This window comes from Salvelinus namaycush, chromosome 20, assembly GCF_016432855.1.
Source record: "Salvelinus namaycush isolate Seneca chromosome 20, SaNama_1.0, whole genome shotgun sequence".
Classification (NCBI taxonomy): Eukaryota; Metazoa; Chordata; class Actinopteri; order Salmoniformes; family Salmonidae; genus Salvelinus; species Salvelinus namaycush.
The window spans coordinates 32,145,058-32,204,610 of NC_052326.1; the positions used below are offsets into that span (position 1 = coordinate 32,145,058).

The following is a 59,553-nucleotide window of genomic DNA, read 5'->3' on the forward strand; positions in this document are numbered from 1 at the left end:
ATGGCCTATGTATTACCTACCTCCCTACTCGTCTGCATTTACACACACTGTACGTAGATTTTTCTATTTTTCTTTTCTATTGTGTTATTGACTGTACGTTTGTTTGTGTAACTCTGTTGTTGTTTTTGTCGCACTGCTTTGCTGTATCTTGGCCAGGTCGCAGTTGTAAATGAGAACTTGTTCTTAACTGTCCTACCTGGTTAAATAAAGATGAAATAAAAAAATTAAGTAGGAGTTCAACTTTAAATTATACAGTGAAATGTAGTAAGAACATTTTGTCGGAAGTCCAATAAGTCCCAAAAACGTATGACATATTTATAAACAGTCTAATTATGAACTGTTTATACTGTAAGTAGTCTTTGGACAAGCAGTGACCAATCCATGCTTTGGTTTTGTTTACCTGGCTCCTGCCACCAAATGCCAACTAGCATTTCTGTCCAAAAAACAATGCCAAGTCAATATAGCATGTTTGAAATGCTATGTCTAAATCATCCCAAAGTGTCTGAAATTTGTGTAGCACAATTAAGTTAATTTAAGATGATTTATGCATTTCTTGTTATGAAGTTAGCTTAATTAAGTGTGCAACCCGGAATCTAAACGGGCAAACTATTGAAGAAGATATTTGATATAAAATTCTCAACTGAACACTACCTTAGTGCCTCCAAACTTGTTACAGCATGTCCATTGAGTGAGAAATGTCACAAACCAGGAGCAGTGGTACCCTACCACCTGGTTCGCAGGGGACTATTGCCAGGTTTAGCTAAGGTTGCTTAGCCATTATCCAACCCAAATCAAACCAAATCAAACCAACTATATCACACCCAAATCCCTACCAGGGCACGTCAGCCGCTTCTCCCCCAGAGCAGAGAGCATACATTGTGCTATAACAGGACCATCCCTCCCCTGGTGGAGTTCCTAAGACGTTTTCGCGAGAAGACCGATTTTTGGGATGTCTCCTTGGTCTGACAAACAGTGCTGTAGATCTTCCACTTTCCACCGCAGACGCTGAAGGCAGATGTGGTGGATTGAGACGCAGCCCAAACAAATATTCGGATATCTCCAGTTTAAAACAGATGGATTTTGATAGGGATTTGTTTATTATGCGTCAAACGACTCTTAAGGATTAAGCCCTGATAGGAAAGTCTATCCAGACTCTACATTAACTTATTCCGCAACAGCTATAGGAACAAGTTTACTCAAGGGACACTTGTGGGGAAATTGGAAAAGATCTTTAATTTCCAAACTTTTACATACTGTAAATATTTGTTCTTACTAAACAGCATAGGTTGGTATTTTACCACTGTAAAACAAGAGTTACAAGTTTAAAAAATACAATGAAATTTTTAAAAAAGTAAAAAAAATCGTCAAATTGAATCAATTATTTCCAAATCGTTCTGCGCGTTTCCTCTTCTTTGCCTGAAATGGGGGGGGGGAAACTGAACATGTAAGGAACATTCTACATAAATGTTGTCATGTGTGCCAAATGTATACAGAAGAGCATATACAGAATTCATTGTAAATTGTGACACCACAGAATCAGGATTTCTATTTGTGGTATATGCATGTGTAACAATAAATAGATCTTTCTTAAAATTGGTGAATTATTACTTGAATGATGAGTGGTGGTGAGGAAACAAACATTACATCAGAGTATCAAGTCGGTATGAAGACTACCAGGCCTGATACCTGCAACATTAAAACTACAAGCATCATCCATATACTACCGTTCAAAAGTATGGGGTCAAAACAAATGTCCTTGTTTTTGAAAGAAAAGCATATCTTTTGTCCATTAAAATAACATAAAATTGATCAGAAATACAGTGTAGACAATGTTAATGTTGTAAATGACTATTGTTGCTGGAAACGGCTGATTTTTAATGGAATATCTACATACAGTATATCACAAAAGTGAGTACACCCCTCACATTTTTGTAAATATTTGAGTATATCTTTTCATGTGACAACATTGAAGAAATGACACTTTGCTACAATGTAAAGTAGTGAGTGTACAGCTTGTATAACAGTGTAAATTTGCTGTCCCCTCAAAATAACTCAACACACAGCCATTAATGTCTAAACCGCTGGCAACAAAAGTGAGTACACCCCTAAGTGAAAATGTCCAAATTGGGCCCAATTAGCCATTTTCTCTCCCCGGTGTCATGTGACTCGTTAGTGTTACAAGGTCTCAGGTGTGAATGGGGAGCAGGTGTGTTAAATTTGGTGTCATCGCTCTCACACTCCCTCATACTGACTGGTCACTGGAAGTTCAACATGGCACCTCATGGCAAAGAACTCCCTGAGGATCTGAAAAAAAGAATTGTTGCTCTACATAAAGATGGCCTGGGCTATAAGAAGATTGCCAAGACCCTGAAACCGAGCTGCAGCACGGTGGCCAAGACCATACAGCGGTTTAACTGGACAGGTTCCACTCAGAACAGGCCTCACCATGGTCGACCAAAGAAGTTGAGTGCACGTGCTCAGCGTCATATCCAGAGGTTGTCTTTGGGAAATAGACGTATGAGTGCTGCCAGCATTGCTGCAGAGGTTGAAGCTGCCAGTTGAGGACTTGTGAGGCGTCTGTTTCTCAAACTAGACACTCTAATGTACTTGTCCTCTTGCTCAGTTGTGCACTGGGGCCTCCCACTCTTTCTATTCTGGTTAGAGACAGTTTGCGTTGTTCTGTGAAGGGCGTAGTACACAGTGTTGTACGAGATCTTCAGTTTCTTGGCAATTTCTCGCATGGAATAGCCTTCATTTCTCAGAACAAGAATAGACTGACGCGTTTCTAGCCATTCTGAGCCTGTAATCGAACCCACAAATGCTGATGCTCCAGATACTCAACTAGTCTAAAGAAGGACCGTTTTATTGCTTCTTTAATCAGAACAAGTTTTCAGCTGTGCTAACATAATTGCAAAAGGGTTTTCTTATGATCAATTAGCCTTTTAAAATTATAAACTTGGATTAGCTAACACAACGTGTCATTGGAACACAGGAGTAATGGTTGCTGATAAATGGGCCTCTGTACGCCTATGTAGGTAATCCATTAAAAATCAGCCGTTTCCAGCTACAATAGTAATTTACAACATTAACAACGTCTACACTGTATTTCTGATTAATTTGATGTTATTTTAAAATGGACAAAAAAATGTGCTTTTCTTTTAAAAAAACAATTTCTAAGTGACCCCAAACTTTTGAATAGTAGTGTATATGAGATCTAGTCATTTGATGACTTAGTTATGCATAATAATTCATAACCATATTGCATGCTAGACAACATAACAGCAGAACTAAGCAAAAATACTGTAACTGCTTGTCATTGCTGGATGACTATATAGGTCATCGACAAGCTCAGATATTCTCTGGAATTCATTTGTGTATATTAATGGAAACATCACAATCATTCCATTATTTTAATTTTTTTAACTATCAAGGTAAAAACTTTGAACTGTAAAGGTAGACTCTAGGCTTGTATACCCCTATGAACTATGGACATTTTCCAAAATATGGATTTTGGTTCTGTGGAAAGAAAGCCATAATATACGCTTGTAAATGATGACTCGCAATACATTTACCCAACAGATTTTCACATCTATTGACTCAAAATAGGTTTACAATATCAATTAAATGTTTGCCTTTGAAACACTGGCTAAATATTGAGGTATTGCCCAATTACAGTTCCTTCAGAACTAGGCAATTCTTCGTTCTTTCTGTTCTAGAACATTCTAATAGCGACTTACAAAACATTCTAACACCCCCCTCCCTCCCCAATCCACAACAATGTGAACATTCCGTTCACTTATTTTGAATGTTTCTCACAGCAGTGTTTGATCACTTGAAAGTCAGTCCGACCAGCTCTTTTGGCAACAACAGGTCATAGCCCAGGAACATGAAAACAAAACCTTTTGTACCTCACTATCTTCAGCCCCAACTGCAGCAGCAGCGGTGAGAATCCCAAACCTCTCCTTCCTCTTTTTCAGTTTCTCGTCAACTTCAACCTGCAACACAACATCAGACAAGGATGAGGAGACTTCCAAATGGCGTTTCGAAAAAGCAACAAATGACATTACATTGAATAAGGGTGGAGAAAAATACCCCCAAATTCTCTGTGTGAATTTCTAAGATTAAAAGGCTGAAAATCTGGTGGCCTGGTGAATAATTTTAAAAGGTTATGCGAGGACACAGCAAGCTTTCCTCACACACTGCGTTCTGGCAAGAGATTGCCAACTAGAACAAACTGACAGATTCCAGGTCACTGGTCAAACCTCCAAAAACACAACCCCGAGGTCGGCTCCATCCCAATCTCCATCCCGGAAACCAAAGTGAGGAGCAGGAGGGGCTGCGTGGGATGCCCCATACAGCTGCAACAGTGATGGTCCAGCTTTAGGCTGCATCCAGATATTCTCCACCCTTCTCCAAAAGTGTGCACTTGCACACTCACTATCATGGATTTAAGAATTTGCATATACGGAATTAAGGAAGTTCATGATCTTTGTTCTGCAACAATACTATACAGCAAATTGGCCAGTGTTACCTTGTGTTGATTTTCAGTGTAACATTTCTAGTGTTGATTCAGTTGTTAAATTAACACTCAGTGTAAAATAACCAGTATTAAACCAAAACTACACAATCATATTTCCTCATGCTCCATTGCAGGTAGATTTTTTGAATTGTTTGTTTCAATATCTGTTTTTGCATGTACACTGTTTGATTAATTAATCATATGTTACTCAAATATAAACATACATTTTCTAAACTACAGTGCATTCGGAAAGTATTCAGACCCCTTGACTGTTTCCACATTTTGTTACATTATAGCCTTAATCTAAAATTGATTAAATATTTTTTCCCCCATCAATCTACACACAATACTCCATAATGACAAAGCGAAAACAGGTTTTTAGAAATGTTTGCAAATGTGTATATAAAAAATGTATTTACCTAAGTATTCAGACCCTTTGCTTTGAGACTCGAAATTGAGCTCAGGTGCATTTTGTTTCGATTGATCATCCTTGAGATGTTTCTACAACTTGATTGGAGTCCACCTGTGGTAAATTTAATTGATTGGACATGATTTGGAAAGACATACACCAGGTCCCACAGTTGACAGTGTATGTCAGAGCAAAAACCAAGACATGAGGTCGAAGGAATTTTCCGTAGAGCTCCGAGACAGGATTGTGTCGAGGCACAGATCTGGGGAAGGGTACCAAAACATTTCTGCAGCATTGAAGGTCCCCAAGAACACTTCCATTCTTAAATGGAAGAAGTTTGGAACCACCATGACTCTTCCTAGAGCTGGCCCCTGGCCAAACTGAGCAATCGGGGGAGAAGGGCCTTGCTCAGGGAGGTGACCAAGAACCCAATTGTCACTCTGACAGAGCTCTAGAGTGCCTCTGTGGAGATGGGAGAACCTTCCAGAAAGATAACCATCTCTGCTGCACTCCACCAATCAAGCCTTTATGGTAGAGTGGCCAGACGGAAGCCAATGCTCAGCAAAATGCACATGACAGCCCGCTTGGAGTTTGCCAAAAGGCATACCCAAGAAGACTCAAGGCTGTAATTGCTGCCAAAGGTGCTTCAACAAAGTACTGAGTAAAGGGTCTGAATACTTATGTAAATGTGATGTTTATTTTTTTTTAGACATTTATAAACACCGGTTTTTGCTTTGCTTTTATAGGGTATTGTGTATAGATTGATGAAAAAAATCATATTTAACCCATTTTAGAATAAGCCTGTAACGTAACAAAATTAGGAAAAAGTCAAGGGGTCTGAATACTTTTCGAATGCACTGTAGTTCAATCTCTTACTTGTACTTATTGCACCGGTTACTGAAATGGTTGTTCCAGTTAAGATGGTTTAGGTAGTCTCATATCTTAGTCTTCCCAACCTGGCAGTTATTCTGAATGCAGGTTGCAGGTGAATATAAATTTAAAATGTTGGATATCCCCACCCTGGCTGGATTCCAATAGGAATTACATATCACTTGCAAGCCATGATAATGTGACTTGCAGGCCTGAAAACCATGAATTTAAGGCCTTCCTAAATACTTGTTGTATTGCGTTAAATAATACAAAAATGTATTAACATATATAAGAAATATGCAAATAAGGCTTTACACTAAGTAATGTGTTATCTTAAAAGTGAAAAGTATAGACACTTGACCAGTGTTAAATTTACGCAATGGCGGTAGATCCGACTTTTCTAAAACCTTTTTTTCTTCTGCATATGTGTTTATTCTCTACTTTACACACACTCTGCTCTAGCGAATGCTGCTCATTTAATAAAGTTGGATCAAAACTGAATCAATGTCTATAAGATCACATAATGATAGTATTCTACATAACAGAATCGAATATAATGGCATAGTATTAGGTTACTGTAAGACAAAAACACCACTGCATGTCTCTCTCACAGGGCCAAAACTCAACAACATGCACCACTCAGCTAAGTACACAGGTAGGCTATGCCAGCCTTTCTCAAACTTTTTTTGTGCAAAGGACCAGCAAGGCATGGCCTTTTTTACCTCTTTGGTAAAAAATTATTGACAATCGCATGTTTATGAACACCAATTTTATTGCATTTATTTTTACTTTACACTAAATTAATGAACATTGTATATACTTGGCTGCCTTCATGGTTTGTCGGTCTGTCTTGTACTCATGGGAAGTGTCTCTCTCTGTGCTTTCTTCAGGGGCTGTCTGTATCTGTCCTTCTGTATGGGCTGTCTTCAGAGGCTGACATTCTAAATGACAAAACAATAAATAAATAAATGTTTAGTAATTATACACAATGTAACCACAATTCAATTTTTGTAAACAAATAATCTTGCATTCTTTCAATATATACACTATTTAAAAAATATAATAGTTAAACATGTTTGACTCACCTAATCAATTTGAGATGGGTGTGCCTGTCTCTTGGACACTTGTCAAACCTCAGAGGGAAGGAGGAGAGGGATACTCTCAAAGTGTTTAACAGCCAGTCTGCTGCGATATTTTAATTTTGTTGCAGCAAGAGAGGAAAAGCTGGTCTCACAAGTATTTGGAATGAAAAGGGATTAACGTCTTCACTCCCATCTTGCTGAGTTGCTGAACAGCCAGAATGTGGAAAGGCGTCTCATTAAAATGAGCGTGTATGCCTTGGTCACAGGACAGCTCCAATAGTTTATCCTAAAGTACCGGTGACAAGCTGAGTCTCTTCAGTGTTGGTGAACGGATTACTCATCCATCGCTTTCCCGAGCGGGGATAAGATTGTGAGGGGAAGTAATCCTCGAATTTGATCAGAGTTTGGCGCAGATGTGACCCCATCAATTTAAAGCATGTGATCAATGTCCACATCCCCCTCGTCAGCCAGAGTTGAGAATAGGGGGGAACATATCGAAAATGCCTCTATCCACACTTGGTCTCTCCTGACGCCCAGCTTTTTTTGGAAAGTGGCAACTAAACTCAGCAAAAAAAGAAACGTCCCTTTTTCAGGACCCTGTCTTTCATTTCGTAAAAATCCAAATAACTTCACAGATCTTCATTGTAAAGGGTTTAAACACTGTTTCCCATGCTTGTTCAATGAACCATAAACAATTAAATGAACATGCACCTGTGGAACGGTTGTTAAGACACTAACATCTTACAGACGGTAGGCAATTAAGATCACAGTTATGAAAACTTAGGACACTAAAGAGGCCATTCTACTGACTCTGAAAAACACCAAAAGAAAGATACCCAGGGTCCCTTCTCATCTGCGTGAACGTGCCTTAGGCATGCTGCAAGGTGGCATGAGGTGCAATCCATGAGGAGGAGATGGACTGCAGTACTTAATGCAGCTGGTTGCCACACCAGATACTGACTGTTACTTTTGATTGTGACCCCCCCTTTGTTCAGGGACACATTATTCCATTTCTGTTAGTCACATGTCTGTGGAACTTGTTCAGTTTGTCTCTCAGATGTTGAATCTTGTTATGTTCAAACAAATATTTACACATGTTAAGTTTGCTGAAAATAAACGCAGTTGACCGTGAAAGGACATTTATTTTTTTGCTGAGTTTATATAGAAGAAGTTGGGCTGCATTTGAAATGTCTGTCTCATCTAATTGGATTGCAAAGCAATTTGATGCGTGTGCTTGGTCTAAAACCTGTGCTTCAATATCATCTGCCATATCCTGGATTCTACACGTGACATTGTCATTGAAAAGTGGTATTTCACTGATCTTTGTAGCAGCAATTGGGCCCAAAATCTCTCGGCAAGCATTAACGACTGACGGCATGACCAACTTTTCAACTAGAGTGAAAGAAGCCTGGCACTTGGAAATGTTATGAGAGAGTAAGTATGAAGCCTTCAGTAAACTCTCGTTGTCTGTGAAAATATTGTACAGCATTTTTGATTGGTTGGTCAGCTCACCTCGTTCGTTTAACCTTGAGATGTGGATGCTTTGTTTCTAAATGTCTGCACATTTGTTGGCTTCATAGCATGTTGCAGAGGCAAGTCTGACATCACACAGACTGGTTTTGGCAGGCAGCTTTTATTTGAAACAAATTTACATTTTACATTTTAGTCATTTAGCAGACGCTCTTATCCAGAGCGACTTACAGTAGAGAATCCAAACTTATTGTAGCATGGGGCGTACTATCAAGTGAATGGATGATACTTTTTTGCCTCAGTGGACCTAAAAAATTAACCTTCTTTCACATTAAAATACTAATCTTGTTGCTTTTGTTTAGAGCAGGGCATGGTTAACTAAAAGGGAGAGCAAGAGCATGCAGGCTGCACAGCAGGGCTAGCTTGTGTGTGTGTGTGTGTTTGGTGTGCTATACTTTGTCATGGCAACACAATTTGTTTACTGCAGCATGCATAGTTAAGTAGGCCTATGGCAAGAATTTAGTCAAGACAAATATTCCGGGGACTGACAAGCATTCCTCCACGGACTGGCGCAGGTCCCCGGACCAGGATTTGAGAAGGGCTATGCTACACCATGTTAACGTCATCTGCTCTGAAATTCACTCACTGTACATCATTCAAAACACTGTAGACTAGTTCGGAACACTGTATAACTCAAGATCTAAATGCATATCCCCATGAAACTGATTGAGATCAAATGGTTGATATGCTGACGCTGCATGGACGTTTCACCAGTAAAACTTGAATTATCATTCACAAATCGACAGTGAGAAATGTGAAAGGAGACCACAAAAATGTGTGCGTAAAGTAGAGGTAAAGAAACATGCGCAGAATGTGATCCGCATATAAAAAAAATCTGGAAAAAGTTGGATCCCCAGCCACAGCCTTAAATTTAACACTGTCTGTGTTGATTTAACACTGGAGAATTTTCTGCGTAGCTTAAAAGATTAACCAAGGTGAATAATTGCTTTTGAAGACGGATACGAAGGAGGTTGCTCTACCACCAGAATTGTTGAAATAAGAAAATTAAGTTGGTCAAAGTTCCATTATTTTCTGAAGATTACATTTGTGGCCGATATACTGCTTTGCTTAATTCAACTGCATGTCATTGCAATTACAATTCTGTGCACTGTGGTTTCAAGTGAAGATTACAAGGCAAAGATTAGAAGCAGAAATATATAAAAGCTACATTTTGGTGCCGAAACCAAGACTAAAGAGTATGGCACCCAGATGCAAAATATTTCTCTACGGAGCCTAATATACTGCCAATTTAAGTTGCCACTTGATTTACCATTCAAGTTATGTCCAAAAGAGTGGGATTACACATGCAATTCTCATATCAGGATTGTGGATGTACAGCCACACACAATTATTCATAGAAATTAGTTAGTCTTTACCATAGATTGGAGAATTTAAAAAACTAATCTTTGCTTGCACATTGACTTTTCCTTTCCAGTTAGTTGACACAACATTTTCACAAAATACTACTAAAGAACACAATCATGGACTGAGAGGATATGTTTGTCAAAATATTGAGTAGAGGGAAGGGGTTGGTTTATGAAAAGGGTTGTGCATTTCTTAAAGGCCTGCACAGTCAGTGAAAGGCTCTGTGGGGTCTCCATAGTTCACATGGCAAACTCTCAAAAACTGTGTGTGTGTGTGTGGGGGGGGGGGGGGGGGGGGGGGTTGCCCCCCTGCCCCTGTCATGCCTTAAGCAGAGGCCAGTGTTGACATAGTGCTGGCCAATCTAATTTTGATTGTCAGGAGCAGGGAATGGCGATCCCCCCCTTCACCCCCTTGAGATCATCAAGTTCATTTCTCAGGCTGCGGTGTTATTTTTTTGTGCCCCCCCAGGCCTCTCTATCCTCCCTCTCTCTTTCTATTCACAAAGCCATTCTAGAACAGCTTGAATTAGTGACAGTTATTATTCAGACTAATGAGTAAAAACTCAGAGGATACAACAGTTTAGCTAAATGCAAAGAAGTGGGGGGGAAAGGAATCGGTCAGAGGCAAGATGATGGGTATAATACTTCAACTCTTTTAGTATAAAGTCACTTTATCCACCAATAACAACCATGCCCACAGAAACACTAAAATACAAAAGTTTTCAGACGTCACTATTTCTGATTAATAGAAGCTGACAGAGTTGACGATCATCTCTGTAGTTCCCTTTGGGAAAGACAGGGATGACATCTGAAATTCTGAGGGAGATGATGTCAAGGAGCCTTCATTGTTTTCCCAGATCTGTATGGCCAGAGAGGACAGATGGCCCTCTATACAAAAGTGTGTGCGTACATTTGAGTGTGTGTGGTTCCATACACTTTGTGGGCGAAAAGGGTATTATCATTCCAGATTCAAATGCACATAGAGCTGAGAATCTGGCCAAGCCCCCTTCTCCTTAAAAATCCCATGTAAATGATGGTCCTTCAGATGAGTAGACAATTGCCTTGTCTACAGTGCCTTCAGAAATAATTCATACCCCTTGATTTATTCCACATTTTGTGTTACCGCCTGAATTCAAACATTTTTTTTCTTTCTCACCCATCTACACACTATACCCCATAACGACAAAGTCAAAACATGTTTAGAAATGCACAAATCACAAGTATTCACACCCCTTTGCTATGACACTCCAAATTGAGCTCAGGTGCATCCAATTTCCTTTGATCATCCTTGAGATGCCACTACAAATTGATTGGAGTCCACCTTTGGCCAATTCAATTGTTTTGGACATGATTTTAAAAGAAACACTTGTCTATATAAAAGGTTCCACAGCTGACAATGCACGTCAGAGCAGAAATTATACCAAGGAATTGTCCATAGACCTCCAGGATAGAAATGTGATGAGGCATATATCTGGGGAAAGGTATAAAACAATTTCTAGTGTTCAAAGTTTCCAAGAGCACAGTGATTTCCATCATTGGGAAATGGAAATGTTGTTTTTTTAAGCTCTCCTAGCTTTTCCATTGAGGAACTGAGGCAAGCACACTTGCAGTTTGTTTGGAACACAGCCCTGCATCCCCACCATCACACAATTACTGTTGGTGTTTACGCAATCCAGAAACATTACATACATCACAATCTGGATCAGGTGGGCATCATTTTAAAGCTTATTCTATAAAATACGATCTTAGGCTTTCAAAAGGCACTTCAGACAAACATTGTAATTTTGGTGCACATAGAATGTGTCATGAGTGCATTCAAGTGCGTATTCCGCGGCTCGTTTTCTTCACAATATGTTTCTTAATTCTGTTCAGGACAACCCAGGCATGTCATCCTTGTAACTGTGGCTGAAACAAAGCAATCATAAACATTTATACTGCAAATTACATGATTTGTTTACATCCTTGTTAGTGAGCATTTCTCCTTTGCCAAGATAATCCATCAACCTGACAGGTGTGGCATATCAAGAAGCTGATGAAACAGCATGATCATACAGGTGCACCTTGTGCTAGGGACAATAACTGGCTACTCTAAAATGTGCAGTTTTGTCACACAACAAAGCCACAGATGTCTCAAGTTGATAAAGCGTGCAATTGGCATGCTGACTGCAGGAATGTCCACCAGAGCTATTGCTAGAGAATTGAATGTAAATTTCTCTACCATAAGCATCGTTTTAGAGAATGTGGCAATATATCCAACCGGCCTCACAACCGTAGACCACGTGTAACCACGCCAGCCCAGGACCTCCACATCCGGCTTCTTCACCTGTGGGATCGTCTGAGACCAGCCACCCGGACAGTTGATGAAACTGGGTTTGCACAACCAAATGCTCACCTTCGATGGCCACAGGCACGCTGGAGTAGTGTGCTCTTCAAGGATGATCCCGGTTTCAACTGTACTGGGCAGATGGCAGACAGCGGTATGGCGTTGTGTGGGCGAGCGGCTTGCTGATGTCAACGTTGTGAGCAGAGTGCCCCATGGGGTTATGGTATGGGCAGGCATAAGCTATGGACAGCGAACACAATTGCATTTTATCGATGGCAATTTGAATGCACAGAGATAACGTGATGAGATTGAGGCCCATTGTCGTGCCATTCATCCGCCGCCATCACCTCATGTTTCAGCATGATAACGCACGGCCCCCGGCCTGCATACCCACGAGACATGTCACCTATTGAGTATTTTTGGGATGCTCTGGGTTGATGTGTACGACAGCATGTTCCAGTTCCCGCCTATATCCAGCAAGAGGAGTAGTACAACATTCCACAGGCCACAATCAACAGCCTAATCAACTCTGTAAAGGATCCCGCTGCATAATGCAAATGGTGGTCACCAGATACAGACTGGTTTTCTGATCCACGCCCTTACCTTAACGTATCTATGACCAACACATGCATATCTGTATTCCCAGTCATGTGAAATAGATTAGACCCAAATGAATTTATTTCAATTGACTGATTTCCTTATGTGAACTAACTCAGTAAAATCTTTGAAATTGTTGCATGTTGCATTGATATTTGTTCACTGCATATGTATTGATTCGATAAAGTGATTTGATGTTCCAAACATACTGCTAGCTACAGTGCATTCGGAAAGTATTCAGACCCCTTGAATCTTTCCACATTGCGTTACATTACAGCCTTGTTAGAAAATGTATTAAATAGTTTTTTCCCCCTCAATCTACACACAATACCCATAATGACAAAGCAAAAACAGGTTTAGAATTTTTTGCAAACTTATAAAAAGAAACTGAATTTACATACATAAGTTTTCAAACCCTTTACTCATTACTTTGTTGAAGCACCTTTTGCAGTGATTACAGCCTTGAGTCTTTTTGGGTATATCTACAACTTCGGCACACCTGTATATGGGGAGTTTCTCCCATTCTTTTCTGCAGATCCTCTCAAGTTCTGTCAGGTTGGATGGGGAGCGTCGCTGCACAGCTATTTTCAGGTCTCTCCAGAGATGTTAGATCGGGTTCAAGTCCGGGCTATGGCTGTGCCACTCAAGATCATTGAGACTTGTCCCGAAAACACTCCTACGTTGTCTAGGCTGTGCGCTTAGGGTCGTTGTCCTGTTGGAAGGTGAACCTGAGGTCCTGAGCACTCTGGAGCAGGTTTTCATCAAGGATCTCTCTGTACTTTGTTCCGTTCATCTTTTTCTTGATCCTGACTAGTCTCCAATGTCCCTGCCACTGAAAAACACCCCCACAGCATGATGGTTCCTCCATGATGGTTCCAGACGTGAAGCTTGGCATTCAGGTCAAAGAGTTCAATCTTGGTTTCATCAGACCAGAGAATATTGATTCTTATGGTCTGAGAGTCCTTTAGGGGCCTTTTGGCAAACTCCAAGCGGGCTGTCTGCCTTCTACTGAAGAGTGGCTTCCATCTGGCCACTCTACCATAAAGGCCTGATTGGTAGAGTGCTGCGGAGATGGTTGTCCTCGTGGAAAGTTCTCCCATCTCCACAGAGGAACTCTGCAGCGTGACCATCAGGTTCTTGGTCACCTCCCTGACCAAGGCCCTTCTCCCCCGATTGCTCAGTTTTGCTGGGAGGCCAGCTCTAGCAACAATCTTGGTGATTCAAAACTTCTTCCATTTAAGAATGATGAAGGCCACGGTGTTCTCGAGGACCTTCAATGCTGCAGAAATGTTTTGCTACCCTTCCCCAGATCTGTGCCTCGACATAATCCCATCTCAAAGCTCATTGGACAATTCCTTCAACCTCATACCTTGGTTTTTGCTCTGACATGCACTCAACTGTGGGGCCTTATATAGACAGGCGTGTTTATTTTCTAAATCATGTCCAAACAATTGAATTGGCCACCAGTGGACTCCAATCAAGTTGTAGTGACATTTCAAGGACGATCAAAGGAAATTGGATGCACTTTAGCTCAATTTGGAGTGTCATAGCAAAGGGGTGTGAATACTTATGTAAATTAGACTTATGTATTTCATTAAAAGAAATGTGCAACCTGTTTTCACATCGTCATTATGGGGTATTCGGGGTTCGTACAGACCGTGGCAAGTAAAACTCAAGGACTTAAGTACTTTTTAAAGCACTAATATTTACTTCCAAGGAGCATCAATTTGTAATAGTTCCCACCAGAAGGCAGTATACCGCCACATCCGCATGAAAAAACCTAACTTACTTTTTATCATTACCTTACAAGTTCTACTCAATAATACGTGTTTCACTACTTATTTAGTCACACTCAAAATTAAAGTGGAAAACCACACTACAGGCTGATCCAACTTTGATGTAATGTCCTTAAAACAAGTCAAAATGAGGCTCAGTAGTGTGTGTGGCCTCCGCGTGCCTGTATGACCTCCCTACAACGCCTGGGCATGCTCCTGATGAGGTGGCGGATGGTCTCCTGAGGGATCTCCTCCCAGACCTGGACTAAAGCATCCGCCAACTCCTGGACAGTCTGTGGTGCAACGTGGCGTTGGTGGATGGAGCGAGACATGATGTCCCAGATGTGCTCAATTGGATTCAGGTCTGGGGAACGGGCAGGCCAGTCCATAGCATCAATGCCTTCCTCTTGCAGGAACTGCTGACACACTCCAGCCACATGAGGTCTAGCATTGTCTTGCATTAGGAGGAACCCAGGGCCAACCGCACCAGCATATGGTCTCACAAGGGGTCTGAGGATCTCATCTCGGTACCTAATGGCAGTCAGGCTACCTCTGGCGAGCACATGGAGGGCTGTGCGGCCCCCCAAAGAAAAGCCACCCCACACCATGACTGACCCACCGCCAAACCGGTCATGCTGGAGGATGTTGCAGGCAGCAGAACGTTCTCCACGGCGTCTCCAGACTCTGTCACGTCTGTCACATGTGCTCAGTGTGAACCTGCTTTCATCTGTGAAGAGCACAGGGCGCCAGTGGCGAATTTGCCAATCTTGGTGTTCTCTGGCAAATGCCAAACGTCCTGCACGGTGTTGGGCTGTAAGCACAACCCCCACCTGTGGACGTCGGGCCCTCATACCACCCTCATGGAGTCTGTTTCTGACCGTTTGAGCAGACACATGCACATTTGTGGCCTGCTGGAGGTCATTTTGCAGGGCTCTGGCAGTGCTCCACCTGCTCCTCCTTGCACAAAGGCGGAGGTAGCGGTCCTGCTGCTGGGTTGTTGCCTTCCTACGGCCTCCTCCACGTCTCCTGATGTACTGGCCTGTCTCCTGGTAGCGCCTCCATGCTCTGGACACTACGCTGACAGACACAGCAAACCTTCTTGCCACAGCTCGCATTGATGTGCCATCCTGGATGAGCTGCACTACCTGAGCCACTTGTGTGGGTTGTAGACTCCGTCTCATGCTACCACTAGAGTGAAAGCACCGCCAGCATTCAAAAGTGACCAAAACATCAGCCAGAAAGCATAGGAACTGAGAAGTGGTCTGTGGTCACCACCTGCAGAACCACTCCTTTATTGGGGGTGTCTTGCTAATTGCCTATAATTTCCACCTTTTGTCTATTCCATTTGCACAACAGCATGTGAAATTTATTGTCAATCAGTGTTGCTTCCTAAGTGGACAGTTTGATTTCACAGAAGTGTGATTGACTTGGAGTTACATTGTGTTGTTTAAGTGTTCCCTTTATTTTTTTGAGCAGTGTATTTTATCCATTTTGAATTCAGGCTGTAACAACAAAATGTGGAATAAGCCAAGGGGTATGAATACCTTCTGAAGGCAATGTACGTGCAGATACATGCACCACATCATTGCCCTTGCTCTGCTGTGTGCGTGCATCTTGCTAGCTGTCACTCAAATGGCAAAGGTAGGTGTTTAGAAACATTCCATTCTTATTTACAACTTTTTACTACTTCAATACACACGTGAATTTGTCCCAATAATTTGGTCCCCTAAAATGGGGGGACTATTTATAAAGAGTCCTCTAATTACCATCAAATTAAATCTGACAGTCTGCACTTTAACCTCCGTCATTTATAACTAATTTATAATAAAAGGGCCAAAAATAAGTAGCAAAAAATGTTCACTGTCCCAATACTTTTGGAGCTCACTGTAGATTAGGCTGTATAATATACAGTATCTGTAAATCTAATATCTAATAAAACTTAAACTATTCAATTTAGTTCAGTCTAATTAACCTACAATTGTGAGAAGCACTAACAGCTGAAAGTTTATCCAAAAAAAGCATGTTCCTATATAAGATGGACTTCGCAGAGAAAATAGGAATGATACACCATTACCCACAAATCATTCAGGGGAGGAGCTATAAAAAACAAAGATATACAAACGTGAATATGTGCTCAGCCCTTTCCACCCCCATTCCTAAAACCTGCAAGGCCTCTCTACAAGCTCCGCCGCAAAGAACAGTTTTCACTTGACCTGAAAGCACAACTGCAGATTGTCAAAGCTAATCTTGACAGAACAGAGAACAAATCCTACCCCAAAGACCAAAGGTGAAAGCTCAATGATATTCTGACAGGGAGGGAGGCATCAACTGAAAAACAGACCAGCACACATAAAAAACAATACTACAAAACATAACACATTATGGAAAACAGTTGTGAAACTAGCTACCTTATATATTAAACGTATACATATTTCAAATAAATGAAAAAGGTAGGGATGTGATTTGCAAGCTGTCAGCTGATTACCCTACTGATGAAGAGCAGTAGGCCCCATTCTCTGTCCAGTGCCTCATGTCCCTCCCATCGCTACCCCAACGCTCCCAATACCCCATCGGAAGAGGTCTGTTGCGTTGTGGCCTCACTAAATCAATATTGTTCTAATGAGAGAACACTTGACCCCAAGCAGCCTCGGCCCCTCACGTGGGTGTCAGTGCCATAATGGGCGGCACATTTTGATTCGCGGGAAAGCGTGGGTCATGTCAGGCCAAAATTACCTCAATCAAAACGGCAGCATCGAGACATTTGTCAAACTCATCTCAGCCCCCCCACCCAAACACGCCTCCCTCCAACACCACTCCAGTCACACATCCATCTTGGAAAACCACAAAGACAAATGCCGTGCCCAGCTAGGCTACACCTCCAGCCTAAAACATAGGCGCACACTTAAACCTGCCACAAACCAGCTTGACCACTCACCAAAAAGGCCCCATCTCTTATCAGGGGAGTGGATCTCTAAATCTGGAAGAAAACGTTTGGCACCAGTTTTCTGATGGCACTCCCCCTAACCTGTGCTCTGTGTCCCTCAGGTGTTAGGGGGCCTAGCCTCTGACCCACTGACCTATAACACTCCCGATGTGGGTAGGTCTACAGAGCAACGTCAAACACTTATCAGCCCCAGGAATGGTGCTAACTTCAAGTAGTGTGGGACAGTCTGGCGGCTAAAGGCTGAGGCAATATGTGCTGCCAAGTTCTATAAAACTAAGGCCATGAAAGGTGTACTTGTTAGTCACCCATACGCAATCTCACTATATTCATATTTTTTATAGAGTACTGAAATATTTTGTAAAATGGTACAATCGTGTTATGTTTGATCTGGCAGATAATCTTACTAATATTCATTCTTTGCACATTTTCAACTACATAATAACCAACTAATCAATTTGGCATACGCCAAATAAAAATGTGATTCTCATTTAAAATAAAATAAATATTGTTAAAAAAAAAAAAAATCTTCACATTTTCAAACAGTCCATTTATATTTTCCAACGGGGCTATACATTTGGGTGAGTTTTTTTTAAACGCCTGAGTAGCCTCGTTTCACTGCCAAAAATAAAATTCAACCATCTAGTGTTCAGCGAAATAACACCACAATGTCAAATACAGGTAGCCTAGTCAAATAATTAACATCCAATCACATTAACCGTTACTCACGGGAATTCCACTAACGGTCCGTATGTAGCCATAGGTAGCTGCTGCTCATTCCATTTGCTCGAAAATTGATAAATGGTTCAAAAAAGGCCCGCGTACATAGAGACACATACCAGCTCTACTGGTAGTACTGCTACTACCGGCGAAACTACACCTGCACCTGTCGACGACACAATTTGTTCTGCTTCTACGAGCACATCCAATGCTAGCATCAGTAATTCTACATTTGTTGTTAGCCCAGCTAGCATGGACACTGACAGTTATGAATATGATGCAACCGAAGAGCTACTGCCCCCTTACCCGGGAAAGCACTGAACAACAGACAGGGACGTTGGACCATCGAAGAGGCGCAAATATGATGAGAACTACATTGATTTGGGGTTCACTTATATTGGAAGTAGTGCCTTTCCTCGGCCACATTATGTTATATGTGCACAAGTACTCTCTCACAACTCAATGAAACCTTCACTCTTGCGCAGACATTTAGAAACAAAACATGCCAATTTGAAAAATAGGCCACAGGAGGGTTTTTTGCGAGAATTAAGACGACTTTCAAGTAGTAAGACATGTATAAAAACAACAGATACCATTTAATAAGAAAGGGCTAGAAGCGTCTTATATGGTGAGCTACCGCGTGGCTAGGACAGGCAAGCCCCATACTATTGTGGAGAACTTAATTCTTCCTGCTGCCGCAGATATGGCTGGGACAATGCTGGGGGAAAAGGCCCCCATAAAATATACAGACAATGACTTCATCAAACAACACTGTTTCACGACACATCAGTGTCATGGCAGGAGATGTTTTGAAACAATTACTGCTTCGCGTACAAGCCAAATAATTCTATGCATTACAGCTGGATGAGTCAACAGACGTGGCGGGCCTGGCACAGCTCCTGGTCTATGTCTGTTACGTTTATGGGGGGGTCAATTAAGGAAGATATCCTCTTCTGCAAACCAGGACAACAGGAGAGGATATTTTTAAAGTACTGGACAGCTTTGTGACATCAAATGGACACTTTGGTGGTCAAGATGTGTTGGTATCTGTACTGAGGGCACAAAAGCCATGACAGGGAGACATAGTGGAGTGGTAACGCGTGGGCAAGCAGTTGCTCCCGACGCCACTTGGATACATTGCAGCATCCACCGAGAGGCTCTTGCTGCCAAGGGAATGCCTGACAGCTTGAAAGACGTTTTGTACACCACAGTGAAAATGGTTAACTTTGTTAAAGCAAGGCCCCTGAACTATCGAGTATTTTCTGCACTATGCAATGACATGAGCAGCGACCATGTAACGCTTTTACAACATACAGAAGTGCGCTGGTTATCAAGGGGCAAAGTATTGACACGTTTTTTTGAATTGAGAGACAAGCATAACGTTTTCTTTACTGACCATAATTTTCACTTGTCTGACCGCTTGCATTATGACGAGTTTCTCACACGACTGGCCTATCTGGGTGAAGTTTTTTCTTGCCTGAATAATCTGAATATAGGATTATAGGGACTCTCCGTAACTATATTCAATGTGCAGGACAAAATTGAGGCTATGATTAAGAAGTTGGAGCTCTTCTCTGTCTGCATTAACAAGGACAACACATGTCTTTACATCATTGTATGATTCTTTGTGTGCAAATGAACAAGCTTACGGACAACGTCAAATGTGATATAGCGAAACACCGGAGTGAGTTGGGTGCGCAATCACGCAGGTACTTTCCCGAAACGGATGACACAAACAACTGGATTCATTATCCCTTTCATGCCCTGCCTCCAGTCCACTTACCGATATCTGAACAAGAGAGCCTCATTGAAATTGCAACAAGTGGTTCTGTGAAAATGTAATTTAAATCAGAAGCCACCGCCAGATCTCTCAATTGGGCTGTGCTCAAAGTATGCTGCCAAGGCAAATCGCGCTGTTAAGACACTGATGCCCTTTGCAACCACGTACCTATGTGAGAGAGTATATTCTCGGCCCTCACTAGCATGAAAACTAAATACAGGCACAGACTGTGTGTGGAAAATGATTTAAGACTGAGACTCTCTCCAATACAACCCAACATTACAGAGTTATGTGCACCCTTTCAAGCACACCCTTCTCATTAACCTGTGGTGAATTATTTACAATTTTCAATAAATAAGGTTTTATATGTAACATGGTTAAATAAAGAGCAAAATTATTTATTATTATTATTTGTGCCCTGGTCCTATAAGAGCTCTTTGTCACTTCCCACGAGCCGGGTTGTGACAAAAACTCACTCATTCTTATGAGTAATAAATGTATCGTATAGTGTGTGTGTGGGCAAAACATTTTTTTGAGGGTGCGCTGATCCTGGTGCTAGAGGGGGTGCGCAGCTGGAGGTTGAATGTTTGAAGGGGTACGGGACTATAAAAAGTTTGGGAACCACTGCTCTAGAGGGTAAAATTAGAAAAATTATACTTGATAGCAAAACAATACCACAGTTATGTTTTCGCTGTCAAAATCATATCAAACTTTCCTTTTCTTTTATATACAGTGGGGATAACAAGTATTTGATACACTGCCGGTTCTGCAGGTTTTCCTACTTACAAAGCATGTAGAGGTCTGTAATTTTTATCATAGGTACACTTCAACTGTGAGAGACGGAATCTAAAACAAAAATCCAGAAAATCACATTGTATGATTTTTAAGTAATTAATTTGCATTTTATTGCATGACATACGTATTTGATCACCTACCAACTAGTAAGAATTCCGGCTCTCACAGACCTGTTAGTTTTTCTTTAAGAAGCCCTCCTGTTTTCCACTCATTACCTGTATTAACTGCACCTGTTTGAACTCGTTACCTGTATAAAAGACACCTGTCCACACAATCAATCAAACAGACTCCAACCTCTCCACAATGGCCAAGACCAGAGAGCTGTATAAGGACATCAGGGATAAAATTGTAGACCTGCACAAGGCTGGGATGGGCTACAGGACAATAGGCAAGCAGCTTGGTGAGAAGGCAACAACTGTTGGCGCAATTATTAGAAAATGGAAGAAGTTCAAGATGACGGTCAACCACCCTCGGTCTGGGGCTCCATGCAAGATCTCACCTCGTGGGGCATCAATGATCATGAGGAAGGTGAGGGATCAGCCCAGAACTACACGGCAGGACCTGGTCAATGACCTGAAAAGAGCTGGGACCACAGTCTCAAAGAAAACCATTAGTAACACACTACGCCGTCATGGATTAAAATCCTGCAGCACACGCAAGGTCCCCCTGCTCAAGCCAACGCATGTCCAGGCCCGTCTGAAGTTTGCCAATGACCATCTGGATGATCCCGAGGAGGAATGGGAGAAGGTCATGTGGTCTGATGAGACAAAAATAGAGCTTTTTGGTCTAAACTCCACTCGCCGTGTTTGGAGGAAGAATAAGGATGAGTACAACCCCAAGAACACCATCCCAACCGTGAAGCATTTGGGGATGCTTTTCTGCAAAGGGGACAGGACGACTGCACCGTATTGAGGGGAGGATGGATGGGGCCATGTATCGCAAGATCTTGGCCAACAACCTTCTTCCCTCAGTAAGAGCATTGAAGATGGGCCGTGGCAGGGTCTTCCAGCATGACAACGACCCGAAACACACAGCCAGGGCAACTAAGGAGTGGCTCCGTAAGAGGCATCTCAAGGTCCTGGAGTGGCTTAGCCAGTCTCCAGACCTGAACCCAATAGAAAATCTTTGGATGGAGCTGAAAGTCCGTATTGCCCAGCGACAGCCCCGAAACCTGAAGGATCTGGAGAAGGTCTGTATGGAGGAGTGGGCCAAAATCCCTGCTGCAGTGTGTGCAAACCTGGTCAAGAACTACAGGAAACGTATGATCTCTGTAATTGCAAACAAAGGTTTCTGTACCAAATATTAAGTTGTGCTTTTCTGATGTATCAAATACTTATGTCATGCAATAAAATGCAAATTAATTACTTAAAAATCATACAATGTGATTTTCTGGATTTTTGTTTTAGATTCCGTCTCTCACAGTTGAAGTGTACCTATGATAAAAAGTACAGACCTCTACATGCTTTGTAAGTAGGAAAACCTGCAAAATCGTCAGTGTATCAAATACATGTTTTCCCCACTGTATAAAAACAACCAAATTTGATGTTCTAAGTCCACAACAATGCTTAAGCAACATCAGGGGACAATTTCCTAGGCCTGGAAAAATTAGAATTTATATTTCAGTGATGCAAAATGCTGAGGGCCCAAAAATATGACACTTTTTTCTTTTACACTGAAACATGCAAAAAAAATCCCTGCCAGGGGGAAATGCAGGTTAACTAATTAAAACAACAAACATGATCTACAACATGATCTACATGATCAGTCTGTGTCTGTAAAATAAGTGGTTAATGTGAACCTAACTCACAGCTAAAAAATGTAAAGAAAGCAATCCAATGTCATTTGTTGCCTAGACTTTACTGCAAATGACACTCAAGTCGAGAGGAAAAAAATACACTGATATTGCAGTTAGCCATAATAGCCTTTATAATAGAACGCTTGTGACCACACACACATCTAACTATTGCACTTGTGAAAAAAACATCTTGAAGTAGAAATAGAATGAAACAGGCATTCTATTTTTGCTCTATTATAGTGGTCACTATGGTAGACGTCGATCAAAAGCACAATACTACGTGTGCAAAAATAACATTCACCGAGTAAAATAAATGTAATAAACCCCCCTCACTCACGTGTTACTCTCAAATTCAACAACAAAAGCAATATATTTGGCCTACACTGCACATTATTACATCGTACACTTCTGCCTGTGGACATCTATTCTACAATGTGCCAGCAGAGCATGATACCCTTTGTTGGTATAATTGATCTCTTTCAGGCAGAGTACACCTGGCATACCCCTTTTTTCCCCACGGTATTGAAAATGAGGGAAAGTGTGTGGTGTTCCTTTCAACTCAATAGTGGCTTCCAGCTCCAGCTACACTTGATCCCTGAATCCACTTGTTTAACAAGCAACGCCTCATTTTCACCTAATTCTCTCGTTCTGAAAATTAACCCCATACTGTAAAGTGAAAACATTAGTTCAGATGGTACTCTAGTTAACGAACTAAGTTAACTTAACAGTTCACACAAATTGCCAGGGTCCAGTAAGCAACTAACGCGTTATAACTTCAGGAACAGCAAGGAGTCGTATGCCAGTTAATACTATAGCGAATGGTTAGGTTACTAACGTTAACTCATTGATGTTGTAACGTAAACTCACCCCATTCCGTACAAATGTGCACAACCGCGACATTCAAACGAGGCTGCAAAGAAAACTAATGGGACTGTAGCGAATGTGTTGACTTCAAAATCTGGGGTATGAACTACGCTTCTATTCAAGCGTTGATCGACATGGTAATGGCTCTATAGTATTGGAGAATAGTTGAAAAAAACGGACCCTTCGTTACATCGTGACGTGTCATGCCGTAACGTACAGCACACATAAAGCTACTATTTCTGTCTTACACGGAACCCAAACCGGCTGCGCGCATGCGCCATCGTGCGCTATCGTGCATAAATTTATTTTGCACCCCCACACCAAACGCAATCACGACACGCAGGTTAAAATATCAAAACAAACTCTGAACCAATGACATTAATTTGGGGACAGGTTGAAAAGCATTAAACATGTATGGCAATTTAGCTAGTTAGCTTGCACTTGCTAGCTAACGTTAATTTGTCCTCTTTAGCTAGCTTGCTGTTGCTAGCTAATTTGTCCTGGGATATAAACATTGAGTTGTTATTTTACCTGAAATGCACAAGGACCTCTACTCTGACAATTAATCCACACATAAAACGGCCAACCGATTCGTTTCTAGTCATCTCTCCTCTTCCAGGCTTTTTCATCGTTGAACTTATATGGTGATCGCATCTAAACTTTCATTGTATTACCACGACTACTGGCAAAACAGTTCGTCTTTCAATCACCCATGTGGGTATAACCAATGAGGAGATGGCACGTGGGTACCTGCTTCTATAAACCAATGAGGAGATGGGAGAGGCAGGACTTGCAGTGCGATCTGCGTCAGAAATAGGAATGAGTTCTATTTTAGCCCTTGGCGTCGCAGACGCTCGTTGGCGCGCGCGAGCAGTGTGGGTGCAATAATTTAATAACATGGATTTCTAAATGTATTTTGCAACGCTCGCGCACGCGACGTGTCCGGTCTGGTCAGCATGTTACAATCTCTCTCCACCAGGTGTAGCACTTCTCTCATCGTTTAAAAACAAGAAATGGACAGTGACGGGGTATGGGGGGGACACCGAGTCATATTTTGCATTTGCACTTCTGAAAATCCTTCTGAAGATCGCTTTAGCACCGTCCTAAAAACCCGATTCAAATTCGACACAAACCTTCAAATAGGTATGTAATCACACATTATATAAACTCTTTATAGTGTTTTATTTACATTTTAGAGGCGATAAGGTGATAAGTTGGACAGATCGAGTGAAAAAAAGCAATTTTCCCACACAACATTTCTCCTTCTCACTATCACGCATTAGTTTCGCTTCCACACCCCCCGACGGGGGGGAGAAAGTGTGCTTTACAATGGTATTGACATTACAGTTGATCTGGAAGTATTACGTTTTTGGGGCGCTAAAATAAGGTCAATTGTACGGACCAAGGCGATGTACAAAAGTGAGTGCGTTTACGTTAGCTGTCTGACGTTATTAGCCAGCTAATTTTCACACCATAAACTCAATTATTTGATCAGTTGACTAATGTTGCTCAACATTTCTCTGGCTAGCTAAGAATTCTATCCAGCTACTGTAGCAAGATACTTTACAATGCTTGTTCCACCACACTTTCTCCCTCACCTCAAACTTTCCAAATGCCAGTTTTTAGGTTACAGCTCATGAAGTACGCTTCATCACCTCCTCGCCTACCTCTCCGTTATCATTCAGGGGACGCGCTGCTGTAGCTGGTAACTGTCATTCCACTCTCCGCTCTTTCAGCGCGTGCTGATGCTGTAACTAGCACATTGTTTGTCTCTTCTTCCTTCAGTCGCGTGCTGCGCTGCATTCTGTTTTGTGGTCGATTGGCTGAGCCTTGGATACAGCCAGTATTGCTCCAAACGCGCATCACTCATTCGCTTACAGCCAGTAGCGATCCAAAGCCCCCAGCCCAAACGTCTCTTATCGGATCTACACGAATCACGTCGGTCACCGATTTTGAATTAAAAATGGCAAATTTCGCCAGAAGGTGACTAGTTTGCATCCCCGATTTTTTGTTGTGCACCAACCAGCCAGACAGTTGTTTGGCTAGTGGTGTTTCTGTAGCGCACTTCTGATGGAGTTTTCAAAACAATGACCACTGGATTGATGCAAATAGTCATGATTCTGCCAGGTAGGCATAGGCTACGTTGTACACGGAATAAAAATAAATGCAACATGTCAAGTGTTGGTCCCATGTTTCATGAGATTAAATAAAAGATCCCAGAAATGTTCCATAAGCACAAAAAGCATATTTCTCTCATTCTATGCACATATTTGTTTACATCACTGTTTGTGAGCATTTCTTATTTGCCCAGATAATCTATCCCCCTGACAGGTGTGGCATATCAAGAAGCTGATTAAAAAGCATGATCATTACAGGTATACCTTGTACTAGGGACAATTAATGGCCACTAAAATGTGCAGTTGTCACACAACACAATGTCACAGATGTCTCAAGTTGAGGAAGCATGCAATTGGGATGCTGACTGAAGAAAATGTCATGTTCATGTCTCTACCATAAGCCACCTCCAACATCTTTTTTGAGAATTTGTCAGTATGTCCAATCGGCCTCACAACCGCAGACTAAGTGTATGGCGTCATGTGGGCGAGCGGTTTGCTAATGTCAACATTATAAACAGTGTACCCCATGGTGGCGGTGGGGTTATGGTATGGGCAAGCATAAGCTATGGAAAACGAACACAATTGCATTTTATCGATGGCAATTTGAATGCACAGGGATACCGTGACGAGATCCTGAGGCCCATTTTTTTTTAAAGGTAGCTTTGACCAATAGATGCATATCTGTATTCCCAGTCATGTGAAATCCATAGATGAGGGCCTAATTCTTTCATTTCAATTGACCGATTTCCTTATATGAACTGTAACTCAGTAAAATCTTTGACGTTGTTGCGCATATATTTTTGTTCAGTATAGTTTCATTTTAATTGCCATCTACCCGAAGACAGCTACACAAAGTGGTAGACATAGGCCCTACGCGCATCGCAAGGCTCGACCTTCAGGTACATTTGCCAGTGACACACTGGGCCAGTACCAACTAAAAGCCACTGTCCCGAATGAAAATAATACTGGCCCGCATTAAGATCTAACAGGAACGCGAATGATGTGTACAACATGTCATTAATTTGTGGGCTGAGCAAGTTGACTACATTGGGTTCATACAGACATTGGCAAGTCAAATTCAGGGACTTATTCAAGCACTTAAATTGTAATTTATGGACCTACATTTTATATTTAATTGTTGTAATTACCTATCAAAAGAAAACATCCCCCAAAATGTATGCATCACCACTAAGAATAATGCATTTTGCAAAAGACCTATCCAATGGTACGTATTATGCATTGACAGTCACAATATTTTTACATTCTAAAATACTCTGTCAGAATAATGTGTGCAATGTCTGACTAAATAGACAGCATGCTCCCAAAACAAACACTAATGAATTGTCCATGTGGTAGCTAGTCAGTCTTGACATTTGAGATGGAGAGTTATTGAGGGGTTACTGTATTATGTTTTAAAATCGAGAAAGCGACCAAATATCGTGTCCCTTTGTATGGGAAACCAAGTTCAAGCCAACATTCGATGTTGTCTCGCACATGGTTTTACCGCAACAGACTAGCAACACCCTTCAATAGCAACGGCGGTAAAGCAGCTACATCCATTATAAAAACTGATCCAAAATTAAATTACAGAATAATTATTTTGGAGTAGTAGAAGTTCTAAATTGGCTACCATAACCAATGACATTTCAAGGACCAAATAGCCTAGAGGAAATGTCTGATTTTCGAGGTAGGCTATTCCATGATGACTGTATTCCGCATCGCTAATATTCAACCAAGACGTTGAATGCTTTAAATACCTGGTTTGAATACCTTTTCTTGCCTTAGCATTTACTGGTAGATATAACTTACATCTTTCCTACTGCTTTCTTCCACGCAACAACCAGCTGTTTGAGAGCTGCACGTTCCCTCTGCCCGAGAGATTATCTATATGCTATATGTGTGCGATAACTAATCAACATAAAAACAGCTCCGGGAATCCATCCGTTTTTTTAAATCAATTATAGATTTTTAAAAATGCAATTTTTCTCAATGGCCCAATTGATCGACAACCCCGGAGGGTTTCCAAAACCTCCCCTGCATTCCCATGCCATTGTTGCCTCTTCAGAAAGTTTGTTTATTTTAGGTCAATTGCACATTAGTTGGAATAAATCATAATTTAAAAAATGCAAATTGTGAACCAAAAACGAACGTGACCAGGTTCAAATATATATATATTTTTTAATCACTGTCACCCTTGCAACCAATTAAAAATGTGTGTTGCACTGCCAAGTCAAACGGTCGCAAATGCGTCTGTTTTGGGAGCAGTGTCGAATCCTGCTGGTCTGAATGCAACAAGAATGGAGCACTAAGAATTAATAAACAATTAAATTGATACAATTTGTTGTAACCTCAGAGAGCAAATTAATGAAAACACCCTCAGATAAAACATGTTGCCAGTACTGGTATTCCAGTTGCCAAGCCATGACATAAAAACCTCTAATTGAAGAGTAAACCATTGTTCCTTCACAGATCTTTACCTTTTCAATTGTTACTTTTCTCTCTCCAGCTAATCTACCTCTACCTTTCACTTCCCTCCCCAACACCAGCTGGTTTCCTAATTAGACATTTAAACAATTGTGTTAGTCCATGCAGGCCTCCCCAGACACTGCCAGGTCCACGGGAGGGTCACCAGCCCTTGGGTCCCTGCCCCCGGGGGCACCCTCATTAGAGCCGCTCCCCTTCTCTCCAGGTCGCTCCGCATCAGGCCTAGGTGGAGTAATGAGGCTTTTGTCGTAAACAAGTCCGCAAGGAAATTAGATTTGGATATGAAAAGGTAGTGGGGGTGAGGGATCACTGGTAACTAAAGCTCCCTTGGCCCTAACCATGCATAGCTCAGTGACTAGGCTTCTTTGAGCAATTACATAATGCTGGAGAACATCCTACTGTACCGCGGCGTGCGGGGGGAGAGGGGCAGTGATGGGTTGGTTCATCATTCAGGAGCAGGGATTTGCATTGCTAATTATTTGATTTGCTCATTATTTACTGAAGTAATAATGAGTTTCCTCAAACAGATCTAACACTACAATCACCATCTGTTAATACTAAATCACAGGAACATCATTACCAGAAGGCTATCATTTGACTTCTACTTTGCTTAAAAAGACAATACCAACTTTCAAATTGGTACAAATTGTTATACAGACGTAAAACAGTGAACGTAATGTAACAAGACAAAGAGATGGGGCCTTTTCATAGTAAACAACAGTAAAAACAATAAGGGTGCTGAGGGAGACCATTTAATAGATCATTCAATACCAACAGCAGATGCAATTGAGTAATGGTGTATGAAGGCCTTACCAAACAAGCAAACTTAAAAGGGTTACCCAATTGAAACAAGAATAAAAACAAACCCTGTTAAAAAAGGCTCCTCATGTCCCTGCGTAACTGCAAAGTGGGTTAGCTGACAGAGAACCGCCATAATGACATACAAAGAGGGATACATGGAAAGACATAGAAAGGAACGAGAGGGAGGGTTTGATAGAGAGCAGAGTGTGTGTGTGTGTTGTGTAAGCACCAGAAGGTTTTGCTCACAGCAGGCCAGAGTGAAAGCCACTGACCCAGCCTGAGGGTCAGGTCCTAGGGTTAGGAACCCATGGGTACTCCCTCCCAACCTTGTAAATCCCATGTGCACTTCTCACAGGGCTCAGGCTTTTCTACAACAAGGCACCAGGACTTGTTTACCTTAACCCATAAAAAATAACTAACATTCAATACGTTAAAAAAAATGTCAGTGGGAGGCCTTCATATAAGCTTACTGATACATAGAAAATATATAGCCTATGGCTCTATGATCATATAAATAGTAGATTGGAATTGCTAATTTTCATTCATTTATTTTAAATTCGAACCATAAATTGTCTCATTTTCTAATGGGATCACTGACCAAGCTTCTTCACTGCTCTCTTTCTAAAAGGGTTGAATTAGAAACATAGAGATGCGGGGGCATAAACTTGGACCACGGGAGAAATTGGGCGTGGGGGCAAGTGGTTTAGGGTTGTGGGGGTGCTCTCCTAACAATGGGGGAACACAGTTAATACCCCGGCCACTCGAACGGACACAATCTGGAGGAGTGAGGCTGTGCAGGCCTCTGTGTGGAAAGAGCTCTTGATTTAGTTACACAGCTGAAACAAGAGCCTTTCACTTGCAAACAATGGACTGAGGGCTAGCGCTGGACAAGTGAAGAACAAATTGTGTGTGTGTGTTAGTGAATATGTGAACCCACGTCCAACCCCCGCCCCTCAAATAAAAACGGCATTAAAAGAAAATAAATCTACTTCTGAAGTACTTTACGAGATCGTCCATTAAACAGAGAGAGTCCTAAGTGCGTAAGTCGCCATGGGAATCTTACCACGTTAGGGGGAGCTTTTCTCCCTCCGCTCTCCCCTGCTGTACTCCTGGACCAATGCAATTGTTTATTTTCGCCTATTGAGGTTTCTCCGTTCACTGGCTTTTACGTTTAACCAGCTCAATTGGAGTGAGACAGCACATATTTGGAGGAAAGGAATGTAGCGTTCCGTTGACAGAACAACAAGGCAGCAATAATAAAAATAATAATAAGTTGAACTGAACGTGAGGGAAAACAACACCAATAGGGTGATGGCATCAAAATCGATTCTGAGCAGATGAGAATGGACAAGATTCTCCACTGTGACGATGAGTGTAGCAGCACATCATGTTGTTACAGAGCAAAGCTTTTTCAATAAAGCACAAAGAGTCCACAGAATAGAACACGGAGGGAGCCCTGAAGGCAAGGCAGTTCAATCTCCCTGCTCTACTAACTACTGAACCTCAGTCCTGACAGAACAATGAGGTGTTCTGCTGCCCCTAGAGCCGGCTCCCATGTGCTACTGTTGTGGCCTTCTCTCCCCAGCCTGGCCTTGCCGCTCTGGCACAATAGCTTTGAGGTGGACGAGCAAGCTCTTCTCTCCGGGGTCCATTCTCTCCTTGAAGGGGTGGCCGGCCGACCGCAATGACAGTCCCCTTCTCTGTAACAATTACCATGGCTGCCAGGGCCTTTCTCTGTCCTGTCACTAGCCATTATCCCTGACCAGAGAAAGCCTCTCAAGGACAATCCACCAGGACGGTGGGTTCGAGCAGGGGGCGAGGGGGTATTGACAAAAATCTGATGAACCCCTCCCCTCACAGCATAGGCCTCTTAACTGGAGGGACGACGACACAAAACACAAAAGGGAGGATTCAAATGTGTCAAAGGGGTGAGGTAAGGGTTAAGGCAGGTTCATTGATTACCTTTCGTCAAGGTCAAAACAGATGATAAACAAATTGACTGCCAAACGGTGACAATGTTTTCAATAGCACGCTACACATGACTGTATACTACTAACAGCCTTAGCTTCACTTCCAACATGCACCCGAATGCACTCATGACTCCACCAACATTACCATCTGTTTCTCTGAATTGCCTTGTGAAGGCGTAACACTAAGATTGTATTTTATAACTTAGAAAGTCATCTTGGCAATAGAACAAGCTTTCAAACCATGCCCACCTGACCAAGATCATGATTTATAATGGACCGTTTCTGAATTGCTTTAACAGTAACTGTGATGGCTGGGATGCAGGGTAGTGTTCCAAACTAAACAACTACAAGTGTGCTTGCTCTAGCTCCCGAGTGGGCTCCCGAGTGGCGCAGCGGTCTAAGGCACTGCATCTCAGTGCAAGAGGCGTCCCTACAGTCCCTGGTTCAAATCCAGTCTGTATCACATCCGGACATGATTGGTAGTCCCATAGGGCGGCGCACAATTGGCCCAGCATCGTCCGTCATTGCAAATAAGAAATTGTTCTTAACTGACTTGCCTAGTTAAAAAAAAAAAAAAAAGTATAATCCTCAACGGCACAGCTAGGTGAGTTCAAAAAAAAGTACCTTATAGTTGAAGACTCTTCTTTGAGTCATAAAAGAGCACTGAAATTGTTTAGGGAACCCTGCACACTTTGGAGAGGTGTGGCCACTTGGAGACACCAGTTAGTCCTCAATCAAACCCTTGTCATTTTTATGTCTTTTGTTGCACCTACCCCACATTTTCCAATTTCCTAATCAACAAAATGTGGCAAAAGTACTGTGAACTGTTGTGTACTCACCTTTTGGTCTAATAATTTTCCCATCATCTCCAAACTGTTCCTTTCAATTGCTACCATGGTTATGCACACTGTTTTCATATTTCTTCTGTAAGAAACATTTCAATTTAGGCTAGCCCTATCCATTGAAGCCAGTTCCCACAACTGTAAAGGGTTAACAGATCAATTGACAGAGATGCCACAGAGATCACAGTATTAAAGCTATCAGAATGCCGTATGTCACTTCAAAATAAACTTCAATAATATAGCAGGTGTGTACCAAAAAAAGGAAAAACCCCTCTCAGCTTCACACAGACAGAGAGACAGAGAGAGGCTTCGAGGGGACTCCTATGGTAGGTACACCTATAGCTCATCTCTTGGCAGTAGTACTGTAGACAACTTTATCACTGACCTCAACCCAGAGTCTCTCAGAGCGTTCACAGTCAACCCACTGACACCCCTATCAGACCACAGCAAAATCAGTCTACTTGAACAGAGCAATACTCAAATCATGAAGCATCAAAGCCAAAGGAGCGGAGTAATATTAAGAAATGCTATCGATGGAAGGAATGTAGTTTGGAAACCTACCAAAAAACAATTAGTCAACAACAAATTCAATCCCTTTTAGACAACTTCCTGGATAAAAAGTTTATCAGTATATTTGACCTCCCCGCTTCCCTATCAAATCTAAAAAATTCAAATAGAAGACCGAAGATAATGAACAACAATGACAAATGGTTTGAGACCCGGAAAACCGGAGTTTATGCCTTCACTATGGTGAATCACTAAAACAATAGAGAAATACACTACGGAAAAAAAAAAGGAACAGCACGTCAGAAATCAGCTCAATGTAATTGAAGAATCCATAGACTCTAAAGCCACTTCTGGGAAAACACTAAACAAACAACACGAATATTATCTATCCAAAATGGAGATGTATGGGTAAACCACTTCTGCAATCTTTTTGGGTCTATAACAAAGAACAAACAGCAAAAACATATACATGATCAAATTCAAATCTTAGAATCAACTATTAAAGACTACCAAAACACACTGGATTATGCAATTACCTTGAATGAACTACAGGACAAAATAAAAACCCTCCAACCCAAAAAGGCCTGTGGTGTTGATGGTATCCTCAATGAAATGATCAAATATACAGACAACAAATTCCAATTGGCTATACTTAAACATCATCATTAGCTCTGGCATCTTCCCCAATATTTGGAACCAAGGACTGATCACCCCAATCCACAAAAGAGGAGACAAATTTGACCCCAATAACTACCGTGGGATATGCGTCAACAGCAACATCGGGAAAATCCTCTGCATTATCATTAACAGCAGACTCGTACAATTCTTCAGCGGAAACAATGTACTGAGCAAATGTCAAATTGGCTTTTTACCAAATTATCGTAGGACAGACCACGTATTCACCTTGCACACGCTTATTGAAAACAAACAAACAAACCAAAACAAAGGCAAAGTCTTCTCATGCTTTGTTGATTTCAAAAAAAGCCTTCGACTCAATTTGGCATGAGGGTCTGCTATACAAATAGATGGAAAGTGGGGGAAAAATATACGACATAAAATCCATGTACACAAACAAGTGTGCGGAAAAAATTGGCAAAAAACACACATTTCTTCCCAAAGGGCCGTGGGGTGAGACAGGGATGCCGCTTAAGCCCCACCCTCTTCAACATATATGTCAACGAATTGGCGAGGGCATTACTCTCTGACAGAGAGACAGACACACAGAGAGAGAAAGAGACACACACATACCCGGCCCATCACACCACAGCTCTACTGGACCCGGCCCATCATACCACAGCTCTACTGGACCCGGCCCATCACTGACCACTACTCTAGGGACGGGCAGAACACTGTCCTTCAGAGAAGTACACCACATGATGCAGTCCACACCATGTATCATTCAGATCATCAGCCTACATATGCTGAGGTAACCTCTGGCAAAAGACACCTAGAACAATCAGAAATAGGAGAAGTGCGCCAACTGCTGCATCTAATATGCAGACTACTGTGCTAGACAGACCATTTAATTCACACACAGGGTTGCAGATTGCATTGCATTTTTTTTTTTTGCAATCTTATTCCATTCTTAATTTGTTTACAACTATTATTTATTTTATTGGCACTGGTATTATACTAATAATTATATGTAATGGTGTGTGTGTGTATATATATATATAATTATTATTATTATTTTTTTTTCAATGTACTTTACTCAAACCAGTGAATATCACTTATTATAAATGAGATCATTAACTATCAGCTCTTGGAATATCCAGGGCCTATACTCTTCACATTTTGGTTATAAAACAACAAATCCAGAATTGATTAAAAACATCAAGGGACAGGACATCATAATCCTACTGGAAACATGGTGTCGTGGAGACATAGATACTCAGTGTCCCTCGGGCTATAGAGAAAGTTTACTACCATCAATCAAACATAAAAATGTTAAACGGGGCCGAGACTCAGGTGGAATCATCATTTGGCATAAGCAGGACTTAGCACTGATTGAAATGAAAAAAGGTACCAGTCACATTTGGCTAAAACTTAACAAAGGTACAATCTATTGTGACAAAGATGTATACATATGTGCAGCTTATGCTCCTCCTTCAGATTCATCATATTATGATGATCAGTTTTTTGACAATCTCCATACAGAAATCATTACATTTCAGGCAGAGGGTAAAGTGCTTCTTTGTGGAGATTTCAATGCAAGAACAGGTTCTGAGCCTGACTACACTGATGCGGGAGGTAACCACCATATATTTGGACACCCCTCCTTGTACAGTAGCCCTATTATAAATAATAGAAACAGTCCTGACCAAATACTGAACAAAAATGGGAAGGAGTTAGTGGATCTCTGTCGAGCCTTAGGCCTGTACATGCTTAATGGTAGAATCAGAGGGGACTCTTTAGGTCAGTTTACTTACTGCTCAGCTCTTGGGACAAGTGTAGTCGATTATGCCATCACGGACATTGACCCCTCCTCCATTAGTGCATTCACTGTCAGACCACAGACACCATTGTCAGATCACAGTCAGATCAACGTGTTTCTGAAGAAATTAACCGGCAATATTCATTCAAAAAAAAAAACAGCCCAATAAACTCTACAACATAAACCAATTGTATAGATGGGCTCCAAACAGTGCAGAGAGATTCATTGAAACATTGAACTCAAATGAAATTATGAACTCTATACAGTTTTTCAATAACTCACAATACCAAAACAATAAAGATGGTGTCAATTCGGCTACTCAATACATCAACTGCATATTCCAAAAAGCAGCATCGAAAGCAAATTTGAGAAAACCAAAGAAATGCGACATCAGAAACAAAAAACAAAATGTTTCTGACAAATGGTTTGATAATGAATGTAAAACAATTAGAAAACACCTAAGACAAATGTCAAACAAAAAACATAAGCAGCAAAACAACCCAGAGCTACGATATGAATACTTTGAAACAGTATAAACATACACTGAAACGCAAGAAACTGAATTATACCAACAAGACACTTGATGAAATTGAAAACGCAATTGACCAAAATCAGTTCTGGGACATGTGGAACAATTTAAGCACAACAAAGCCACAAGAAGTAGGAATTTAGAAAACTTATTTTGATAATCTATACAAAAACATCCCACAAAAAGACTTAAAACAGAACCAATTAGAAATTAAAGAAAAATTGAACATCCTTGAATCAGTCATTAAAAACAACCAAAATCCATTAGATTACCCAATAACCCAACAAGAACTAAATGAAAAGCTCAAATCTATTAAATCAAAGAAGGCTTGTGGTCTAGACAACATCAGAAATGAAATGCTGAAAAACAGCACACCTGAGTTGCAAAATGCTGTGCTTAAATTGTTCAACATGGTTTTAACGTCTGGCTGCTTCCCTGATGTCTGGAACCAGGGGCTCATCTCCCCTATCCACAAAAGTGGAGACAAATCATACCCCAATAATTACAGGGGAATTTGCGTAAACAGTAACTTGGGAAAGGTTTTCTGTAGCATTTTGAATTCAAGAATTCAACCCTTTCTTCAAGAAAAAAATGTAATATCTAAATGTCAAATTGGCTTTCTCCCTAACCATCGCACTACTGACCATATATACACCTTACACACACACACTAATTAATAAACACGTCCACCCAAAAAAAGAGGGCAAAATCTTTGCTTGCTTTATTGACTTTAAAAAAGCGTTTGATTCTATTTGGCACGAAGGGCTATTCTACAAAATGGGCTTGGTGGTAAGGTGTATGACTTAATAAAATGTATGTACACAGAAAACAAGTGTGCAATAAAAATCAGAAACCAAAGAACAGAATTATTTTCACAATGTCGAGGTGTGAGACAAGGCTGTAGTTTGAGTCCAAATCTTTTCAACATTTATATCAATGAATTAGCAGACATGTTGGACCATTCTCCAGCCCCAGGACTCACACTATTTGACACAGAGGTGAAATACCTGCTATATGCTGATGACTTGGTACTTCTATCACCAACCAAAGAAGGTCTTCAACAGAACATTAATATTCTAGAGCAATATTGCCATAATTGGGCCCTGGCAGTAAATTTTCAAAAAACTAAAATCATGATTTTCCACAAAAAAACAGATGTCAGAAACACAAATATAAATTCACCCTGAACAACACCATAATTGAACACACTAAAAATTACACCTACCTTGGTCTGACAATATCTGCATCGGGAAACTTTAATATGGCAGTGAATGCACTCAAAGAAAATTGGGCCGCTTTCCAGTAATAATGAAAATACAGAAAACATCATAAAAATTTTGGCTACATCTAAATTCAAGTCCAAATTCGAGTCTGCAATTTAAAGCACTTCAAACCCAAGAGCTGAGCCCAGAAACGAGCCCTCTGTCAGCTGGTGTTGGACTTAACCAACCAAGCTGATACCAGCACTGCTTCAAAAGAAAGAATTCCAATAGACAAAATCATGAACCAATCAAAGGACTCACATTTACAACATTGGAAAAACGAAACAAAATCCCAAAGCCGACTAAATTGCTATCTGACCCTAAACAGAGAATATGAATTGGCTGATTATCTCTACTGTGTCAGAGATACGAAGCAGAGACAGATCCTTACCAAGTACAGGCTGAGTGACCACCGATTGGCAATAGAAACCGGCAGCCATAAAAAGACATGGCTACCCAAAGAGGAGCGTGTATGTGGTCACTGCCTGACAGGGGAGGTAGAAACAGAGATGCACTTTCTCCTTTACTGTGATAAATATTCCTCAGCAAGAGATTCATTATTCACAGAAATGACTACATTTATTCCAAATTTTAACTTATTAAACCCAGAGGAAAACCCAAAAATACTCATGGGCGAAGGAGCAATGGCTCCTCTAGCAGCCAAATATGTATTTGCCTGCCATAGCCTGAGGGACACTGAATAATAACATCTGCATAGTAAGCAGTAACTTACTTATTATGACTGTTATTGTTATTACTGTTATTGTTATTACTATTATTGTTGTTGTTTATCATTCCAAATAGTAGTGGTATGGGTGGTAATGGTAATGATAGCAGTTTAGTGATGGTGGTGGTGGTAGTAGTGTTAATGATGATAGTAGTTGTAGTACCGATGTAATGGTGAAGATGACCGTTATTTAGTTATAAATTAGTTAGTTTAATTTTCCATTTATATTTTTATATTTATTACATTACATTCGACTATTGACTGTTACCATTTTATTGTTATTATTTTTATATTTAATTTTGTACTATTATTTACTGCCATTCTATATTATTATTTGTCATTGTTTATAATTGTATTACAATGTATATTGTATACATTGTTGCTTTGGCAATATTGACAATGTTTTTCATGCCAATAAAGCAGCTTGAATTTGAGAGAGAGACACAGAGAGAGAGAGAGAGACACAGAGAGAGAGAGAGAGAGACACAGAGACAGAGAGAGAGAGACACACAGAAACACAGAGAGAGACAGACACAGAGAGACAGAGGCAGAGGCACAGAGAGAGAGACAGACACAGACAGAGACACAGAGAGAGACAGACAGAGACACCGAGAGAGAGAGAGAAAGAGTGAGAGAGAGAGAGAAGAGAAAGAGAGAGAGAGCCACAGAGAGAGAGAGAGAGAGCCACAGAGAGAGAGAGACAGAGAGAGAGACACCATTACAAAACGAGAGGAGAGAGAGAGAAGAGAAAGAGAGAAAGAGACACAGAGAGGGACACACACAGAGACACAGAGAGAGAAAGAGAGAGACACAGAGAGACAGAGAGAGAGAGAGACACAGAGACACCATTACAAAACGAGAGAGGAGAGACAGAGAGACAGAGAGAAAAGCAAAGAAAAGAGTCCCCTCATCCAGCTGGTCCTGGGGCTGAGTTCACAAACCTGTTCTACTAACACACTGAAGCCTCAGGACCAGAACATCCAATCAAATCAGGATAAACCAAATTACAACACAGTCAAAACAAAACTATATTGCTTATTGGGAAACACAAGCACAAAGCAAAATGCAGTGCTATCTGGCCCTAAATCGACAGCACATCGTGGCTAACTATTTGACCATGGTTACTGATCAAAACCTTAGAAAAACCTTGACAAAGTACAGGCTCAGTGAGCACAGCCTTGCCATTGAGAAGGGTAGACACATGAAAACCTGGCTCCCTGTAGAGGAAAGGCTGTGCAACCACTGCACAACAGCAGAACCTGAGACGGAGCTGCATTTTCTGACAAAATGTCAAAAATATAAAACAATTAGAGTGTCATTTCCCCAAATTTGAAACTCTTATTCAAGGTTTCAAAGACCTCTCTGATGAGAGTAGGCTACCAGTCCTGTTGGGGGAGGACGCAGAGAGCTGTGGGTTGGCAGCGCACTACATTGCTGCCTGCCATAAGTTGAGGGACAGTATCTGACAGACCAATCAACCTGCACATGTACTCTACTGTATGTTTATTGTTATTGTTGAATGTATGGTTATTTTGACACTTGGTTATTGTTGTTACTGTTGTCCCGTTGACAATTTTGATTCTCATTTTTATATTGTAAATAAGCTTTGGCAATATGTACATTGTTACGTCATGCCAATAAAGCAAATTGAATTGAATTGAGAGAGAGACAGAGAGAGAGACAGACAGAGAGACAGAGAGAAAGATACGTGCCGAGAGAGACAGAGAGACAGACAGACAGAGACAGATTAAGTGGCATTGTTTAAAGTGGCTAGTGATACATATATTACATAAAGATGGCAAGATGCAGTAGATGGTATAGAGTACAGTATATACATGAGATGAGTAATGTAGGGTATGTAAACACTATATTAAGTGGCATTGTTTAAAGTGGCTAGTGATACATGTATTACATAAAGATGGCAAGATGCAGTAGGTGGTATAGAGTACAGTATATACATATGAGATGCGTAATGTAGGGTATGTAAACATTGGCCACTATTCTAGAAAAATCCTCAGCCCCTGGTGTCTCCACAATTCAGAGGTGAAATGCCTACTCTTCGCAGATGACCTATGCCTGCGGTCACCCACAGCACATGGCCTACAGCAGAGCCTGGACCTGCTAGAGCAGTACTGCCAGACCTGGGCCCTGGCAGTAAACCACAAAAAGACTAAAATAATGATTTTCCAGAGGAGATCCAGATCTCAGGGAATTAGACCGAAGTTCTCAATTGGTACAAAATATATAGAGTACAGGGCCTCCCGGGTGGCGCAGTGGTCTAGGGCACTGCATCGCTAGCTGTGCCACCAGAGACTCTGGGTTCGCGCCCAGGCTCTGTCGCAGCCGGCCACGACCGGGAGGTCCGTGGGGCGACGCACAATTGGCCTAGCGTCGTCCGGGTTGGGGAGGGTTTGGCCGGTAGGGATATCCTTGTTTCATCGCGCACCAGTGACTCCTGTGGCAGGCCGGGCGCAGTGCACGCTAACCAAGGTAAGCCAGGTGCACGGTGTTTCCTCCGACACATTGGTGCGGCTGGCTTCCGGGATGGATGCGCGCTGTGTTAAGAAGCAGTGCGGCTTTGGTTGGGTTGTGTTTCGGAGGACGCATGGCTTTCGACCTTCGTCTCTCCCGAGCCCGTACGATGAGACAAGATAGTGATTACTAACAATTGGATACCACGAAATTGGGGAGAAAAGGTGGTAACATTTTCAAAAATAAATAAATATATATATATATATATATATATATATATATATATATATATATATATATATATATATATATATATATATATATAGAGTACTGCACACACTACAATTATTTAGGCTTAAAAATAAGCTCAACTGGACACCTTAATGAGGCAGTGATGAACTGAGAGAGAAGGCACGCAGGGCATTCTCCACCATTAAAAAACAAATTCAAATTGAAATACCTATTAAAATTTGGCTAAAACGAATTGAATTTGAACCAATTGCACTTTATGGCAGTGAGGTGTGGGGTCCACTTGCAAAAACAAGATTTCCCCAAATGGGACAAACACCCCATTGAAACCCTGCATGCAGAGTTCAGTAAGATTCTCCTACATGTCCAGAGGAAAACTACAAACAATGCATGCAGGGCAGAATTCAGCCAATATTGACCAAGAATAAAAACTCAAAAAAGAGCAATTAAGTTTTGGAAACATCTAAAATACAGTGCCCCCTCTCATATCATTACCAACCTCTGCAATGCCAAGAGCTGAGCAAAGAAAATAGTCCCCTCATCCAGCTGGTCCTGGGGCTGAGTTCACAAACATGTTCTACTAACACACTAAAGCCTCAGGACCAGAACATCTAATCAATCAGAATAAACCAAATTACAACACAGTCAAAACAAAACTACATTGCTTATTGGGAAACACAAGCACAAACACAAAGCAAAATGCAGTGCTATCTGGCCCTATATCGACAGTACACCGTGGCTAACTATTTGACCATGGTTACTGATCAAAACCTTAGAAAAACCTTGACAAAGTACAGGCTCAGTGAGCACAGCCTTGCCATTGAGAAGGGTAGACACATGAAAACCTGGCTCCCTGTAGAGGAAAGGCTGTGCAACCACTGCACAACAGCAGAACCTGAGACGGAGCTGCATTTCCTGACAGTGTCTGACAGACCAATCAACCTGCACATGTACTCTACTGTATGCTTATTGCTCAATGTATGGTTATTTTGACCCTTGGTTATTGTTGTCCCGTTGACAATTTTGATTCAATTTTTTTTTTCATATTGTAAATATCCAAAGTAAGCTTTGGCAATATGTACATTGTTACGTCATGCCAATAAAGCAAATTGATTTGAATTGAGCGAGACAGAGAGAGCGAGACAGACAGAGAAAGAAAGAGACACAGACAGACAGACACAGAGACTTCTGCTGACATTACACAACAGGCATTGTTGCACATCTCCCCAGGAGCTTGGCGCCGGGCACTTCCGCCTGCACACAAAGGCCTCCAGTGAAAAGGCCCTGCCGCAATAATTGAATCTGCTCCTCACTCACTGCATACTGGTAACGCCATCTACCCCCAACCAGAGGCTATTATATCTGCCCCCTGTGGACCGCCGTTTCCGTTGTGTAAAAAGAAAAGTCAAAAAGAGAGCGAGGGGAGAGGGAAAGGTGAGGGGTGCAGTAGAGGGTTGGGCAGTACTGACCTCAATACACACATTCTCCTAGTAATACTGGGGGGAGAGAGTGTACTACTACTCTCGATGAGCAGCTGATTCAACTAAGTACAAATAAGATGAAGAATGAATACATAAACTGCTTGCAGGTCTAAACCCCGAAAACAAATGGAGATACAGTTTGGGTTTAATAATATTCTCCAACACCATGGTATGAACAGAAAGAGTTCTCCTAAATAACATGGTTAAGTCAGCAGCGAAGGATAAGTAAGGAAAACAGCTGACTGGATTAACTGTAAGACACTTGTGATATTAGGTTCAGATACCCATGGGTTTCTGGGGTTTAACGGAATTATATTAAGCTTACTAGATTCAAATAAGGTAAGACTCTATAAAATTGGAAAGCTATACCACGTTATTGTTTGATTCTGTGCTTGTTTGTAGGGTGACTTATTTTTAAATACCCAAATTCGGGACAAAATATTGATTTTGCAGGACATTCGCAGGACGTTGTACAGGAATTATGAGCACCTAATGAGCAATGGAGAACCTCACAAGTTTGACGAAATTACCTTATCTTTCAATCTAATATAGCTATTTAGTTACTTTTGTAGCTCTTGGTTAGAAGCATGCTTTTTGTAAATTGTTAACTGTCCTCTCTCCCAAGTTTAGCTGGAACTGAGCCCGACAGGATTTGACTAAATGTGATTGGTAGACATGACATTGGCCTATGTCTCGTCTTTTTAAAGTTGCGTTGCACAGAATATCAGATCTCACAACGATTGGAGAAGTGTTTAACATGACCAGTACCTCATCAATATGATCGAAAATGTATCTTGTCAAAAGTGCAACCTGCCTTCATGACTGAAAAAGAAACCGGCTGGAGTGACTCAATGTCAATTATCATTAAATGAATGGAGAGTCTGAAATAGTGGACAAATTAAAATTTGTCAATTAATTACATAAAAATATTAAATATTAAATACAGGACATGTGTGGTTGCTGGATGCGGGACAAAGGGCCAAAACACAGTACTGTCCCACACAATTGGGGCCAGTTGGCCACCCTACCTGTATACTTGTGTAATTGGGGCCAGTTGGCCACCCTACCTGTATACTTGTGTAATTGGGGCCAGTTGGCCACCCTACCTGTATACTTGTGTATTTGGGGCCAATTGGCCACCCTACCTGTATACTTGTGTATTTGGGGCCAGTTGGCCACCCTACCTGTATACTTGTGTAATTGGGGCCAGTTGGCCACCCTACCTGTATACTTGTGTAATTGGGGCCAGTTGGCCACCCTACCTGTATACTTGTGTAATTGGGGCCAGTTGGCCACCCTACCTGTATACTTGTGTAATTGGGGCCAGTTGGCCACCCTACCTGTATACTTGTGTAATTGGGGCCAGTTGGCCACCCTACCTGTATACTTGTGTAATTTGAATTACTATGCAAGTTTCATGTATTCATGAGTCAGCTCACCGTTTTGGCAACAGGGGAGACATTCATGCCAAAGCGCTCTGCCCGCTTCTTCAGGACCTCAACGCTGACCTAACAACACAGAGGGAGGAGAGGGGTTGGTTACAAGCTCCACCAAGAGTAACAGGTGTGCATATACACACACTTCTATTCATAACGACAAAAAACAGTTCTGATCATTTTCATACAGTCTTCTTCTCCTCTAATAAACACAGCAGATGAACTCCTGTTCATAGAGATCCTATTAAAATTACTAGAGGGGCTATGTCATAACCCCTAAAAGTTCCAGAATGGGGTGAAAATGTCAGCCACATTGGTCAGGGAGAAATCCAAACCAGTTTAATTGGAATCAATGCCATTAGAGGCATAATCCAGATTTTTCTTAAGTAGGAAACTAAAAGGTATGCGATATATCAGAAATTCTGTAATATAATTGTTAATCTAAAATATTGTCATATACTGTAATAAATAGAGTTTATACAGGTGTCATGCCTTGCATGTGCAAGCGCCACCACTATTGCCAGTAGTACTATCAAAGCAGTAAAAATTAAATTAAAAAAATAGTCTGCAAATAAGCACACACACACCACGATGTGTTTACAATACCGCTTTGGTAATAAGCCATTATTTGTTTGACCGAATGGGGAAAAAGTCTGAACATTTGAAATAAGATCAGGATCAAAGAAGCAGGATAAAAAAAATTGCTAGGTTGTCTAACATTATTCCCGACATGCGACCATCGCAGAGGCAGTGGAGAAGGGATGGTGATCCTGCTGCTTCTGCCAGCCAGCCATATCCTAAGCAGCTGCACCTGATTCAACCTAGCTAATCAAAAAACATAATAATAATCAATCATTTTGTCAAATTGATGACAGTTTGGAAACTGGGAGGTAGCCTGTCTCCCTACATTGACTTTGGTTTGCAGTATGACAAAGACATTCACAAATATCTTTGATACAGATGTTTTTAGCAACTTTTGGGGTAGCTGGCAAGCTTAAACTTGGTACCTAGCTAGCACCAATGCAACTAGCCTGAAAACAATGACCAGAAACTGCTATCATTTTCAATATTCTAAGCAATGATTTAGGAATCCATGTGACTAAGTATTAGCTAGGCAGCAACTTGTTGTTTTCCTATTGAAATCAAACTGTAGTTCATGAAAATAACTAGTTAGCTAGATAGATAACAAACTAAACAAGCTAGCCAGCTACCTAGCCCTGTTGCCCCAAGCTAACGTTATAAGTAAGCATGGCTAGTAGGTCCGACCATCAACCAATACAGAAACTGGCTTATAAATAAGAGGTATTTTAGATGACACCTAGCTAGCTAGCTATAGCTACTGAAACAGATTATATAGTTTTGCTATGTTTTTGGGGGAGAACATTGTTTGCATCCAACAGCTCGCTAGCTTTTTTTCTAACCAGCACTGTCCCAGAGCTTGGAGAAATGTGTATCTGCCTCGTGCAGCAGGTGCAAGACAACTTTACCAGCATCATAGCATACATATTGGTGAATCGCTGTAATGTATGAAATACGAGTGAGTGTAATCAATGTGTAATAACTACGTAAAAATTGTATGTACGTGCAATTATTAAGTGACGTGCAGTCATATTCAGGTCCTGATTGGTCAACAAGCTTTTTTGACGCATCAAAGTGTTATTTGACGTGTATCTTTTTTGACACACAAAGACCAAACGGTGTTCCATAGCTAACAAACATACAGCGCAGATAAATTGTTAAGTTATTTTACACAATATCTTATCATAGCACTGGCAAACCATAGTTGACCAACTCCCTGACCAAAATGGCTGACCAATCACAAGAAGGTTCATGTCCATTCTAGTATCCTAATTCTATGCTCCTGTTATTCCATGACAATGTTATAGCAGCCTACTGTAAATGTGCGGATTATGTGAGGTGCCATTTTATGTACCGTCACCGTAGGAAAATAAAAAATGAATATAACCCCCCTTGATACTCACAGTTGGTTTGCTATTCGCAACTGGTGCACCTAATAGACAAAGAAAAAAAATCTAATGAATTACACACTTTGGACTGGTCATGCTGAAGGACCTATGAAGGGCTAAAAATCCAACTCACCTGGTGTGGAAGCCGGCGTTGGAGCTGGTAAACCGAACCTGACAAACATCAGATCAATTCAGTTAATATTCACTCACACAACCTACATCTTTTCAACATCCATTTCACTATGCTTTCAACAGTCAGACCAATATGACTTGCCCATGGGGCAGATTATTGCCACATATAATATCTTCGATATTCTTTTAACGTAACTACCTGATATTGTTCACTGAGTAATGACCAAACCTTGATTGTTAACTACCATATTTCATCAATTTGAAGAGGTCAAGAGAAGGGTCAAAAGTGCGACACATTGCTGATGTCTACATGCAAGACGTACAATACTAGATTATCCAAAGTCAACAGATGATCCATTATAATGTGAAATTCAGTCCAGGGGCTCACCTGGCAGCGCGGGCCTCTTTCTTACTATCAGCAGCGGCAGGCAGGTTGAAACGCTCCGCCCTCTTTTGCAGCTTCTGTGATGGACACAAATACAAGTTGAAGATTCATACAAGTACACTTCATCAATGTAGTGCCAATATGGCAGGTACACATTCATCCTGTCAAGGTTTCCAATACCGAGTGAGGATTACTAGAGCTGATGAGAATAACATGGTAGGAAACAATGATTTTAAATCTATTGATACACCAGTTATTCTGTGCATCATGCTACTACATACCTCATCTGCTGGAGCAGTGATTTTCACAACTTTCTTCTCAGCATCCCTAAAGCAAGAAAAAAAATGAATTGAATTAAACCATTAGGGTGGTGAATACAGTATCCAGTGAAAAACTGTAACCCTAGCCTGCCCTCTACTGGTCAAAAATAAACCACTGCACAGCCAGTAGCTACAGTATGTTTCCATGCGTCCAGTGATTGTCGAGTATTCGAAAGTTAGCGTAGAAAATAAATGTGACAATTGCCTGCTAGGGTGCGTTACCGTTTAACTAACTTGTGTGAAAAAAAAAACAGCTGGACATAATGACGTCACCACCCCCCAAAAAAAGTTTAAATAAAAATGTAGTGGCAGAACTGTTTCCATTACCCATTTAGGGTAGTTGCGCATAAATACATTGGCGACAGCCTGTACGCCCTCCCACCTATCTGTTTCATGTCTCAGGTAGCCTGTGAAAGCCAGGGTGGATAGAATGTAATAACTGACTAATATTTGCCATATTCTAATAATTCTCAAGTGCCAACCAATGGTTTATTTACACTACATGACTAAAAGTATGTGGACACCTGCTCGTCAAACATCTCATTCCAAAATCATGGGCATTAATATGGAGTTGGTCGCCCCCTTTGCTGCTATAACAGCCTCCACTCTTCTGTGAAGGCTTTCCACTAGATGCTGGAACATTTTCCTACTGCGACAGTGACCTGCTTCCATTCAACCACAAAAGCATTAGTGAGGTCGGGTATGCTGTAGCTTTAAGGTTTCCCTTCACTGGAACTAAGGGGCCTAGACCGAACCATAAAACAACCCCAGACCATTATTCCTCCTCCACCAAACTTTACAGTTGGCACTATGCATTGGGGCAGGTAGCGTTCTCCTGGCATCCGCCAAACCCAGATTCGTCAGTCGGACTGCCAGATGGTGAAGCGTGATTCAACACTCTAGAGAACGCATTTCCACTGCTCCAGAGTCCAATGGCGGCGAGCTTCACATCCCTCCAGCTGACGCTTGGCATTGTGATCTTAGGCTTGTGTGCGGCTGCTCGGCCATGGAAACCCATTTCATGAAGCTCCCGACGAACAGTTCTTCTGCTAGACGTTGCTTCCAGAGGTGTTTTGGAACTCGGTAGTGGGTGTTGCAACCGAGGACAAACTACTTTTACATGCTTCAGCACTTGGCGGCCCCATTCTGTGAGCTTGTGTGGCCTACCACTTCGCGGCTGAGCCATTGTTGCTCCTAGACGTTTCCACTTCACAATAACAGCATTTACAGTTGACCGGGGAAGTTCTGGCAGGGCAGGTATTTGACGAACTGACTTATTGGAAAGGTGGTATCCTATGACGGTGCCACGTTGAAAGTCACTGAGCTCTTCAGTAAGGCCATTCAAATGCCAATGTTTGTCTATGGAGATTGCATGGCTGTGTGCTCGATTTTATACACCGGTCAGCAACGGGTGTGGCTGAAATAGCCAAATCCACTAATTTGAAGGGGTGTCCACATACTTTTGTATATATAGTGTACATCATCGGTGCCACGGTCCGTGCCATGTTGAAAATTGATCTCCTGTAGGCTATATCGGAAATAATTGGATGGTGAACCTTATTGGCCAACCAGAAAAGCAAGTTAAAGAAATTCAGGCATTCGTGAAAGTCAGGACAAACCTTTTCCTGCAAAGAAACATTTTTATAGTGGATTTATTTTATTTTGCCAGCTGTAGGCATTTAGAATTAGAATTAAATGTGGAGTGGAGCTTTAGATACATGACATCACGTGCCCCACGTACCTTCAAAATTAGTCGGCAATGATTATTTATTGGAAAAAGTTACCATCTTCACTTGTCGCAATAAAGTTGAACAAAAGAAAAATCAACCCCTGTAGAACTGATAAAAATGTATGATCTTTAGAAAATGTTTTCTATATCTGCCGTTTCCAATGATTTTTGCAACATTGCTTTTGTCGAACAAATGTGGATCACTGGAAACCTGTCTATTGAAATAATACCCCAAAGACGTCTTGTACATATGGCAAAAGAAATTGATCAGGAATTGCAATCATAGACAGCAAAAATAACATGCTGACATCAAGCTTAATCTTAACACTGAATTAAGAAAATATGATGTAATGTTGAAAAACTGCTGAATTTACCATGAGAATCATGATAACAGTGATTAGGCCTACTTCAATCACATAATAACCATTAGGACATAAAATATTCTATAGGTAGGTGGGTGTGAGTGAATAGAGTACTGACTTTTCAGGTACAGCTGCCTCTTCTGCGGCCTCTTCTGCAGGTCTTTCATTGATTTCCTCCTCTTTAGGATCGTCCTGTAAATACACACGTGATCTCCACAAATCCTCCACAAATTTAAAAATATTCCAAAATATTGTAATAGTGAAGTATTCCTACCTCTAACTCTCCCAAGACCTCCTCTTCATTCACCTCATCTTCTGGAACATAACATGCTTAATATATATTTTCCTCACATTGTCAAGCCAACAAGCTGGCTGTAAAAACAATCATGTTTATCTGAGCATAGTACATTAGAGAATGCATACTTCACCTGTCAGAGTGAATAATGCTACATATAGTGCATTCAGAAAGTATTTAAACCACTTGAATTTTTCCACATTGTCACAGCCTTATTCTAAAATGTATTAAACAAAATATTCATCAATCTAGACACAATACCCCATAATGACAAAGCAAAAACTGTTTTTTTGAAACGTATTAAATAAAACTAAAACATAAATAACATATTTAAATTAGTATTCAGACCCTTTGCTATGAAACACAAAATTGAGCTCGGGTGCATCCTGTTTCCATTGTTCATCCTTGAGACGTTTCTACAACTTGTGGTAAATTCAATTGATTGGACGTGATTTGGAACGGCACACACCTTTCTAGATAAGGTCCCAGAGTTGACAGTGTACGTCAGAGCAAAAACCAAGCCATGAGGTTGAAGGAATTGTCCGTGGAGCTCTGAGACAAGATTGTGTTGAGGCACAGATCTGGGGAAAGGTAGCAAAACATGTCTGCAGCATTGAAGAACACAGTGGCCTCCATCATTCTTAAATGGAAGAAGTTTGGACCCACCACGACTCTTCCTTGAGCTGGCCGCCCGGCCAAATTGAGCAATCAGGGGAGAAGGGCCTTAGTCAGGGAGGTGACTCAGAACCCGCTGATTACTCTGACAGAGTTCCTATGTGGAGATGGGAGAATCTTCCACAAGGACAACCATCTCTGCAGCACTCCACCAGTCAGGCATTTATGGTAGAGTGTCCAGATGGAAGCCACTCCTCAGTAAAAGGCACATGACAGCCCGCTTGGGGTTTGCCAAAAGGCACCTAAAGGACTCTCAGACCATGAGAAACAAGATTCTCTGGTCTGATGAAACCAAGATTGAACTCTTTGGCCTCAAAGCGTCACGTCTGGAGGAAACCTGGCACCATCCCTACGGTGAAGCATGGTGGTGGTAGCATCATGCTGTGGGGATGTTTTTCAGCGGCAGGGACTGGGAGACTAGTGAGGATTGAGGGGAAAGGATTAACAGAGCAAAGTAGAGAGATCCTTGATAACCTGCTCAGGACCTCAGACTGGAGCGAAGGTTCACCTTCCAACAGGACAACAACTCTAAGCACACAGCCAAGAAAACACAGGAGTGGCTTCGGAACAAGTCTCTGAATGTCCTTGAGTGGCTGAGCCAGAGCTTGAACCTGATGGAACATCTCTGGCGATACCTCTTAATATCTGTGCTCCCCATCCAACCTGACAGAGCTTGAGAGGATCTGCAGAGAAGAATGGGAGAAGCTCCCCAAATACCGGTGTGCCAAGCTTGTAGCGTCATACCCAAGAAGACCCTAGGATGTAATCGCTGCTTCAACAAAGTACTGACTAAAGATTTGAATACCTACGTAAATGTAATTTCAGTTTTTTTTATTTGTAATACATTTGTTAAATTCTAAACCTGTTTTTGCCTTGTCATTATAGGGTATTGTGTGTAGATTGAGGAAACTAAACTATTTCATCAATTTTAGAATAAGGCTGCAATTTAACAACATGTGGAAAGTCAAGGGATCAGAATATTTTTCGAATGCACTGTACATCTATCAAACTAAGATTCAGTTAATTGTAAAAATCAAGAGAATTCATGATACCATCCAAAAAAAGAGTAAGGCTTATATTGCAGTAGTTTTTTAAATTAAGGTGAGTTCAGAAACAAAACAAGAGAATAAGTAGATCTGAGGGAACGTGTTTGTTATTATGCAAAAACAAGAAACCACAGACCGACACCTAAACATGACAATGCATGCTGCTAATAGTGTAATAGATGGAACTGAAGTGAACCCTCCATGTCAACATTCACAGGGCTGGGGGCATTACGCATTCGCAAAAAAAAAATACACATTTAAATTGTACAATCAGCGCTATTAAGAAATTAGTGCGTGTTAATGCAAGAAAGTCAAGTCCACCATACCATGCTCCTCAAGGTATGCCTGCAACCTTCCAATAAGGTCACCTTTGTTTCCTTTCACCTCCAATCCCCTCACAGCACACTCCTGCTTGAGCTCAGCCAACTGAAGGTGAAGTTAGGGTCAACAAATGTATAACACTTTGTTAGTGGAGAGGGTATGCATATAATACAGTAACAAATTAACATGGATTAAATGTTGTTTTTTTAAAGGTAAACTACAACCAACGAACCAAATCAGTGCTATAATAAGGCACATGGCTACCACATGAGTAAACAGTTTTGGCACACAACTCAATGCAGCAATTTGACAACAGACCAAGCTAGGCCTAAAGTACAGATAGTGAAATGTACAATAACTTGCCGTATACGGTGTTACAGGGGCAGTTTTGACAATAATAATGTTAATAACTGCTAGTTATCCAACCAATAATAACGAGCTCAATAAAAGTAAGCTAGTTGGCTATAGAGCAAACTTTGCACACTAACCTTAACTAGCGAACGTATTAATTTGCAAGGTAGAATGTATTTAGCTAGCTAAATTAATTCGTACAGCTAGCTGTTAAACTGACGACGTTCTGTGTTTTACAGTAACGTAAGCCTACTAACGTTAATATGTGCTTATGTCTAGATGGGGATACCGTTTTTTTACTTTAAAAAAAGTTGATTTTAGGCAATTTAGCTAGCTAACCCTAACCATTTTCCTAACCTTAACCTAATTCTCATAGCCTGTTGTGTAAATTCTCCTAAACCTTCTACGAAAAGTCCATTTTGACAAAAGATATATCTCGTTAACTACTGAAACTAGTTAGCACATCAGCCGATAACTTTTAGCTAGCTTCCATTTGCAGGCATATCACACTGCATTACTACCGCACAACTACATTAGCTAGCGTTGTAAACCGTAAAATAAGCATATTTTCAATCACTTGTCAATTTTACATAAAGCTAGATTATGAATAATTCCGTATACATTGAATTGTATTCATTTTTTTTATTTTTTCTCACCTTCAATTTATGGATTTCAACAACGTCGGCCATCTTGTTTGTATCGGGTAGGAGCGGAAACAAAATATCCAATGCGGAATTGCGCTTTACTGAAAGGCGTATTAAAACGACCGATGATTGGCTGTACGCGGCTTGTCTACTCTCGTGTGAAACGGTATAAATGCTGAAAAAGTTCAGTGGTGCTGCCATCTGCCGATACTTTACTAGATTTTAACAAATCAAAATGTAATTCCCTCAGCAGCTAAGTGATTCGTATACTACATAAATAGAAACTCAACATAGAACAATTTCAGAGATTTTACTGAGTTACAGTTCATACAAGGAACTCAGTCAACTGAAATAAATTCGTTAGGCCCTAATCTATGGATTTCACTTGGCTGGGGGCTGCTGAGAGGGAAACGGCTCATTATAATGGCCGGACGGGAGCAAATGGAATGGCATCAAACACCTGGAAACCACATGTTTGATGTAATTGATACCATTCTACTGACTGCGCTCGAGTCATTACCACAAGCCCATTCTCCCCAATTAAGGTGCCACCAACCTCCTGTGCTGGGCAGGGCCATCCATTGGGAGGGGAGCCAGAAACCTCCTGTGCTGGGCAGGGCTGCAGCCATGGGGAGTGGGGAGCCAGCCAATCAGAGTTAGTTTTTCCCCACAAAAGGGCTTTGGCTAAGGAGAAATTCTGACTAACAGGGATAAACACATTTGTACACAAAAATCTGAGAAATAAGCTTTTTGTGCATATGGAACATTTCTGGGATTTTTTGTATTTATTTCAGCTCAAGACATGGGATCAACACTACATGTTGCAATTGTTCAAAGATAATTTACTTGTAACTAACCCTCCTTTTCCCCCTTTTGTTTGTGGCTATACTATAGAACTTCCTAATTAATATGTTGATGAAAAATCTTCAAAATAACACAGACCATATGTTTCATATTGTCACACAATGTTAACCTAACTCAAATGAAGAGCTTGCCAAAAGTTGGCACAGGATTGTGAATGTTAACCCACATATAGTACCTGTAAATATACAAAATTACATTAATTGAAAAGACAATAGAAGAATTGGAACAAGTTTATCTTTATGTATAATCATTAAACATTTATAAAATTGGCATAACAAGTTTGATAAAATCTAAACACAACCCCTTTAATACAAATCGAATGCTGAAACAATTGTGGAGTTTTCCAATCCATTCTCCACTACATAACAAGCACTCATGGCTGTAAAGAAAAAAAAAAAAAAAAACTCACAGGACATCTAATTTATAAAATGCTGGTTTTAGCTGCTGGAATGATTTTTGCAATGGCACCCATATTTCCCTGTGATCTCTCCCATCTTCTGGACTGTACTATTCAGGTGTGGATAAGAGCTGGGGCAGTCCTTATGCTCAGAGGTCTCTCATGGAAAGACCCTGCGCTATGTATTGTCCCTGTCAGTCTGCATGTCTCACAGTCGTAGGTGTGGCATTGGCATGGTGACGTCACGGAAGAACCGATGGACGAGGGCATTTTTAGCAGATATCCTCTTGTTTGGGTCATAGGCCAGCATTTGCTGGAAGAATAAGAAAATGTCATAATAAGGTACAATCTATTAAATGTTTAATCGGCCAGTGACAGCAAAGTGTGAAGCTCTGAGCACTAATTTCAAGTAATTACATTTTATTAACTTTATTGGTACTAGCCCAATACCAAAACATCATTAAAGTGGTCAATGTGGTTAGAGTTCTCACCCCAAGAAGCTCTCTCCCGTCGTCATCCAGAGGGGGCACCACTTTGGACAGCTCCTGCCGGGCCCACTTTGGGAAGGAGGGCTTGTAGTCGGGCATGGAGGTGACCCCTGGCCAGGCCGCCTCATCCGGAGTACCCAGGGTACGGAAGATTCGGAACAGCTGATCGATCTCGGAGTCACCTGGAAACAAGGCCCTCCTAGTGATCTGAAGAACGAATTGGAAAGTTTGGAGATGAAGTGAGACCTTGCTTTATAAAATATTGAAGCGGCAAAATATTATAGCCAGACAATAAATGTACCATTTCAGCAAAGATGCACCCCAAACTCCAGATGTCAACAGCTGTAGAGTAGTATTTGCAGCCCAAGAGAATTTCTGGAGCTCGGTACCATAGAGTTACCACCTGAGAAATGTTAATACATGTTAGTTTCCCTATCATGGGCTCAAAAATCATGAGATGCTCACAGGATCATAACACAAGTGAAACACTAATATTGCTAGCCATTGACCAACTAAAAACCACACAGCAAAATACAGTGTAGTGTATGTATTGTGTATGGTGGGTGTATGCCTCACCTCATGAGTGTAGGTGCGGACAGGCACCCCGAAGGCCCTAGCCAGACCGAAGTCAGCAAGCTTGATCTCCCCCTGGGCATTGATGAGCAGGTTCTGGGGCTTCAGGTCCCGATGGAGAACCCTGTGGGAGTGACAGAAGGCCAGGCCCTGTAGCAGCTGGAACAGGTAACTCTGCAAACACACAGCACACACACCATAATTAGATTCATAGGGAGACAGACAGTCACACAACCTGATAGGTTACCATATTGTTTTCATTTCAGGTGACAAAATGTATGTAGCACTGGCATACAAAATCCAGAACAGAGTTATGCTACAATCTGGTAAAAAAACAAAACCACAACATTACACATACAGAAACATTCAAACAATTGCCATACATTTCCTTTTCACTTGGGTCTTTCACCTTGATAACAATGCAAAGTAGCTAGATGATATGCCCACCTGACAAAGACCCAAGTGGGATTGAAACATGTCTCAAATCACAGTGGGGGCACTGTTGTCCTGTATGGCTCAATTAGAGCATAGCACTTGCAATGTCAGGGTTGTGCATTCAATTCCTGGGGCCACCCAGGAAAAAAAGCTATGCAGGCGTGACTAAGTTGCTTTGGATAAAAGTGTCTGCCAAATGCATCACTCATTCCTTTAAAGGCCTATTGTTTTTTTTGGTCAGTCTAAACAAATTGTGTGTGCAGTGCAGTCTGAATACCTTGACAAGTGGCAAAGCGATACCAGAGACAGAGGAGGAGTCCATGAACTTCTTGAGGTCCTGATGTAGGAACTCAAATACCAGGTACAGTTTGTTCTCTGTGTGGATGACATCACGGAGCCTGTCGGTGTGAAAGTACATAGAGATGTCAATGTAAGCACAATTTAACAGAGAAAGCTGGTGTTTAACATAAGTAGCTCAATGGTACATACTCAACAATATTTGGGTGGCTGAGCTCTTTGAGGAGTGATATCTCTCGGATGGCAGTGCTTGGTACTCCCTCTGTTTCCCTAAGAAAGCATAATATCACACTATCATCCCATTCCTCACAAAGTCAGCCAAATAAATGTGAACATTGCATGGGGCCCATCCATTGTGTAATGTGTATAACATGGTGCAGTTAATAATACCTTTCTTTTCTACATGTGTCTGGATGTGATTTCTAGTTCTAAATAGCTGGATCTACTTATGAGAACGTTACAGTCCATGTGACCAATGCCATATGATAGCAGTAGCTGTCAAGACAGTGACTTGTTTGTCGTACAAAGCTTTAAAAGCTAACTAAGCTATCCAGGTAGTTAGCTATAAGCTAGCATAACATGGGCTACTTTCAAGACTCACTGGTTATCAATTCAGGTCAAGTAACTAGGTAGCGACATAGCCAACTAGGTAGCGACGGAGGAGCCAGCTACTTGCCAAGGTGACAATTAGCTGGCTAACAATAGCCAGCTAACCTAGCTGTCAGTCAGACACCACTTACGTGTCTAGTCTGATTTTCTTGAGGGCAACGGTCTCTCCAGTGACTTTGTTCTTTGCCTTGTACACGACTCCGTACGTCCCTTCTCCAATCTTTTCCACTTTCTGAAATGATTCCATGTCACACAAGTTCTGTTTTGGTTAGCTAGCTAGAGAGCTATCATCTAATACAAACCGCTGTATTTTTGAAAACAAAGAAAAACGTTAGCTAGCTAACGTTAGCTAACAGCAGTATCTGCCTCAAATTCAAGCTAACGTTAGCATGCGAACTAACTAAACTTTTGTGAATAAATCTGCAACTTTGCAACGTTGCCTCCAACGTGTTTCGCCAGGAACAACTTGGAGCGGGAGCCCATCAGGATTATCACACAATAAATAAAAGGAATCAGTTGAGCGGGTTGTAACACTTTCGACTCGAAACAAAAGTAACAGAACCCGCCAGTTCCCGCGTTGTTTATGCCACGCCTTGGATGAACTAGAGAACCGCCCAACTTTCAATATACGACCAATCACTGACAGCCCAATGATCAAAATATTACAACTGAGACGCACATAGAGGAAAGAAATGAACGGTGAATGGATGGAACATTGGACCAAAGACAGTGCCGCTTGGCAGAAACTGCTTCTCCAATCTAGGTTGTGCCTTTAGATTTTGAGAAAATTAACAATTTAGGAATAATGGTTCATGTCTCTCATCGACTTCTCAAGTCCCGGCCTGGTCTGTTTGGTCTCTTTCTTGAGCATTCCCGGAAGTCTTACGATGTTGCGCCTCTGGGTTTGGAAACTCTGTGATTGGACCCTGTTTTTCAGTGAGAATCAGCTGGGTTTATGCCATAGAGATCCTATTAAATTATTAGAGGGAATATGTCACGATCCCTCAAAGTTCCAGAATGGGGCGAAAATGGCAGCAATCTTGGTCAGGGAGAAATAAAAAAAACAGTCTAATTGGAATGAATGGCAGTAGAGGCATAGGTAATGCATTTCCTGCCTTTACTTGTGGAGCGAAATAAAAGTAAGGCATGTGATGTATCAGAAATTGTGTAATAGAATTATAGCCAAACTAAAATATAGTAATATAATTATGAATACAGTTTATACAGGCTTTCTACACATTTTCTGTACAAATAGCCTCTAAAATATATGTAAACAGACCATTAATGTCTCAGATTTTGTTTTCTTGGGGTGTGTTCATAAATTCACTCTGGACTGCCAGAGTGCACGCAGAGTGCAGTCTGGGCTTTAAAAAATCTAATGACTTTTTTTGCAGACGTTTACTGACACCTGTCATACTCAACAGGTGTTGCACCTTCATAAATTCATTGGTTATTCTGCGCTCTGGCACGCTCAGACGAGAGTGGTCTGAAATCGGAGTAGATAGCAGAGTGAATTTAAGAATGCACCCTAGGAAAGCTGTGAATGCTTTTATATGATACAATATCAGTACATGTTGCATTTACAACTTTTCTGCATTGATTGAATGGAATGTTGGCATATTGGCAGTTAATTAGAAACATTTATGGAATAATTTCTCTAAAATTGTCTGGCTAGCTAGCTAACACACATACAGTGCAGATACATTCTTCACATTCATTGTTTTACACAATATCTTATCACAGCACTGGTAAACCCCCCTAAATGTGTCTTATTCATTGCTTTAGCACACTCCGCCAACCCTGATGTCCTAGCCGTGTCTGAATTCTGGCTTAGGAAGGCCAACAAAAATTCTGAAATTTCCATCCCCAACTACAACATTTTCTGTCAAGATAGAACTGCCAAAGGGGGCGGAGTTGCAATCTACTGCAGAGATAGCCTGCAGAGTTCTGTCATACTATCCAGGTCTGTGCCCAAACAGTTTGAGCTTCTACTTTATAAATCCACCTTTCCAGAAATAAATCTCTCACTGTTGCTGCTTGTTATAGACCCCCCTCAGCCCTCAGCTGTGCCCTGAACACCATATGTGAATTGATTGCCCCCATCTATCTTCAGAGTTTGTACTGTTAGGTGACCTAAACTGGGATATGTTTAGCACCCCGGCCGTCCTGCAATCTAACTAGATGCCCTCAATCTCACACAAATTATCAAAGAACCTACCAGGTACAACCCTAAATCCGTAAACATGGGCACCCTCATAGATATCATCCTGACCAACTTGCCCTCTAAATACACCTCTGCTGTCTTCAACCAGGATCTCAGCGATCACTGCCTCATTGCCTGCGTCCGTAATGGGCCAAACGACCACCGCTCATCACTGTCAAACACTCCCTAAAACACTTCAGAGAGCAGGCCTTTCTAATCGACCTGGCCTGGGTATCCTGGAAGGATATTGACCTCATCTCGTCAGTAGAGGATGCCTGGTTGTTCTTTAAAAGTGCTTTCCTCACCATCTTAAATAAGCATGCCCCATTCAAAAAATGTAGAACCAAGAACAGATATAGCCCTCGGTTCACTCCAGACTTGACTGCCCTTGGCCAGCACAAAAACATCATGTGGCGTACTGCGATGGGCATCGAATAGCCCCCGCGAAATGCAACTTTTCAGGGAAGTCAGGAACCAATATACACAGTCAGTTAGGAAAGCTAAGGCTAGCTTTTTCAAACAGAAATTTGCATCCTGAAGCACTAATTCCAAAAAGTTCTGGGACACCGTAAAGTCCATGGAGAATAAGAGCACCTCCTCCCAGCTGTCCACTGCACTGAGGCTAGGAAACACTGTCACCACCGATAAATCTACGATATTCGAGAATTTCAAAAAGCATTTTCCCACGGCTGGCCATGCTTTCCACCTAGCTACCCCTACCCCGGCCAACAGCTCTGCACCCCTCGCAGCAACTTGCCCAAGCCCCCCTCCCCGCTTCTCCTTCACCCAAATCCAGACAGCTAATGCTCTGAAAGAGCTGCAAAATCTGGATCCTTACAAATCATCTGGGCTAGACAATCTGGACCCTCTCTTTCTAAAATGATCCCCCGAAATTGTTGCAACCCCTATTACTAACCTGTTCAACCTCTCTTTCGTATCGTCTGAGATCCCTAAAGATTGGAAAGCTGCCGCGGTCACCCCCCTCTTCAAAGGGCGAGACACTCTAGACCCAAACTGTTACAGACCTATATCCATCCTGCCCTGCCTTTCTAAAGTCTTCGAAAGACAATTGAACAAACAGATCACTGTCCCACCGTACCTTCTCCGCTATGCAATCCGGTTTCCAAGCTGGTCACGGGTGCACCTCAGCCACGCTCAAGGTCCTAAACGATATCATAACCGCCATCGATAAAAGACAGTACTGTGCAGCCGTCTTCATCGACCTGGTCAAGGCTTTCGACTCTGTCAATCACCGTATTCTTATCGGCAGACTCAACAGCCTTGGTTTCTCAAATGACTGCCTCGCCTGGTTCACTAACTACTTCTCAGATAGAGTTCAGTGTGTCAAATCGGAGGGCCTGTTGTCCGGACCTCTGGCAGTCTCTATGGGGGTGCCACAGGGTTCAATTCTTGGTCCGACTCTTTTCTCTGTATATATCAATGATGTCGCTCTTGCCGCGGGTGATTCTTTGATCCACCTCTACGCAGACGACACCATTCTGTATACATCTGGCTCTTCTCTGGATACTGTGTTAACAAACCTCCAAACGAGCTTCAACGCCATACATCCCTCCTTCCACTCCAACTGCTCTTAAATGCTAGTAAAACGAAATGCATGCTCTTCAAACGATCGCTTCCCACACCCGCCCGTACGACTAGCATCACTACTCTGGACAGTTCTGGCTTAGAATATGTGGATTAATACAAATACCTAGGTGTCTGGCTAGACTGTAAACTCTCCTTCCAGACTCACTTTAAGCATCTCCAATCCAAAGTTAAATCTAGAATCGGCTTCCTATTTCGCAAAAAAGCATCCTTCACTCACGCTGCCAAACATACCCTCGTAAAACTCATTATCCTACCGATCCTTGACGTCGGCGATGCAATTTACAAAATAGCCTCCAACACTATTCTCAGCAAATTGGATGCAGTCTATCACAGTGCCATCCGTTTTGTCACCAAAGCCACATATACTACCCACCACCGCGACCTGTATGCGCTCGTTGGCTGGTCCTCGCTACATATTCGTCGCCAAACCCACTGGCTCCAGGTCATCTATAAGTCTTTGCTAGGTAAATCTCCGCCTTATCTCAGCTCACTGGTCACCATAGCAACCAAATCACATGTTATTTGTCACAACAGGTGTAGACTTTACTGTGAAATACTCACTTATGAGCCCTAAAGTAGTAACACAAGAGGAATAAAATACACAAGAATTAAGCAAGAATTAAAATACACAAGAATTAATCACTGTGCAGGGGTACATGGTATTTCAGGTAGATGTGTACATAAAGGCAGGGGTAAAGTTTCTCCCCAAATTGGTAGTTGGGGAGCTTAACCTGGAAGCCAGCCGCAACCAATGTGTCGGAGGAAACACTGTACAGCTGGCGACCTAAGTCAGCATGCATGCGCCCAGAACGCCACAAGGAGTCGCTAGAGCGCGATGGGACAAGGACATCCCAGTCAGCCATACCCTCCCCTAACAATGCTAGTCCAATTGTGCACCACCTCAAGATTCTCTCGGTCGAGGCCGGCTGCGACACAGCCCGGGATCGAAGCCGGGTCTGTTGTGATGCCTCTACCACTGCGATGCAGTGCCTTAGACCGCTGCACCACTCAGAAGGCCAGGATAGATAATAATAAGAGTAAAATAAAGAACAGAGAAGCAGCTTTATATGATGAGGGTGAAAGTGTGTGTGTGTGTGTGTGTGGCGTGTGCGTCTGTGTGTGTGTGTGTGTGTGTGTGTGTGTGTGTGTGTGTGTGTGTGTGTGTGTGTGTGTGTGT

The 59,553-nt window shown here is 41.6% G+C and overlaps 2 protein-coding genes across 4 annotated transcripts; both read right to left on the reverse strand.

Moving 5' to 3' along the window:
* Positions 1–1,213: 1,213 nt before the first annotated feature.
* LOC120065255 (SAP domain-containing ribonucleoprotein-like) lies at positions 1,214–51,007 on the reverse strand. 3 transcript variants are annotated; one of them, XM_039016089.1, is made up of 11 exons: positions 50,915–51,007; positions 49,913–50,012; positions 47,845–47,882; positions 47,689–47,762; positions 45,441–45,486; positions 45,163–45,236; positions 44,776–44,813; positions 44,658–44,686; positions 42,679–42,747; positions 3,909–3,995; positions 1,214–1,416 (listed from the first exon to the last, which is right to left on the reverse strand). In XM_039016089.1, exons 1-11 carry the CDS (start codon positions 50,945–50,947, stop codon positions 1,375–1,377), a joined length of 630 nt encoding a protein of 209 aa, XP_038872017.1. In that variant the 5' UTR covers positions 50,948–51,007; the 3' UTR covers positions 1,214–1,374. The 3 variants fall into 3 exon arrangements, with proteins under 3 accessions (XP_038872017.1, XP_038872016.1, XP_038872018.1); XM_039016088.1 differs by having other exon boundaries at positions 47,845–47,885; XM_039016090.1 differs by lacking the exons at positions 1,214–1,416; positions 3,909–3,995 and adding an exon at positions 28,167–28,187 and having other exon boundaries at positions 47,845–47,885.
* A 657-nt stretch (positions 51,008–51,664) lies between these two features.
* On the reverse strand, positions 51,665–55,136 carry LOC120065256 (cyclin-dependent kinase 2). The gene is made up of 7 exons (XM_039016091.1): positions 54,697–55,136; positions 54,149–54,226; positions 53,937–54,057; positions 53,228–53,398; positions 52,953–53,054; positions 52,655–52,858; positions 51,665–52,476 (listed from the first exon to the last, which is right to left on the reverse strand). Exons 1-7 carry the CDS (start codon positions 54,810–54,812, stop codon positions 52,372–52,374), a joined length of 897 nt encoding a protein of 298 aa, XP_038872019.1. The 5' UTR covers positions 54,813–55,136; the 3' UTR covers positions 51,665–52,371.
* Between the last annotated feature and the right edge of the window lie 4,417 nt (positions 55,137–59,553).

What these genes read in the sequence shown, in the direction of transcription:
- LOC120065256 (XM_039016091.1), bottom strand. Translation starts at nt 54,812, where the DNA reads ATGGAATCATTTCAGAAAGTGGAAAAGATTGGAGAAGGGACGTACGGA. An exon ending in TCGCTTTGCCACTTGTCAAG is followed by an intron (nt 53,399 to 53,936) that starts GTATTCAGACTG and finishes GTGTGTTTGCAG; the next exon opens with AGTTACCTGTTCCAGCTGCT. An exon ending in ACGGGAGAGAGCTTCTTGGG is followed by an intron (nt 52,477 to 52,654) that starts GTGAGAACTCTA and finishes TTATTCTTCCAG; the next exon opens with CAAATGCTGGCCTATGACCC.
- LOC120065255 (XM_039016088.1), bottom strand. Translation starts at nt 50,947, where the DNA reads ATGGCCGACGTTGTTGAAATCCATAAATTGAAG. An exon ending in TTGAAATCCATAAATTGAAG is followed by an intron (nt 50,013 to 50,914) that starts GTGAGAAAAAAT and finishes CTTCACCTTCAG; the next exon opens with TTGGCTGAGCTCAAGCAGGA. An exon ending in TTGCGAATAGCAAACCAACT is followed by an intron (nt 42,748 to 44,657) that starts GTGAGTATCAAG and finishes CTGTGTTGTTAG; the next exon opens with GTCAGCGTTGAGGTCCTGAA.